The sequence below is a fragment of the Sciurus carolinensis genome, chromosome 17 (genome assembly GCF_902686445.1).
Source record: "Sciurus carolinensis chromosome 17, mSciCar1.2, whole genome shotgun sequence".
NCBI classification, from domain to species: domain Eukaryota; kingdom Metazoa; phylum Chordata; class Mammalia; order Rodentia; family Sciuridae; genus Sciurus; species Sciurus carolinensis.
In genome coordinates, this window is record NC_062229.1 from 25556653 (window position 1) to 25627822 (window position 71170).

At 47.3% G+C, this 71170-nt stretch overlaps 1 protein-coding gene and 1 non-coding gene across 2 annotated transcripts; both read left to right on the forward strand.

The window, feature by feature from the left end:
• Positions 1 to 8417: 8417 nt before the first annotated feature.
• Trnaa-agc (transfer RNA alanine (anticodon AGC)) lies at positions 8418 to 8490 on the forward strand. The gene has a single exon. It is a non-coding gene; the product is annotated as a tRNA-Ala (tRNA).
• Positions 8491 to 10978: 2488 nt separating this feature from the next.
• On the forward strand, positions 10979 to 58410 carry Cdcp1 (CUB domain containing protein 1). Its single transcript, XM_047532471.1, has 9 exons — positions 10979 to 11160; positions 34253 to 34462; positions 38935 to 39297; positions 40082 to 40450; positions 48313 to 48534; positions 49676 to 50062; positions 52181 to 52546; positions 54359 to 54446; positions 56908 to 58410. The coding sequence occupies exons 1-9, from the start codon at positions 11079 to 11081 to the stop codon at positions 57338 to 57340; spliced, it is 2520 nt and encodes an 839-aa protein (XP_047388427.1). The 5' UTR covers positions 10979 to 11078; the 3' UTR covers positions 57341 to 58410.
• Positions 58411 to 71170: the final 12760 nt, after the last annotated feature.

Here is a 71170-nt window from a genome sequence, read left to right on the forward strand (position 1 = left end):
CTAGCACACTTAGTTCCCCCAAGGCTGCCCAAATCTCTTGGGTTTCTCCACGGATGGCCATTATGTCACCAAGTACCAGTGGCAGCTGTGTGTCCACAGGCCCTGAGTTCTTTCTGTACCTTGCAATTATTCTCTAAACTTTTCACTGCAATGCTACTAAACAATGTGGTGAACATTTTACAGATAAGGAAGCTGGAGCTCAGAACTGCCAAGTCACCTGTCCAAAGTCAGACAGCAGATCAGTGACAGAACTGGGGTACAGACCAGGCCTGCCTGATACCAGGGCTCAAGTTCATCTCACTCAACTGCCTCTATCAGTCTCAGAATAGCATGCCACAGCAAACTCCGAGCATTCCAGGAGCACAGCATCTTCCCTGGCCTAGAGACAGAATGTCTCTTCTAAGCAAGCACAAGATTAGTTTGATCACTTCTAGAATCACCCATCCTTCCAACTTCAGGAAGCCCAATCCAATAAACACTCCTGAAAAAACTCACCTGCTGCTGAAGTTTGCCCCACCCCATCCCATCCCCAGCCTACCTCGGGTGCTAAGAATGATTCCACATTTTCCTCTTAAATGCTTTTAGACATTTGCCATTTCTATTTCTCAGAACTAGTCCTAGATCCTTCTAATATATTTTAGTACTTGGAAAAAAATCAGATGATGGGTCATACTGTGCATATTTTAAATGGTTGAAGTTGGTAGGGAAGGTCTGGAAGGCAGGAATGAGCCTAAGTCTGGAAGGCAGGAACCCTGCCGCACCTTTGCATCATGGACACGTTCAGGGTGTTTCCTGAGCCTGCAGATCCGGCTACTTTAACACTTGCTCCTTCCTCAAAGCTCCAGTGGGATGCAGAGATGCAGAGAAGGCTGGGGCTTCTTATGAAACTGACGAATGCCTCAAACTAGGGAAGAAGGCCAGCTAAGGAGGGAGAGAGGAGGTTTGAGGGGATGGCATCTGAGTCTCCTAATACAGTGTCCACTTAATACAGTATCCCCTTCACTGATTCTGAAGTGTATCCACAGATGAGCCATGAATATCATACTTCCTGAAGCTCAAATATCATCCATATATCTCACATCACTATTGCAGATACCGCTAAGAAAAAAACTCCCACTGTTTTCTTATCTAATCAGCCATGAGATGCATCTCGATTTCAGAAACGTTAAAATGTAAGAAAAAATGGTTTGTCTGAATCCAGGAAATAAGGTAAAAATTCTTGAAGGTGAAGTGCATTTGGGAAATCTTTGAGTTAAACAGCCTCCTTACTGCAGGACTTTTCAGAGCTCAGTGGCACAATGAGCTTCTAAGAAGAGGTAAGGAATGAGCCACTCCTCTTGGTCCATGCACGTTGGTCCAGACACCCTCCTGCCAGAGCATCCCAGAGAAGGGGCATTCTGTAGAGGCAGATTGCAAGAAACTGCTTTGGGGAAAAGAGAAGCATATGGGAGACTGAGTTCAACACCCAGGAGTACTTAAATCTTTAAAGGCAAAAACATCAAATGCACACTGGAAAAAAGACCTCAGAAAGCAGACTGCTGGAGTGAACTGAGGGGAGGGCAGAGCAGATAGAAGAGATGGAGAGAAACACAGGAGACCCTTAAAAAGAAATCCAATGCATGTCTCAAGGGAATGGGGTACAGTGACTTCCTTCCAAAGGTTACAATATGGAAAAGGTGGAGAGAACCCCCCCAAAACAGAGTGATAAACTGTGCGGATGGTTTGTACCTTTGAAAAGATGTGAGGAAGACTTCACTTGACCTCCCCCAAACTCCTCCAGTCCATCCATGAGAAAAACATCAGACAAACTCCAAGAAAGGGGCATCCTCACATAAACCTGACCAGCACTTCTCAAAACTGTCAAGGTCATCAAGAACTAGGTGAGTCTGAGAAGCTATCCCAGCCAAGGGGAGATGGATGAGATCCTGGAACAGAAGATGGACATCAGGTAAAAGCTAAGGAAGTATGGATATGGGCCTGTAGTTGATATTAACACATGAATTTGGGTTCATCATACCGTAACAAACATGCCATACTAGCATGAGATGCCAATAGTAGGAGAAACTGGAGGAGGTGGGACATACGGGCATGTTCTGTAGTATCCACTTGACTTATCTGCAAATCTAAAACTTCTAAAATGTAAAGACTGTCCATAAAAAAAATCCAAAGACAGGGTTATTCACACTGTGAGAAAAAAGGAAACAATGGTGCAGCTTGAATGTATGAAAACCACCTGTTCTGATGGACCTTCCGCGCTTCAGGCAGATCTTCTACGGTGCTGTCAGAAGCTCATGGAGGAAAATAAATCAGGGGTTGTAATTAACATAACCACGTTTGTTCACCCCCAAAATCCATTCAGGTGACCTGGGAATTTTAAGTTCAGGATTTCTGCTGTCCATCAACAGATAAATGGAGAAACAATTGTGGGTGCCCCAACTCTCTCTCTCTCTCTACACACACACACACACACACACACACACACACACACAAACACACACACACAGAGTGGAATATCATCCAGCTTTAGGAATGAAGCAAATTTTGACGTTACTACTACATGGATGAACTTCGAGGATATTGTGCTAAGTGAAATAAGTCAGTAACAAAATGGGTCACTGTTGTATGCTCCACGAATAGGAGTTATAGAGAGCAGACAAGTTCCCAGGGACAGAAAATAAAATGGTGGTTTCCAGGGGCTTGGGGATCAAATGGGGAGTTATTATTTAGGGATACAGATTCTTAGTCTGGGAAGATGAGAAAGTTATGGAGCTGGATGGTGGTGACATTTGCGTGGCAGGGTGAATGTGCTTGATGCCACAGAGCCATACACTTAAAAAAGTGACATCGGTCAACTTTGTGTTTTATATAGCTGAACACAGTAACATAGAGTTCGGGTCTTTGAGAGATACACTGAAAGGTATCACAGATGAAATATCTTCAGTGTGTTTTAGAATAATCCACCTGCCCTCTCCAGGCCTGTGTCTGTCAGAACAGGAACAGTCAGATGAGCTTCAAGGCCTCCAGCACTATGGTCGTGTGACTCAGTTCCCTCTCCAGGGGGCGGAGATCATCTACAAAAGGTGTTTTCCTCCCCAGCTCCAAGGGAAAACAGAAAAGAAAGGAGCAAGTCTGGCAGGCAGGGGCCTGACACGGGTATGGGTCATATCCGAGGGAAGGGCAGGACACAGCTCTCTACCCTGTGGGCAAGGGACTTACTAAGAGCCGGTTGCACAAGCTTGAGAAAGAAGCAGTCAGCTCCGTCTCCAGCCCTGCTTTTCCTCTTTGCGCCCCCTGGTATTTTCATTGGGAGAGGAGATGGAGCGTGGATCACTGGTCACTTTGGGGTGACCTCGGAATGGGCACAGCCACTTACTGTCCAGTTCCTGAGTCATGAGAACTGAGCACACTCAGCCCCCAGCCTGCAGCAGGCGACCAGCTACTCAGGGCAGGTTTTCTGATTTGTCTCACTCATCCTGAGCCTGAAATCCGCAGTACCACGTGGTTACCCCAAGGCCAAGGACTCAGCAAAGGAAGTCCTTTCCCAGGAAGATTCCTTGCATCCCAAGACCATGGCAAATTCCTCTGTTTCAAGCTTCACAAAGAGGCATTTGCCCAAAGTGTGACTGGGGCGTTTTCTCCCTCAAACAGCAATTGGCGTTTGAAGTGACACTAGAGCTGTCGTGCACTGAAAGAATCTGGACTCTGTTAACTTGTTTAATCACCTGGAAAGCAAACTCAAAGGGAACCCCTGCTTCAGACAGATGCTGCTCCTCTTCTTTGTTCAAACCACATAAAGACCTCACCCACCAGACTCCAGCCAACCCCACGAGACCAGGGTTACCACCAGACATCTGCATGGGCCAAAATGACCTTGTTCTAGAAGTCGGGGCTCTATTCCCCTCCCTTTTATTTCTTTCTTTCTTTTTTTTTTTTTTTTTTTTTTCAGTGCCAGGGATTGAACCCAGGTGCACATACTAGGCAAGTACTCTGCCACTGAACCACACCCCAACCCCCATCCCTTTTTAAAACAGACTGTGCATTCTTGGCTAGAGAAGCTCATTTATTCCCCAACTATTTGTTGAGCGCTGACTACATACCAAGCACTGTTTTCAACCCCAGGAACGTCAAGATGAGTAAGACAGAGACAACTTCCTGCCTTGAGGGGCTGACACTTTGAAGTTTGAATGAGATCGTAAAGAACTGTCCCCAGACTTCTCTTTCACTGAACTCTCCCCTCCACCTCCATAGCAGCTATCCCCACCAAAGTGACAGGCAATCTCGGCTAATTTTACCATGCATTTGTTAGTGCCAAACACGGTGCCAAGTGAGTTATATGTATTGATTTCATTAGTCTTTACAACACTCTATGAAGGATACTCTCTCGTAGCCCCAGTTCATGGATGAGCACACTGAGGCATATATTCAAAGGGAGTCACATGAGCCAGTAAATTGCAAAGCCTGTATCTGGATCTACAACCTCTGACTGCAAAATCCACATTAGTAGTTGATAAGCTGTTCCAACTTGCTCGTGTAGGTCACTCTCCTCTCTGCAGTAAAGTTCCTGGGTCTACACACTGCACAGCTCGGAAAATTCAGGGATAGCCCTGTCACTCCATGGCACAGGCTCCTTCTCTTGGTTGCTCAGTGGACCGTGGCTCTGCTCCATCTGGAGGGCACAGGTTGCTGGAGCTTGGGGTGGCAGTATGTCTCAGTGAAACATCATTATTATTTGAGAATCTCATCACCAGAGGCAATGGCTCCATGTGAGTTTACTCTATGCTCTGTTCACTAGGGAAGGAGTGGTGGCCACAGAAGTCAGCCTCCTCCAGCCTCAACCCCAGAGTAGGACATATGCTTTATGAGTTGATTCAATCTAGATGCTGGGCTCTCTAGACCTGGTGCATATCACCCTGGGAGTTCCTTGCACTCCCTTGGGCTGGATCTCTGCTTCCTGCACCCAGAGGCACACAAACCATGAAATCAAGAAAGCTCAAACATTACCATATGATCTTCCAAAAGCTGTGCCCTTTTGGTCATGTGTCTTTGTAACATTTACAAAGGCACATATTTTACCTGCAAAGCAAGTTCTCTCCCCACCTTTTCTCCATTAGGCAACTTGGATCACATGGTTGTGAATGTTTTGAGATCTGGCTAAGGGGAATTGGAGACACATTTCACTGAGGTTTAGGAGGCTACATTTATGTAATCCACACACATGTTCATATATAGTTATTTATTCTCACAGTGTAGTAATGGCTTCCAGGAATACTCCCTACACCCACCAGGATGACTCACCAGGTGAAGATCAGAAGGAACAAGACCCAAGTGGGTATCACACTATGAACCTGCTGTCCAACGTCTGACACCAAGAAGCATGTGGATACCGAAATAGGGAGGATCCAGTTTGAAGTGTACAGAGCCAGAGGAACTTGTCCATGGGAAATTTTTGCAATGATCAAAAAAGGTAAATTTTTAAGCAGAACATTCAGTTTTAATTATGTCTTATCAAAAAAGATTTTTTTCTATCAGAAACAAATTGATGATGGAACATAGATAACTATTGGTGCACCATACTGTTCTGGTCTATATTTGATAGAAATTACCCAAATAGAGTGTGTAAGAATTCTTAGACTTGGAGGGCACATAAATGTCATGTTTCTATGAACACTGAGTATTTCTTGTGTGAATCCATGTTTATACTTTGAGTCAATTTGTGTCTTATCTGATGCATCTTGCAAAATGACCTGAAGAAATGAGTGAAAAAGAGCTGTAACAGTTAACAGTAAATGTACTTTTTTCCTAAATTTTGTGAAATTTGTGATCTTTTTCAATTTCTTCAACTTTGTAATTTGTTGTTTATTCCCTTATCTAGTCACTTTTTACACCTGATTTTTATTTGTGTTCTGTTTTTAAGGTGATTAATTTCAGCCCCCACAAACCTGCATCCACTCCTCCCTGTGTTTCATGTACTTCTTGTTTTAACAGAAAACATCTTCCAGTATTTTCCAGAGAAGAGGTGTGTGGGAGACATTTTTTTTAATATCAAAAAGTGTTTATTTCCTTCCTTATTATTTAACTGGCAGTTTGTCTGGTTTTTCTAAATTCCAAGATGGCATATATCTTCCTTCAGAATTTTGAATGTATTAATTTCTTGTCTTCCAACTTCTGGTGCTGTCCTTGAGGTATTCTGAGCCATTTTGATTTTTGTTATTTTCTGTGAGGCCCATTTCTTACCTCTGGAAGCCTTTGTCCATAGGTTTCTGAAATTTCACTACAGTACTTTAATGTGAGCCTACATTATCCATTGTTTGGGACACTCCATGAGTTTTTAAGTCCAGAAACTCATTTCATCCCTGCCTGGGGAACTTCTTGACCAACGTCATTGGTGATGTCTTCTCCTGTATTTAATCTGCTCTCTTTTTTCTAGAAAACCCGTTTTATACACATCCAAGCTCCTAAACTGTGCCTCTGGGAGGTCTTCCTATTTATTTATTTATTTGTTTGTTTGTCTGTTTTTCTGGCTCTGGGGAATTAACCTTGGACCTTAGGCATGCTAAGCAAGTACTACACCACTGAGCTACACTGCCAACCTCCATATTTTTTATATTTGCTATCATTTTTTAAATCTCCAAAGACATTTTTAAATGTATTTTTTAGTCATAGATGGACACAATACCTTTATTTTATTTTTATGTGGTGCTGAGGATTGAACCCAGGGCCTCATGTGCACTAGGGAAGCTTGCTACCACTGAACCACAACCCCAGCCCCAAAGACTTTTTAATATTAACATTTTTTAGAAAATTGTTTTTAGTCATCAATGGATCTTTTTATTTATTTTATTTTATTTTATTTTATTTATATGCGGTACTGAGTATCAAACCCAGAGCCTCACACATACCAGGCAAGTGCTCTACCACTAAGTCACAACTCCAGCCCTAATATTAATTTTTTATTACATCCGGTTCCTGCTTCATAGATACAATGTCTACCTTCTCTGAGAAAGTTAGTAATTGATTTTGTTTTGTTTTGTTTTTTTCTTCTTGAACTATTTCCTCAACATAACATTTTCTGGTTTGGTTAGTTGGTTGGTTTTTTGATTCTACTATGTTGGACACTTTCCTCGGTTGTCAGATCTGGTTAGATTTACAAGTGAGAGATTAAGCAGCTGTGTCAGTGCGCTTGCCAAATGGGAGCCTCATTGTAGGGAGCCGTTCAACCTATGGAGAGGATCCGTGTCTGTACCTTTAGGTCTTTCCTCTTGCAATGCTCGAATTCCCTAAAGGAAGAGTCTTCCATCTCCAGTATGGATGGCCAAGCCCCTCCACACCATTCTAGGAGGCAAGTTGGGCCCAGGCAGCTGGGGCTCCCAGCAGTCAGTCAGATGCAAATGTTCTACCTATTTTCAGAATGTTTCCTGGGCCTTCAGCTATGCCTGCAGCCCTCAGTCCAGATCCCTACATTTTAGTCTTCCTAGAAAACAACACTCAGGCTTCTGCTGGGATATGGGAGGGACAGTTGCCCAGCCAGGGAGACTGCAGGCAGGGTTCCAGGATCTAACTATCAAACAGTTTTCTCCCAGTCTTTCTTGCCTTAGCCTCTCCTTCACCTTCCAGCTTCAGAATTGGAACTGCCTTTCCTGAGGGTTTTGTTTTGTGTTTGTTATTTGAGGACTTCACAGTGTAAACCATGTCATTTCTCAATTTCCCCCTACCCACATAGGGTTTTGCCGCCTCTGGGTTTCTAGGGTAGGTACCTGTCCACCTGCTTGCTAGCTTCCAAGGTGATTTTGCTGCTGTCATCTTTCTGCTCTCCCCACCTGGGTTAGATTATGAATTTTTCAAAATCCCTGCTTTGCAGTCTTTGTAGGTTTCATGAAAGTCAAAATTAGAAGGGATGGTCTATTTTAAATATCATCTATCTATCATTTTTCTCTGGCAATGGATTATAACTGACTGAATTTCTTTCCAGTTCAGAAATACACTCTTCAAACCGACTCCTTCCATTCCTCCATGCTGTAAATACAAAACAAATCCATACCTTCGTAAGAGACAGAAAGATGATTGTGATGGGAACACAAGGTTAAGAGAATAATTTTATAAAATGAGCCCACTGAACTGACTCCCCACATGCTTTCTTTGCCAAAAAGCAATCTGCTTACAGCACCACTTGACCTAAGAGGACAGGATAGGACACATTTCTCAACAAACTGTAGGTCATCGATGATGGGAGTTGAGAAGATGAGGGCTAGTTATCAAAAACACAATGGGTTGCTAACAGCTGACCTCTGGGATCACACTTCCTGGCACAAGGAGTTGCTAGCAATGACCCCATATTCCTGCTCCTTGCTGCACATACACAGAGAAGAAAAGGAAGGGGGTAGGGTGGGGTCCTGGGGTCTATAAAAGAGAATAGATCTGGGGATATAGCTCAGTGGGTAGAGTGCTTGCCTAGCATGCACAAGGCCCTGGGTTCAATCCCCAGCACCACCAAAATAAAAATTTAAAAAAGAAAGAGCAAAACACCCCCAGTTCTGGGACCCCTTCTCTTCAGAGGGGTCTGGGGTCCCTGATTCTTACTTAAATAAAACTTGCTTTCTCTGCTTGCCTTGGCATTTCTCGGGTGTTTAATCTTCCACACCAGGGGAACAAGGACCCCGTTCCTGATCTCCAAGACCAGTATCACTTTGGTGATGCTTTGTTCACATTCCACTCCAAGAACCAAGACATTATTTTAGGACATCTTGTGTTCAACTATAGAGTTGGGCTGACACACACAGCATGCTGAAAATACCTTCCTACTACTCTCTCTTCAAAATTTGCTGCCATTTTCTGGGCCATCACTGATCCTTCCCATCTGGGAATTATTGATTCTCATGCCATGTTCAAAAAGTTGGTATCAACTATTCCAAGGAGGTCTGTTACACCAACTTTGGAAAAGTGAAACAATGAGTTCCTTAGGCTTAACTTGTCAAGCCCTATTTCTGATAATTTGAATTCAGTGTCCTACCTTTCTATTATTATTGTTGTAATGGTTGTTACTATAGGTGGGATACAGAATATAGATTTATGGTTGCTAGGAGAAGATGCTGGAATATCTATGTCTGCTCAGAATTAGGGGACAAGACAAAACCTGCTTTCCTCTTCCTGGTCAACATAAACATTTTCAAAGGGTGTTCAGATTTTTCTCAAGATTTCTTACTCTAAATGCATTTGCCCTCAATTCAGCCAAAAGTCTCCCTACTTTTCAACCTCTTCCTTCCCTCTAGGCCTCAGTTTCCCCAAAGATCTGCCCAGTGAGGGAAGTGGACTAGAATTTAAAAGTTTAAGGTTCACTGTAGCTTCTAGGTCCTTCCATAGGTAGGGTTGTTTGGACATCTCTGCCTCTTTTAATGGACCGTGGGCTCCTGGAGGGCGGGTTTACTTAATTTTTATTATTGATGACACACAGAAGGAAGGGGGTGGAGTTCCTAAGAGATGATGTCTCTAATCTGTTGACCATAGGGTTGGAACGGTGTGGAGAGGTTCAGTTTCTAGGAATTCAAGAGAAGTGCCCATAGTGGTGGTGCATGCCTATAATTCCAGCAGCTCAGGAGGCTGAAGCAGGAGGATTACAAATTCAAAGCCAGCCTCAGCAACCTAGCAAGGCCCTAAGCAATTTAGTGAAACCCTGTCTCTAAATTAAAATGTTAAAAAAAAAAAAAGAGGATTCAAGCGAAATGATGCTAGATGGTAGGTTAATACTGTGGCTTGTACTTTGGTCCCTATCCCAGACCTCCTACGTAGTTTTGGGTGACTCTAGCACAGCCTCTGTCTATCATGGACACAAGTAGCCCCAAGGAGCCATTGAGTCATTTTGGCCAAACCCTGGTCTGCCAGCCAAGAGTTCCTCAAGCATTCACTATCTCTCCCTTTGGACCTGTTACCCAAAATTTGCTGTGTGGCCTTCAGGGTGGAGCCCACAGCACCTCTGGAGCCAGAGGCAGGGGCCACAGCTGCAGCTGGTGCTGTGCACAGTACTCCATTGACAGCTCAGTGAAGGGCACAATTCAGGTTTCTTCTCTTGACTTTTCCAGCCTCATGCTTTCTTTCACTCATTTATTCTTCAAAAAAAAAAAAAAAAAAAAAAACAACACCAGGGGCTGGGGAGATAGCTCAGTTGGTAGAGTGCTTGCCTTGCAAGCACAAGGCCCTGGGTTCAATCCTCAGCATGGTCAAAAAAAAAAAAAAAAAATCAACACCAGGAGTTGGTGGTGTAGCTCAATGGTACATCACTTGCCTAGCACATAAGAAGCCCTGGTTCCCATCTCCAGACCCCCCCCCACACACAATACACAAAATTTCAACACAACAACTGTTTGTGGAACTCATCCTGCACTGTCAAATCCTGCCTCTAATTTACCAACTAACCTGGTGACCCCCGGCCAGTCACCCAACACGGCAAGTCTGTCTTGCCTGCCTTGCCTGTGACAAAAGGGTTGCTGTGAGCACTGGAAACAAGCAGGCGGCATGCCTGGGGTAGGCTGCAGGTTCACGTTCTTGCAAAGAGCAGCCCTAGCACCGACTTTATGTCTAGTGAACCTCAGTCAAGGTCAAGCAGCAGCAGCAAGAGTAGAGGAAGCCAAGACTTGGGTGACCCACAAGCTTGATTCCCTTCCAAAGCAGCACACCTGAACAGCGAAGAGAAGTCGGACTGGCTTTCCCTAAGTGCGACTTTCGCACCTGTGGACTGAGAGATCTGATCATTCTTAGCCTTGGGAAAGAGGACTAAGCCCGGGAAGGTGGAGACAAGTTCAACGTAATGCCGCAGTGGGTAGGGAAGGAACCCAGCTACAATTCTTGGGACGTCCGCACTCTGAGCGGCTGAGGCAGGAAGGGGAGGAGGAGAGAGAGGAAGCACGGGCCAGGTCAGCGGCGCTCCAGTTGCGCAGGGCGGAGCCTGGGCTGGTCCGCCTGCGCGCAGGTGAGCTAGCCAGGGCGGAGCGCAGCGGACCGGGTGCCAAGCTCCGGCGCCCGCGGCCGCCGCTCCGAGCCACAGGCCACAGTTGCTTTCCCCACCAAGGCTGAGGCGCCCCAGAGCCATGGACCGCCTGAACTGCAGGGTCACGATTGTACTGCTGGGTTTCCTGCTGCTGCGTGCGGCGCGCCTGCTTCGCGGGGCAGGTGAGTGTGGGGCTCGCGGCTGGGGTGGCGCTGAGCAGTAGGGTGGGCTCTCCGGCCCGCGCCGGGCAGAGAGGGTCCTGGGGAGTACAGGCTGCAGAGTGAGGGACCGCGGCGGCTCAGTTGGGATGCTGTGGCTGTGTGGGATCCCTAGGACAGCCCGGCTCGGGCTCGCTCCTGGTCGGGCGCGGCGGCGGTGGCGGTGCGCTCCTGGGTTACAGCGACCTCGCCCTGAGCTCAGGCGGTGGCACGTGGGAGTGCCTTGAACCCGGAGTCTCTCGGTCAGAGTGGATGAGCCCAGCGCTGGCCGAGGAGGAAAAGGCACGCCGAAGCTTAGCCTTGAGAACATGCCCGCGGTGACGAGCTGAGCGCCCCGAGGTCTTTGCTGGGATTCTTGGGGAAAACTTTGCCGGGTGTGGGGAGAAAGCTCTCCTCTCCAGGCCCACCCTCTACCTCCTCCCCTGGGCCATGGAGAAAGTGCAAGAAAACAGAGGTCTGACGTTCGATTTCCCATCAGATCGCCTCCTTTTATCCTTCCACAAGCCCCCCTCGCTTATCGGGAAGTTCAGGAATATTAATTCGAAATGGAAGCGCCAGGTGGGAGAAAGTTGCTAGGGTCTGCGCCTCCCGGCCGGACCTTCCTCCCGCCCCTCGCACCTCTAGATAGTGGACTTTGCAGCTTCTGGTGGTTTCGGGGACGTGGGTGAACTTCGGGTAGTTCCTGTTGGGAGGAGGGACCGCCTAGTCCCCGAGGACTGTGCCAGTGAGGACGTGCCCTGGAAGTTTTAGAACATAGTAGATAATCTGGCGTCTTCATGTAAGAACTTGATAGGAGCGAGGCCTTTTCTGAGACTAGCACAGGTTTTGTGTTTTTGAACTAGAGCTATCCAGGAAGTGACTTGGACCTTTGATATCATTTGCCGCACCTAAGCTGGTGTCTGTGTTTGTCAGGTAGATAAACTAGGGTAAATTAAAGTAAGGAATGAAACTAAGCTTGTGAGGTTGAACTTGGACGTGAAGGTGACGACCATCGTTACAAATACAAGACAGGAAAGCTTCCTGATTTCTTTCTCCAACATTAGATGACTGATGCACAGTAGATAGAAAATTTTAGGACCTTTAAAACATCGTATACATATTTTCTGTGATTTCATAGGACTGAAGTTCAAGGTTCCCTTTGTAGAAAAAAAATCAGTTTTAAGAATTAAAAATTGGTTCAGGGTGTGAAGATGCGTAATGGAAACACTTTCTTAAGCCTTCCTATCAGGAATCATTGTGAATTTTTTAAAAATTCCACCCTCCATCCTCCCAGAATTGCTAGGGGGTATTTTTTTTTTTTTTTTTTAAAGAGGATTATTTTAGCTTGCCCTAGGTCTGGCTGCCCTACCTGAGAGGGAAGGGACATCAGGGTTGAATAAAATGTTACACCTCAATTTATCCCCAAAGAAACTATCTTACTAAACTATCTATAATAAATCAGCATGTATTTTAAATAAATATATATAAATGTGTATATTAGAGAAAAGTGTGGGTGCCTACCATTCTTGAAGTTGTGTTGAAAATGAAAATTGTTTGAGATGTTTCCAACTTTCTGTAATAACAGAAAGAACTTCTCCAGTGAGAATACGGTATAAATCAAGGCATCTTGAACTGGTTTGTTCAATGTCCCGTTTCCCACTGTGATGCGGGAGGGCTTCCATGTTGGTCTTCAATAGCTCCCTCTGGAGACTCTTCTTTCCAGGAAGTTCTTGAGTGGCTGAGGTCTATAATGGTTCAGTGTACAAATACCAGGAAGCCTAGTAACTTCCCCAATTAACTTTCTTAAATTCCTCCCTTTAACCTCAGGAGCTGGTCCTGTGAGGGTACAGGATGATGCCCACTTGAGAGCTTTTGTGGTTGGAATAGAACTCAGTAGTACATGTGATTTGCCTGGAGTCTTGGAGTGTATCTAACTGGTGGAGGCCTTTGAGAAGTTACTAAAGTCTGTCCTGCAAGGACAGAGCAAGCCAGAGCCCTCTCACCGTGGATTTGTCTGATAAACCCCTGAACTCTCCAAAGAAAGACTCAGCAGAGTGGAAATGAACTTGGTATCTCTGGACAACTGAAAATATAGGAAAATTGGTGCTTTCATAGGGTGTGTTGCTGAGACTTTGGTATTCCCACTAACTCCCCCAGTTCCAGGAATGAATCACTGATTAAGTTGGATTCATAACCCCGTTAAAACCTCAATTTGGTTGCTCTCCAAGAACTGATACCAGAGTCTGGGTCAGTGACCTCATTGTTGCTTCCAAAAATGTGGGCAGACAGATCGAATGTTGTGTTTGTTCACCTCGGGTGAGTGTGTGTGAGTGTGTGTGTTCGTCATTCTTCAGATTCAAAAGAGGAACTGCTGGCTGTGGTCTGGAATGTGTAACTGGCAGGACTGATGAGTCCCACCAGCCCTCCTCATACCCCACAGATTTGCACGAGTTGAGTCATAGGAGAGGGCTGTTCTGCCCGTCATAGGGGTATGCTGGGGCTTACCTGTCAGCCCCAGGTTCGCCTCAGGTACTGTCATTCCATCTATGATGACTGCTCCCGCCCACGCACATGCTCTTCTGAAGGTTTTCCCTGGCTATCAGTGTAGAAGAAGGAAGTTAAAAACAACAGTGAAGTAACAGTTAAAAACAATACAGTTTAAGTAGCACAGTTATCATAGAAAAGTTGGCAATAAATATAAATAACTAAAACAGAAAAAAATCATCTCTGAGCAGATCACCTTGTTCATTTGGATAGTCTTCTCATCAAGTATGTGTGTAAACCAAAAATGGGAAAACCTCGTTGTATGACTTTAACTAGTTCCCTGCTGTTGGGCATGTAAGTTGCTTCCATTTTTTTCCTATTAAAACATACAACCTATTCAACAATAGATCTATTCAATGAAAAGGTCTTACAAATTTTGTGGTGTAGATGATATAATGACATAACTCATGTAATTATGTTGCCAAGATTATAAAATAGTATAAACTGGATTATTCCATTTTGATGGATCTGAGAATATTTTTGTGGCTATGTTACTCTGAAGTTTATTTATATCTTATTTATTTATTTATTTTTAGAGGCAGGGTTTTGCTAAGTTGCTTAGGTGGGCCTCAAACTTGTGATCCTCCTGCCTCAGCCTTCAGAGTCACTGGGCTTATAGGCATGCTCTATTGCACCTGGCTGTTTTGCACATTCTTGACTGTTTGGTCCAGCTAAAATCCTGGGAGTCATTGGGGTGAGGAGTCTTAGGGCTTCCGTGTTGCTGTGGCAAGCTTGTCCTGTTGTCCTACTGTGCCCTCCCCCGCCATTGCTGGGTGAGTGCCTGTTTCTCACACCTACCCAGGCTGTCATGGGGGTTGCTTTACCAGCATCTATGGAAGTCCTCCTCCTAGTTCAGCAAGCAGTCTGAGCAGTGTTGTTAAGATGCTCAAGAGTCTGAGGAGCACCCTCAATTTGGATGGTACTTGTAGCCCCAAAGAAAACAGATCTGCGACCCTTGGCTTTTAACACAAGCCTCACCCGTATTTTTGCCCAGTAGTGCCGACTGGGGTTTAGATGGGGTGAGGAGGTAGAGGTGACAGAGCAGTTTGCTGACCAGAAGGACCCCTGATTGAGGTTGGCATGGTTGGGGCAGTGGGAGATGACATGGCTGAGGCTGTCAGCCCTGGTGAGTAAGAAAAATTCTGACCCTTTAATTATCATCCTAAATTATAAAAATTATTCCACAATCAAATTATTTCAAACCACTTACCACAACCTTGTAATTAGCCCAGCACCTTCTCCTGGGCAGCGGGCGGCATGCTAGACAACCAGGCCAGGAGAGCCAGGTTCTCTCCCTCACCTCTTTCTAGCCTTGAATTTCTACTTGGTGCATCGGTTTTTTACAATCACTGCCGACTGATGCTTCTGATGATGCTGATGCGTATTGAGCGTTGTTTGCACCAGCCACTCCTGTTTCGCGTGTAAGCACCTCCCACTTAACCTCAGTGATCTGCTGAAAGCGAGGCAATCTGCATGAAACGCTAATTCCCCACGTTCTTTGGTGTGGGAAATATCTAACACTGCACAGCCATACAAAAGGCCCAGCAGTTTCCGAAAGCATAATGAACCACAAGAAGATACACATATGTCATTAGCAACCAATCCTGTTAATTGTAAAACGCGTGAGGCGTCCCTTAGAGACTGCCAGAGCATGAATGTGGTTGTTCGCAGACAGTTGCTCTGTGTACCGTGACCCCACTCTACCTCCCTTTGATGACACGCCAGTCTCTCCGCTTGCTCCTGGTGTTCTTGACCTTGTATTTGGAATGCAAGTCAAAACTTCCTGCGCATCATTTTGTTTAAAGTGATGTGTTTGGAGATGTAAATGTCCATGTTTTCAAAACAGGACATTGGCCAAAAATCACTTTCCTTTTTTCTTTTGACAGTACTGGGAATTGAACCCAGGACTTTGAGCGTGCAAGGCCAGCACTCTACCTCTGAGTTGTGGAGGTAGGACCCCCACCCTTTTTATTTTTTAATTTTGAGACAAGGTTTCACTGAATGACCCAGGCTGACCTTGAACTTGTGGTCCTCCTGCCTCAGCCTTCTGAATAGCTGGGATTACAGGAGTGCATAGCTATGGCCAGGCAAAAATAACTCTGATGGATGAAACCTAAGTTCTACAATGTATGGGTAATCACAATGCCATTTTCTCCTGAGGAAGTACAGATAAAGCTCTGAAGTGGAACTCTGTGGGTGCCACTTCATTTTCAAGCACCTACTGCTACTAAGTTCCCTTGAGTAGGCACACAGAGGGGACGTGACCAGCCCCGGGCTACCTAGCTGGAATGGAGTGAAACTGAGGCAGCCAGAGAGTCTGACTCCAGAACCAGCTCCCAACACAGTGTGCTGTGCCCCCGACACAGGTCTCCAAGGCAGTGTGTGCTTGTCAGTCTAGAGACCCTGATTGAGCTCCAGAAACTTTCTTTGATTAAAAAGAAAAGAAAAAAAAAATTGCCTGGCACAGTGGCATATGCCTGTGATTCCAGCAACTCAGGAGGCTGAGGCAGGAGGATGGCGAGTTCAAAGCCAGCCTCAGTAAAAGCAAGGTGCTAAGCAATTCAGTGAGACCCTGTCTCTAAATAAAATACAAACTAAGGCTGGGGATGTGGCCAAGTGCCCCTGAGTTCGATCCCTGGTACCCCTCCCCCCCAGAAAAATAATAAAAAATAAAGATAAATAAACAAATAAAAGGACTGGAGATGTGGCTCAGTAGTAAAGGGCCCCTGGGTTCAATGCCCTTTAAAAAAAAAAAATCGAGAAACAGTTCATGCTGTTTGTATTTGCTCTAGGAATATGCGTGTGTTTTTAGTCAAACAATTTAAAAACTGTTTAGAAAAAGACTTGCACACCCCCTACTGATGTTAGTGATGTCGGTCAGCAATGGAACACACATGCAACCACAGTCCCGGAAGAATATAGTGGAGGTGAAAAATTCCTATGGCATAATTCTGGATAATGATAAGAAGCAACTATATTACTAGTTTATGTATTAACTATACTACACTTTCTATTATTGTTTCAGAGTGTATTCCTTCTACTCATTAAAAAAAAAAAAATAGGCAAGTGTGGTGGAACATGCCTGGAATCTCAGGTACTTGGGAGGCTGAGGAAGGAAGATCGCGAGTTAGAGGCCAGCCTCAGCCACATAGCAAGGCCCTATTTTAAAAGAAAAATAGAACAAGGCTGGAGATGTAACTCAGTAGCAGAGCCTTGCCTAGCATGTGCGAGGCCCTGGGTTCAATGCTCAGCACCAGTGATCCTACAATGTGTATAATCAGAAAAATGAAAAAAAAAAAAAAAAGAAGATAGTGTCAATTTAGATTTTTATAGCATATTATAATTTACAAAGCACTTTTTAAGAAATAAAAATGGTTCATGGTAACGCTGTTCAGCTATACTGGCAGCAGCCTCAAAGACCTCATGTTTACCACGTCTCTCATTTTTATCAGGAGGCCATGTTAAGTGAATGATCTACACTATCTAGGTTTCTATAAGTACGTGTTATGACACTTATGCACCAATGAAATTGCCAGAGATGCATTTCTCAGAACATATCCTCAGTGTTTTGTGACTGTACTACAAAGTGGCTGGGGGTGTATCTCCCCTTCCACTTCAGGCTCTGGACCTCCTCCCAGAGACAGCCAGGATTTCTTATGTTTTGTTCTGGAGCCATTTTTATGCTGTACAAGTTTCTAAGTAACATATCTCCCTCTTGTGCACAAAGCATACTGTAGGTCATAGTGTAAGATTTCCCCCATAGGCCTCTTGCTTTTTGCTTAGGACTCCATCGTGGTGTCCATTCCATATCAGAACTTACAGAACTGTCAGGTGCCTTTTGACAGCTGCATAATATTCCTTGTTGTGGGAACGGCATGTTAAATTTAACCACCCCCTTATGGATAGATGTCCCCCTTCTTTTGTTACTATGAACAGAACCTCAGGGCCTATCTTTGCAGTCAGCTTTTTTGGACAAGTTTATCTGTAGGCAAAATCCCTGGAGGAGGAATAACTGGGTCAAAGAGTTTATTCAGAAAGTCTCCAGGAACAAATGGAGAAAAGTGCACAAGGAGGCGCAGCAACTTGCCCAAGTCCTGGCTAGCAGATGGAGGTGCCGTCTGTGGATTGGGTGGTCTCCTCCCAGAGTGAGGGCTCTTCACCAACCCACTCTCTGATTTATTGCTTTTTTTTTTTTTTTTTTTTTTTAAATAATCACAAACTTAACCACTTGAAACTAATCACAAACTCGAGGTGAGGTAGATGTTTTAAATTTTTTTTCACATATTTGCATTTGGTTCATGTTTATCTCTGTCCTGAGTCTCCTCCTGTCTCCCTTTCTTGGGGTATCGATGCCTCCATCAGATAATCCCATGTAAATCACCCAGTCTCTGGGTCCTCTTTAAACACTCTGTGGCTATTTGTCATACAATAAGTTTTTCTCATTAGTGAAAAACCCCATGGACTCTCTGTTCCTGTACAGAGACTTCTCCATCTTTTTCCCCCTCTGACACACACATCTAGAAAGTCACAGGACTCTGTGTGTTAAATTGTTATTCTCTGCTCATTACACATCATTGTTGCAGAGTGACCTTCTCTTATTGATTGCAAGGGACACCTTGTGTTCCTTATCTTCCTGAACCATTTCAGGATACCCTGAGCACTGTGTGTCAAGAAAACCAAAGGCTCTGGTGCCTCTTGGTTACTCTTAACTTCATTCATACTTTGAGTCTCATATTTAAGACACAACCTGTCTTAAGCTGCTGTCATGCCCACTCACAATAGCTATTTATTTCTTGCTCACCTTAAGATGCAAAACAGAGGATCTCCTCCAAGCTGTGACGTGGAGACCCAGGCCCTTCGGTTTGGGGGCTCTGCCATCTTCAAAATACTCCTTCTGGGCTGGAGAGATAGCTCAGTTGGTAGAGTGCTTGCCTTGCAAGCACAAGGCTCTCTCTGGGTTTGATCCCCAGCACCCAAAAAAAAAAAAAAAAAAAAAAAAAAAGCTCCTTCTGTGTTCACCTGCATCAAACCGCTAGAATAAAGCAGAGCATGAGAAATCTCACACTGGAGGTTTTCACGGGCCACGAAAGAAAGTTGCGCACATCACTTCTGCTGCTGTTGTGTGGGCCGGACCTCAGCGGCATTGCCCACCGAGGAAGAAGGGAGGCTGGGTTGTGTAGTGTGGTTGTGAGCCCAGAAGGCAGCTGGTAGTGTCCAGTTTGCAGAGCAGCAAGCAGAGTGGTCAGGACTCCTGGTTCTCACCTCAAGTGGTGTCAGCGGTTAGCTTATGTAAGACTGGGGGAAGTCGCCTCACCCTTCTGAGCCTCCATTTTCCAACCTTTAATTGAGGCATTTTAATTACACATAGGAACCTCTTGTTCATATGTTTTTTGAGCAGATTTAAACCAAAGCCAATGGGTCGACCTCCTGGGGACCCTCATGTCAGTGGACCGGCTCAGGAAGTTTTATGTCCAACCTCCAAGAGTTCAGTGGCTAGACCATGGCTGGAACCTGGCGGCACTTAGGACATACCTGCGGAATAAACACGTGCTTGGTCCAGGTCTCCTGGCGAGTCTAAGTAGAAATGTCACAGAGTTAGGTAACTTTCAGGTCACACTGTGAGAAAGTGGCAAGGGCAGGAAATTCTGAAGCCCAGGTCTCTGGCTTCAGATCTGATGCTAATCAGAAAGATGAGGAGGGGAAGGAAAAACAGTCCCAAGGCTGCACATATGGACACAGATCCTGGGAAAACTGGAAAGTAGAGAAAAGGAAGTGTGGATTGTCAGAGGAGCCCAAGCTTGCTGTGTCTTAGCCAAGGTGGGGAGATTGTCCTCTCCCCCACACCAGGGCCTGGCACCTGCGCTGTGTATGATGTGCCCATGGCCAACCTGGATCCAGGAGGCAGTGGATGGGATTTGGGCAGGTGGGCAAGAATGCAGTCCTACTTGGAATAACCAGAAAATAATGATGAACTGCTAATGATACAGTGCAAGGAGCCAGGTAGTCGCAGGTACAGTGTGACTAAAGTCGTTATTTGCTCTTTCTGTCTTTGTCTCATAGGAAGACAGAGGGGAAAAGTCTGGAAGGAAGTAGCAACACCTGAAGTGTCTGGGCTTACATGGGGCTCAGCAGTGTCCTCGTGGTGAAGGACAAATTATTAGTAGCAATAATGAACCTGACAAGAACTTTGTATTGTTCTGTGTGGTCTTCCATTTTAACTACATCACTCCATAACATCCCAGCTCGGTTGGTTTGGTTTTCTCTGCCTAGCCATGCTGAATCTGTGATAGAATACAGTAGAAAACCAGGATATACTTTATAGACATTCGATGGAATGTCTTTAAACATTTATGAAATTAAAAATTCTTTTTTGCCAGGTGTGCTGCTGTAGGCCTGTGATCCTCACTACTCTAGAGTCTGAGGCCGGAGGATCACAAGTTCAAGGCCAGTCTTAGCAACTTAGAGAGACCTTGTCTCAAAAAATAAATAAATAAATAAAAAGGAGTGGGGATGTAGCCCAGTGGAAGAGCACACTGGGTTCAATCCCCAGGAGTGTAAAAGGAATTACTGCATGTATATAATAATTTGCATTTCTCAATTCTCTCCTGGGTGGGGCCCAGGCCAATGGAGCCACTGAGAGCCTTGTTAGCCATCCGTTCTGCTAGATAGAAATGCTACTCAATAATTAGACTGCAAGGTCAGTGAATGCCTCACCTGGTGGTGGGAACGTCCTTAAATAATAAATTTGGAGCTATCTTGAAAAATAAAATTAAAACAGTTTCAGGAGCACAGATGGTGTAGCTGCAAATTCTTTAATGAAGTGCAAGCACTCCTATCCTCAATGAAAAAAGATCAAAGTGTTCTCAGAGAACAGTGCCATTTGTACAAGAGTGTATGAGGTGACAATCTGCTGCCTTTGCCTGGGATGATAAAAATAGTCCTAGAAATAAAAGTTCCAAAAAAAATTTTTGTTGTTGTTTTTTAAAAAGAAAGAAAAAAAGTTCCATCAACTTTCTGAGTCCAAAGACTGCCTAGAACTGAAGTTGGGCTGTGATCTTTGTTTCTGAGTCTACCCACTTCCCTGGTCATCTGCTGTGTCACAAAACACTTGGAGCCATGAGAAGCATCTGCAATTCCTGACAATGTGTGGTCCCGCTGGGAGCCGAGCTGGGAGGGTGTATATCCAGGCACGTGCTTTGTTTGCCCAAACAGATGCCTTATCTTCTGTTGCTGATGTGGAGGCGGCAGGAACATCAGGCTATTTCAACCAAGGATGTTTGACTAAAACAATATGTAACCCAAGAACAACTTACAAACTTTCGTCATGCAGGTCCCAGGACATCTCAGAGATGAGCAGGTGATGAGATCAATTCCCTGTGTTTCAAGGTCTCAGGGCATCTCCAGAGCCAGACACTGGGCTGCTATGCAGGACCAGTCACAGTGGAGAGGTATGCACCCAGAGCCCTGGGCCTCTGTCTGCTGGAGTCCCCAGGCCATGGGGACCCTGTCTCAGGAGGGCCCAGCCTGTACGATGGATCACCCTCTATCCACTGCCCTGCTGGCAAGTCTAGCTCAGCACCTCTGAGGATACGACACCCAGCTTCCATAGGTCACTACAGAATTCACTTCTTAGTTCTTGTATGTCACTGTATTCCCCAGTTCCTCAGTCCACACATCCCAAAGGGCTCAGATTCTGGGCTAGAAACTGACACGAAGCAAGAGGAAACAGAAGTGGAAGGCCTAGAGCCAAACATCTCCTGAGCTCATGGTTACCTTTCTAGCTTCTCAACGTGATCTGACTCAGCAGGCAAGCTCTGGCGTCAGGCAAAGCTTGGTTCAAATCCTGACTCCACTGCTTATTAACTTCTTGAGTTGGGCAAGTTGCTTAACCTCCCTGAGACTCTGTGCTTGGTTACAAAACAGCCACAGCAGTATCTGGAGGTTGGCTAGAGGGTCCTTTGAAAGAACATGTGTAAATCACTCAGTCCTGGCTGAGAACAAATCTCTCCACTAATCGGAATTATTATGACTTTGATCATTTGAATTGAACCCAAGAACATTTATAATTTCAATGGCAGACTGTCATCATCCACCTAATCAGCTCCCTGTTGGGAGATGTCAGTTCTACGACCTGCTGTGCTTCAGCTACTCCCACAGAATCAACTTTGGGCACCCATGAGGATATTGTGGGGGAAATTCCTAGAAGGGGAGCTGCTGGATTGACATCTGCAAGAAGTCATTTTCAGTGACACTAGAATATTTTCAAAAACTGTTGGCAAGAGAGCGCCTACATACACACGAATTTCCTGTTAGCCGAGGAACTGGCCAGACGGGTTTTGTACAACTTAAATGTCGTGCTCAGTTGCACGTGATACCTGAATGAGAATATCCCAGCAGGCTTCCAAGGATGGCAGCTTTCCTGGTGACAGGAGTCTTAAATGGAACCTAAGCTGGGACATGCCAGTGTGTGAAACCAGAGCTAGGTCCCCTGTGGTTTGGAGCCTGGCAGGGCCCTGGCCTTTAATTCTTTTAAAAGATAGAGAATCCTCCAGAACTGGCCTGGAAGTTTCTGACAGTCTTATCAGGCACATCAGCCTTGGTTACACCTCTCAGGGGCTTATTCTTATTTTGTCAGAGCACAGAAGGCACTTTTCACGTTGTAAACAGAGCTTGGATCATCTAGCAGAAGCCACACCCACATGCAGCCTCATCTTGAAGTAATACCTTCTAGCCTTTGGGTCCTCAGCCTCTGTGGGGAATATAACCCAAGTTCTAGCCAGGAACACTGGGGAAGGTATGTCTCACTGTCACCTTCCAACTCCAGCTAAGTGTCTTCTCCTCTCTGCCCTGGTAGCTGGAGACTAGAAACAACTCAAATATACATAATTAGAAGCCAGGAAGATAGATTACGCTGAGTCCAATGGAATACCAGGCAGCCATTTAAAAGAATGAGGTGTGCTCTGTAAACCAATGTGGAGTAACGCCCAGGGTACATTATAGAGAGGAAAACCCAATGTTCAGAACAATAGTGTGACATGCAAACTTTTGGCAAATTAAAATAAGTAAAATTAAGTAGAGGTGGTATATAGCGATATATCTACACTTTCATAGATTACCCCTGGCCAAATACACCAAAAAAATGGTAATGGTTGCTTCAGGGAACAAAACCAGACTTAAGGGTAAAAGAAAGATATTTTACTGGTCAGGTGTTTATCATCTCATTTCATTTCATTATTTTATGCCTCTTGTATTATGTATCTAAATGTAAAAAATATTTCTCCATTCTATTGAGATGTAACATACATGGCATAAAATTCACCAATCTCAATTGTGCAGTTTGACAAGTCCTGCCAAGTGCATGATATAATATTTCCATTTCCCTAGAAAATTCCTTCCAACCCTCTGCAGTCAGTTCCTGCCCCTTGTACCCTGGCAATGACGGATTTGCCTTCTACTACCACAGTATTATTGCCTTTAAAATATTCTCTTCCTTCCACTAGGGGCTTATTGTGTGTGTGTTTCTGTGTCTGTGTGAATTCGAGTCTGTGTAGCTTTGCTCAACTTTTGGTTGTCATTCACATTAATTATTAGCAATTAATTCTCCCCTATGTTATGCTCAATGAAATAAGCCAGACACAGAGGACACATACTATATAATTCCAAGTATTTGAGCAGTCAGATTCCTGGAGACAGAAGGTAGGATGGTGGTTGCTGGGGCGGGGAGGTGAGAGTTAAAGTTTTATGGGCACAAAGTTTCTGTTTGGGATAATGAGAAGGTTCTGGAGATGGTGGTGGTAATGGTTGCACAATAATATGGATATGTGCAATGCCAATGGACTGTACATTTAAAATGGTTAGAATGACAAAGTTTGTTATTCATTTTTTACCACAATAAGAAAAAGCAGAAAAAAGCCTGTGGGCTTGTTTGTGGCTGCTACTCTTTTCCCTTTTCTTTTTTCTTTTTTATCAATTTAGTTGTGTTTGCTTTTTGCAATGCTGGGAATGGAACCCAAGGCCTCATGCATGCTAGACAAGTTCTCAACTACTGAGCTACACCCACCCCCAGCCCTAATTTTTAAAAGCACAATAGAAAGACTTTTTTTTTCTCTCTCTCTCTTAGAAGGAGAAGAAGAAAAGCAAAGCTTACGGTTCTAAATCTTGCTTTGTAAATGACCTGGTCTATCTGGGTCTAATGCTGTGTAGGCCAGGACAGTACCATGAGTCTCCCCAGCTCCCACAGAACTCTCTGCACTTGCTTAGGGTTCAGATCAGGGGAAGGACTTGGGGTTTAGGTCATGGAGAAGGACCAACGTCTTCAGAAGCCAACAGGTTTTTCTCCTCCAGCTTTAGTGTTACACAAGAACTTGAAGCTCTGCAAGAACCTAGTGCATTCAGAGTAGATTTTGGATTGTGGATAAGATCCTGTGCCCACCACTGTGCACGTTCAAAAGGGACTCAGAGGATGTCTGGTACATGCCCAGAGGGACGGGGGTGAGTTGAGCTTTTCAATCATCAGGGGAGTTTTCAGACAGCTAGCAATGGTTGTCCTAAGTTTTAAAAATTGTTTTATTGACACATGCAATAAAGTACACAAATCCTAAGTGTGCAGTGTAATACATTATATGTATGAGATATATACATTTCATATATATATCATGTAAATATATATGAATATTATATACAACATATGAGATAAACATTTATCATATATACACATATATATGATAAATATTTATATGTGTGTGTGTGTGTGTGTGTGTATACATATATATGAATGTATACAAACAGTGCCAGGGATATATTCTAAGAAATGCATCCTTGGGGCTGGGATGTAGCTCAGTGGTAGAGCACTTGCCTAGCATAAGCAAAGCCCTGAGTTTGATCCCCCAGCACTGCAAACAAACCCAAAAAAAGCATTATTAGGGAATTTCATCATCGTGTGGTACTTACACAAATTAAGCTGGTTACTGTATCACTAGGTAGTATAATCTTTTGGGACCACCATCATATACACTGTCCCATTATTGACCAAAACTTTGTTATATGGTACGTTACCACATGCATGTGCGCTTGAGTATGTGCATGCATGCATCACCCAAATCGAGACTGGAACATGCCAGTATCGCAGCAGTTTTTATCTTGCCCCCTCCCACCTAGTATCTGCTCCCAGTCAGGTTTACTACCCTGACTGGCTTTATCTCGATGTACTGTCAAGGGAATAGCCCAGCATGTCGTCTGTTGAGTGTGGATTCTTATGTGACCAGCCCCCTGTTGGCTTTTATCAGAAGGACTTAAACAACTATTTAATCTCCTAGATCAGGCTGGGCTGTGGGATCAAAGTCCTCCAGAGCAGGAACACTAAAGAAACTGGAAGTCCAGTAACTTCTAAAATGTTGAGCTCGTGGGGAGGGGTCCATGGTCTGTCAAAGTCCCTGCACATCTGTGCAGATGGGTAGTTTGACCCACTTCTCTTTCCACACCTGTGCTTGTGATCCTTGGTGACTTTCATGATTCATACTTGAAGGTGTGACAGAATGAAACTCACTTTATGAAATGAAATGTCCTGCAGCATATTAGCATATTATCATGAATTATGTACTGTGGCCAGAAACCAAGTTATATTTGTTGTTAAATCCTGCAGTGCCCGTGCTCAAGGTGACCATCCCACGCCCCAGCCTCGGGTTGCAGCTGTATCTCCCAACTGAGGACACCGAGCTGCAGGTGCCTTACCTTGGTCATCCTCTTTGAAATCATTCTCCACCCAGTATGGTTTGATCCTTTGGAGTTACATCCTCAAATCCGTATCTGGAATTGGCAAGGAGCTGTAACACAGCCACAGTCCCAGAGAAGTGTAGACATAGCTATATCCATTTGTCGCAGGCTGTGGTCAGACGGGCCCACAGCCTAGTGGTAGCACATACATCTCTAACATGGCCTGTGTTTTTGACTCATAAAAAGGAAAAATACCACAGAAGGGCTGAATGGTTCCATGCAAGCCCTCTACTACTTTGGAAAATGGGTGAAATCCTAAGCCCTGCAGACACAGAACTGATCACTAGCAGCTTTCAGAAGATGGCTCAGTAACTTTAGAAAGTGAATAACTTGCATCGTTGCACTTAATTTTCTTTGATAAGGAGTTTGGGAAGTAGGAGTGGGGTGTGAAGTTGGATTGACTGTGAGTACACACAGGTTCTTTTTAACATTGCCGTTGGAACTTTATTTTCGTGTCCTCTAGGATCATTCCAAGAGTTATTTTAAAGGGAACTGTGAGTCTGTTTCACTGAGAGGATGGAACCTTAATCTGTGGAACCCTGAGGTCCCTGGAAGTGACTCTGGAAGTTGAGACCCAGTCGTTCATCTTTGTATGTTGGCCCCTGGCCTGGAAGGCAGGTTGTAGCAAAATTACTTTGATGTGGCCTGAGTCAGCCTTCATCAGTGTCAGTTTTTTTGTTGTTGTTGTTTGTTTGTTTGTTTTGTTTTGGGTACCAGGGATTGAAGCCAGGTACCTGGCACTTAATCACTGAGCCATATTCCCAGCCATTTTAAAATTTTTTATTATTTTATTTTGAGTTAGGGTCTTGCTAAGTTGCTTAGGACCTTGCTAAATTGCTGAGGCTGACTTTGAACTTGCGATCCTCCTGCCTCGGCCTCCTGAGCTGCTGGGATCAAGGGCATGCGCCACCGCGCACGAATTCATCAATATCTTCACACCAGGTTGTCTGGACTTTCTGCTTCCACTGTGCATGCTCTTGTCCTGCTCCTTGGGCCTTCCGCCCTGCCCTGACCTATGCAATCCTTGTCCCAGCCCCAGGCTGCCCTTGATCACTCCCCAGGCCCTTTGTGTCATGTTCTATGTCCAGTCCTTCCTGCAGTATTCATGGTATAGGTTTAAAATGTGGCACTTCCTTTGGGGAGCCAGTGAACTGGTGGGCAAGTTGTTGTAGCATCTGTAGCACAGTGTCCTCAGTTGGGAGATGCAGCTGCAACCTGAGACTGGGGCGTGGGATGGTCTCCTCTCCTGCCATCCACCCCTTCCTCCAGATCTCCATAGTAGCCCACAGCATTCCCACAGCTTGGCCAGACTGCCACGCCTCTCCTGGGCTTCTTCCTGTGGTTTCCTGGTAGGCAGTCATCAGTTCACATACCTGTGCATCTAAGAAAGAGAAAGAGATTTTCCCTGTTGCCTCTATGCCCTGCTTTTCCCCAAGTCAGCCCTCAGCCCAGAGGGGCCTGAAGTGGGGGCAGGAGTGATTGACAGGGCTTGTTAGGGCCTGCTTGACCTCCACCCTGTGGACAAGGGCTGCAGGGCTCAGATCCTAGAAGGACAGGTGGGGTCTCTGTTCCAGGAAGAAGCATTTCCTGCTAAGTCACACCAGAGGCCTGAGTGAACTTCAGTCACTCCAGTTAAAGAGGAAGGAGGACGTTTGGGTGGGGATTTGGGGAATTCTCCTAAACTTGAGTCTGATTTCATCCCTGAGTCTCAGTGATAGCAATCTTGAGAAATGAGGCCCCGGGCAGGGGCTGCTGTGGAGTGCTTTTCTGCCAGAGCCCAGCCCCAACCTCTCATGCATGGTACTTTGTTCTAGAATCACGGCTGCCTTTCTCTTGCCTCCAACTCGATCACATTCACCTCCCCTGCGTGCCATCCTCCAGGTAGACCCCTCAAATCTGTGGCACCCTGAGCAGCTGAGCCTCTTGGCTTCCCTCTCCTAGGATATTACACCTGGGTACTGCCCAGAAAGTGCACAGAACAACCATGTCCCCAACATTTCCAGTTCTAGGGAACTTCAAATCATAGCTGTCAAACAAGCTACACTTTGAAATGATTTGGAAGTGAAGACAAATTTGCATGAATACAATGTACACATCAAACCGTCAAAAACAAGCATCTTTCTCTTGTGGTTATCCTGGGGGTGCCCCGGAGACCCCACAGCTTGAAACCGTTTTATTCTGTCTTGATTTGCCTTGAGGGTGAGAACAAACCATTCTCATCAAAAAGTTCTGGGTTGCGTGTGGAATGGCTGGGCAGGGTTAGATCTGCTGAATGCTTACTTGTCATGCCCTGGGCTCCAGCATGGAACTGCTCAGCGGGTGTGAAACCTGGCCATTATTAGTCACTGAAGCCTGGGCAAGTCACTTCACCTGCCTGAGCTTCAGTTTCCTCGTATGCAACTGGAGATACTTACTAGAGCCTCCCCTACAGGGTGGTCGCTGGGACTTCTAACTACTTACCACAAGTAAGTGTGTGCATGACACGTGCTAAGCTCTCCAGAAGTGCTTGGTGTTATTTAGGCGGCCCTGGGGTCTGGATTCCCAACTTCCTGTGCCAGGGAAACGAATTAGTCCCTGAACCAGCAACGGGTATTCTAGTTTTTTCTTATATGAAATTAACCACTTCCAGGAGACAGATCTGTGATCTTCTTGTCACAGGGGAGAACTACCCCTCAGTGAGCAAGTCTATACAGGGACCTGGCCAACCCAATGGCAAATGGACTTAGGGTATCTAAACCAGTTGTCCCTCGGCTGCCTTCTGACCTCACTAGCTAACATGCACTATATTAGAAAGATCTGGGGGTTGGTGATGGGACGACCTGGCACCCCCTCCCCACAGCAGACCCCATAGAGATGGGTCATGCTGGTGGTGAACCCAAGCCCCTTGATATCAGCCAACAGCTCCCTTCACTTACTAAGGACAGGAGCAGCCCCTCCTCTGCTGGGTGACTTGACCAACCCTGGCAGCTTGCACGAGGCAGCTCAGTGACCACTGGCGGGGTGAAGAGGGCAGGGGCACTAAGGTTGAGCCAGAAGGTCCCAGCTGCTTCCTGAGCTCAGCAAGCTTGGGGAAGTGAGGTCACATCTCTGAGTCTCTGGGGTGTAGGAGTCGCGTGAGTCATAGGTATAGAAGAGCTCAATGGCCAATGAGCAGGGCGAGGGCCAGGCGAAGCTGGTAAGGCCTGCAGAAGTAAGGGGGCCCTCCAGCTCGCAGAGCCCTGAGAGTGAGCACCTACCTGCTCACAGTTTGCCCTCTAGGTATCCTCCCTGCCTCACCTAGGTCACCCAGCCGAGCGGGACTCGGGGCTTTAGACTCAGCCCCGCGGATGTGGACTTGTCTCTGAATGCCCTGCAGTGGTGTCCATCAATCACCAGTACACACCATCATTAATAATGTCGAGACGATCCCAGCTCATATTGATTGACAGCCGGCACCATTCTGAGCATTTTACAGGCAGTTAACTCATTCGGGCCTTACAAGAATTTCAGTACCGTCCGCTTTGCAGATGAGGAAAGCAAGGCTCAGAGAAGCTAAGGAATTTGCCCAACCCGACACAGCATAAGTGGTAGGGCCCAGGCAACCTTCTTGTAGAATCTGCACTTGGAACCACTACATGCAGCTGCTAAGATGTGCTGGTCCCAGTGACTGAAGCCCAAACTCTGTGGCCTGTGCCCAGCCCTTGCCCGCTTCTCCCTCACCTCTCCCCACTAGGCCAAACTTTGTGAGGTGGCTCCAAAGAAGCATGAGCTCGCACCTCCATGTCTTTGCCCCTGTGTCTTCTCCCACCTGTCCTCCTGACACCCATCTCACTACCACTGTTCCCCTTCCAGGCCCCTCTGACATCGTGCCTCCTCTGTGAAACCTTTCCTTGACCACCACCTCCTGATGACTGATGGCCAACCCCCAGTGTCTTCAGAACACCTGAATTTTCTCGTTACCGTCAACTTACTGATAATCTCATGGGGTCTAACGGGCAGATGGATCCACAAATGTATATTCAACTTACAGGAATTCAACAGTTGGTCCCGTCAGGGATTGAAGGTGGCGAGAGGTCCTTAAGTGGTGTGAGGGGATCTGAGGCACAGGGTGCATTGCTGTCACTCTGCTGGTGTCACTGCCACAGGCTCTTCCTAGGGTGAACATCTCATGCTCTGAAATTCACAATTAATGAACTATATTTTGCAAACCATCCCCTCAAAGCTAATCGCTGTTTATCTGGTGCACAACCTGAGCAACTGGGATCTGTCCGCTACGTGGAAGCAGGAAATGCTTTCTGTACGCCTGGAGTGTGAAGAGGCTGGTCGACAATGTGACATCTCCCAAGAGGCCACAGGGTTTTGGCCATCAGTGGTTTTCCTCTTAACACACTCACTTTAGAATCTGCTTCCCACACCAGCTGTGACTGAGCAGCCACACTGATTCACGCCCAAACTCCTTGGCTTTCGAGCCTGTCTCCCTCAGCCTCCTGGGTGCTCCCCCAGGGCACCATGCCACCTAACATGTCTCCAGGTGCCCCGGCTTAGCCCAGTCCCTGGCCGGGAGCTACTGTTTCATTGTCGTTGGACAGAGAAAGTGAATGAGAGCAGAGCCCCACAGGAAACCACACCCAGAATGGAGGCATTGGTTCTGACACATCTATAACTGTTTAAATACCATCCGTCAGTCTTTTAAACTGTATTTGACAAATCTGGGAGAAATGACTCCCCTGGTGTTTATCCGGTGGAATCTCCTTTTTTTTTCCTTTACATGTGTTTCCCTTACTATAATTATGAATTGCAAAGAAAGAGGGGGCAGGGAGAAGAAATAGCAAGGGATGTTCTAGACTGTCTTGTGACGGGGTGAATAATGAATGGACACTCCCACCTGAGACGTTGCTGGCGGGAGGAACTAGCAGAGATGTCCTAATAAGGAGGTGGGGGCGGGGAGCTGAGGAGGGAGCTGTGACTCAGGGCTCCAGCCTGGTGCCTCACACACCTTCCTGAATGCCCCAAGCTGGGAGTTTACCAGCGGCCACCGAGGAAGGGAACTTGATTTCTTTCAGTTCAGAGGATCTTGCAATCAATCACACCAGAACCTGGAGCTCCATCTGAGTGTCTCTGAACTGGAATGGCAGATCTGAAATATCAGACCCGTGGAATAGCACTTTCCTGGGGAGATGAAAGAAAGACATGCAGAAGAACACTCCCATCCATTTCCTTTAAACTGCAGGCCGTTTGTCAAGTGCTGGGATGTGCCAGACCTGGGAGGGAGGCTGAGATTGTATTCCCGGGTGTTGGTGTCTTCAGTGTCAAAGGTGTGACAAGGGGTGGTGAGCGGGGCACAGTGCGCTTAAACTCCAAGCGTCTGTGATTAAACGAGCTTATTTCACCTACGCAGTGGGGTCTGTGTTCCTTTTGGGAATCACTCCCGCCCAGGTCCTCTGGTCTGGGTCACTGGAGGGTACAGTAGAACTTGCTGGGTTGGTCACCTCCAGGTCAGCGCAGGGAAACACAGTGGGTATGTTGCAAGAACTCCCAGAGTGTCTCCTTGTAGGGATTTCTGTCATCCTTGTTTGCAAAATGAGTTTGCATGGACATCTGGATTCTTTAGACTCAAAATGAAACAAATAAACAACCGAGGTAGCACTAGTAATGCATGAAGGAAAGACATTGATATGTTCAATAATTAGAGTTGGGATAGTTGGCTCTCCTTATGGAAAAAAATAATAATAAAAGTGAATTCCTACCTCCACCCGACACCCAAAGAGGTGTTTTCAGTGCAGATTACCAGGTTTCATATGAGGCCAGCCAGTTCTTGGAATTTTGCCATTTCTTAAATTGATCAATTAGACTGTGAACTTCCTGAGAGCAAATCCCGGCTGTTCTTGTCATTAAATCGTTTATACTAAGTCTGGTCCCTAGAATACATTATGAACCCAGAAAATGTTTATTGATTGAATAAAAGATTTCAAAGCTTCTTTTAAAAATGAATTTATTGAAGAGTTTATACATTTTCCTATGGCTATCATTAATCCTACAATGGACTTACCATATACCCAGAATTATTTTGGCTACTTACCTAACTGAAAACAGGAAAGAACTGAATGAAGAGATTTTGGTGAACTTGGCTTTGGTCTCTGAATCTAATTTTAAAAGATTTGGGACTGGGGATGTAGCTCAGTTGATAGAGTGCTTGCCTTGCAAGCATCAAGGCCCTGGTTCCATACCCAGAACCACAAAAAAAAAAAAGACAATATTGCATGTACCTTGAGAGAAGTTAGGCCCATCCAAAATATTGTTATTTTTGTGTGTGGTACTGGGAATTGAACCCAGGGCCTTGTGCATGCTAGGCAAGATTCTGCCCCTGAACCACATCCCCAGGCCGCCACCACCCAAAATATTAATAAACCATATTTAAATGTATCCATGATTATTCATTTGTTAAGTGCCTTATTTATGTAGAAACACACTCTTTTGAACACTTCTCATGTCTCTTAAAATAATACACAAAATGAACACCACCACTCCCAGTGTGCATTGTGATGGATTTGGGCATCTGTGTACAGCGGATAGTCACCAGCATAGTCAAGACCCAGAACAGTCCCCTCATTGGGACTGTAAGCTCATGGCCCACCAGTGATGGAGGCAGGTGACAGGAAGCAAACCTCCGATCAGCAAGCTTTCCTTTATTCTGCAGCGAGGTCCATCCATCAGGCACGGGAGGGTCCATTTTCTGGGTATGGAGATGGCCCCCAGGTTACAGAAGGAGTCTAGGTTTTATAGTTTACTGGAGACTGTGGGTGTGCAGTTTGGACAGTCAGGGGCTAGTGGTGTACGTTAAAACTCTAACTTAGGAAGGTAGTTGTAATAAGTCCGAAACTCAATGTCACGGGGAAAAGCTCACAACTCGGTGTTCACTGCTTATCTTCTTCCTCGGGGACCTATTGTTACCTAGAGCTTCACTATTTGCTTTTCTCCTTCCAGGACTCATCTCAATGGGGAAGGTAAAAGCCCAGGACCCAGCATTCAGTATTTGCCTCCTTCCTTCAAGATCCCCTGGGGTTGGGAAGGGGCAAATGTTTGCTTTTGGGGGAGATGCTGGGGATGGACCCAGAAAGGGATGAAGGTTTGCTTTTTCCCCTCATCGTCATTGAGAAAGGATGTGCTGGGAGAGGTTTAATGTTTGGCTAATTTTCCTCCCTCCTCCTGGGCCACACCGTCCCTCCATTTTTCTTGGGGAGGTGTCTTGTAGGAATATATTTTCCATAACCCTTCAGGGACATTTGTCACAATTCTTAACACCAGTGGGTCCTTTTAAATGTATGGAAATCATGCCTTGATAAAGCTGATTTTTTGTTTTGTTTTGTGGTGCTGGGGATTGAGCACTCTGTGAACTGAGCTTGGTAGATGGCAGTCTATTCTCTGACTTCTTTCCGGGCATCTGATGTGCACAGGCTCCATACCTGGTACTGACTGGCCATCTCTTTATGCCAGAACAGGGTGAGAGGGAAGCCCTCGTGTTGGTGCTCTGGTCCCGTGAGTCTGTGCGGGCCCCGGGTTCCCTCTACAGGACCCACCTACAGGCAGCTGTCCCACCCTCCTTCTCCTCCCAGACCATCTGCTGCCCACGATCAGGACCCCACAATCAGGACCAGGACAGGGGCTGCTAAGGAGGAAAGAGACTCTTCCTCTTTGGTCTGAGCATCTAATAAAGCAAGCAAACAGGATAGAGACTGGGCTCGTTCGTGAGCATGGCCACACGCTGACATGAGCACCCCTCTACTTAGTAACCAGTCCCCACCGGCTTAGTATTGTTTGCTGAGGTGTTTTTGAGGAATCCCCATCTGAGATCGTAGCATTTTTTAACTTTCCAAGTTTATTGATACAGTACGTTTACTTCTAATTTTGCAAACATCTTTCTACCCCCACCCTACTACTATACATACGTATATTCTGGGCATGTCAAGTGCCAGGGTAGGAGACTGGTTCTTAGCAGATCAATATGCCTCTCTACTGGGGTATTAGTCAGCTTTCTGTCACTGTGACAAAATGCCAGAGAAAGTGAACTTGAAAGAGGAAAGATTTATTTTGGCTCAGGGTTTTCGAGCCAATAATCACTTGGCTTCATCATTTCCGGCCCTGCAGAGAAGCAGTACATCATAACAGAAGCCCATGACAGCCAGGAAGCAAGAAGAGAGGAAGGGGCTAGGGACAAATATATCCTTCAAAGGCACACCCCCCCGGGACCTACTTCCTCCTCCACTAAGCCCACCTCCCAACAGCCCCTTAAGCTATCAATGAATTAATTCGTCCACGGAATCAGAGCACTCATGACCCACTTCTGGAAAGCCCCAACTCTGAACACTGCTGCACTGGGCACCCAGCCTTCAGCACGTGAGCTGTGGGGGGGATCCCAGATCCAAACCATGACAGACGGGTTCTTCTATAGTAATAGTAAGAAGATCAGTGGAAGTGACTCTGGTCGTTATTTAATGCCACAAGTCGGGTACCTGAAAACAAACTGCTCAAGACATCCGGGACATGGTATCATGGTTTTAACTTTGAGCAAAATCAATAATTCAAACAAGAGACAGGTATTCGTTCCCAGCCAGCAGCGTCCTGGTTCCTTGGTGCCGGCAACGTCAGCACTGTCATTTCCCACCATCAGACTAGGAGCGAAGGAACAAGGTGTGAGAAAGGGCATCCTCCCTGAGCCAGCCGACAGACGGGCAGGTGTGCAAACCCCATCATCGGCTCACTCCATCTTTCTTCCTTCCTTCAGAGGCTTCTGAGATTGCTCTGCCACAAGGAAGCAGCATTACCATTCTCATAAAGCTGGGGCCATCAGCTCCACCAGTGAAACCCTGCTTCATCATCATTTCTAAAAGGCATGTGACCATGTTGGTCATCAAAGCTGGAGAAAAAATGGTCTTTACCTTTAGCTGCCAGGACCCACAGAACCACTTTGTCATGGAGATCCAGAAGAACATTGGTAAGTGGGCCCTCACAGCTCTGCCCCTCCCTGCCTCTCTTTCCCACGCTAAGCCAGTCTCCAGCCCTAGAGAGGTGGACTCTGCACTCTCCTTACCTAGCTCTTGTGTGGCCAGTTACAGTTCTAACTGCTTTACACAGGTTAATTTGTTTGATCTTCAAAAGATCTCTAGGAGACATTCACAGAGAAGAATTTGCCCGAGATGGCACAGCTAGTAAGCAGCAGGCCCGGAAAGGAGCCCAGGACTCTAGCTCCAGAGTCTGTCCTTAACCACCGAGCCACACAGTCTCTTCACAGTGCCTTGGAGAGGCCCATGAGCTACAGATCTTCAGGTCTGCGATGCTGTCTGATATGTTAAAAACATCTGGCTGATGTGAAGCAAAAGTCAAAGGAGTGTACCTTAGTCCATTTGTGTTGCTATAACAGAATCCCTGAGACTGGGTAACTTATAAAGAACAGAGATTTATTTTCTCACAGTTCTGGAATCTGGGAGGCCCAAGGTCAAGGTATAGAAAGTGGAGGGAGAAAGGAGAGCAAGAGAGTTCTCCCTTCAACCTTCAGCTCTTTAGAGGGGTCCTAATCCCATCCATAAGGGCTTCCTCAGTGTGTGGGTTTTGGAGGAGACATATTCCAACCTTCCCAGAGTTGGAAGCCAAAGGAGGAGATAAGAGAGGGGGTGTGTCCAAAAGCACCATGGAACAAACCAACTGTAGAGAGTGATGGAGCTGGATTTAGCTTTAAGCTCCAGGGCTGCAGATCATGTGACCTATCCTGAGGCTCCATATGAGTTAACTTGACTGCTTTGTGCCTTCGTTTTCTATTCTATGAACTAAGAGCCATCATATGAAACACTAAGGTTGCTATAAGAATGAAAATAATGGATTGAAAATGCATGACCGATAAGGATTCGACAAAGTATACATATTTGATGTTTTTATTATTCATCACTTGAGCTTGGGGTAGTAGGTTGATATGGGACATAATCAGCCAGGAAAAAAAAATACTTTCATAATTTCCTGTTTTCCACCAGGCACGTCAAAGAAGAGTTAGTAGATGTTAATAACAGTGAGAGCACTCTTCGTAATCTAATCAATGCTGAGTTTTAGGGGGAAGCAATTCATAAGTGAAAGGAGAAATGAAAGTATTAAATGGAAAACCACACTTGCTGGGTGCAGTTGGCACATGCCATGTTCGTCAGACGTGGAAGTGCTACCAATCAAAGAAAGAACGGCACGGGGGATTCCCACCTGCATGCTGGTGCTCCCCATTATTCAGAATTTCTAATTAATACTCTTCTTAAGGGCACATAGTACGTTTGAAGAAAAATGGAAAATTTTGCTGAAAGACAAAAGAAAAGACTTCAACAAAAGAAAGCTGTTGTGTTCCTTGACAAAAACACTTAGTGCTTTTAAAGCATCAGTCCTCCCCCAGATTAATTTATCATTTTAAATTGATGGCAATTAAAATCTCAGTGGGGTTGTGATTCAGTGGTACAGCACTCGCCTAGCACATGCGAGGCACTGGGTTCGATCCTTAGCACCACATAAAAAAAATTAATAAAGTTATAAAAAAAAATTGCAAAATCTATCTTAAAAAAAATCTCAGTGAAGCCTTTACAGAGCTGAGTAGAATATCAATATACTTTAAGAATCCAGTGGAATGGTGTGTTGCCATTAAAAGAATGATGTTTGTGTATTTGTCATGGAAAGACACCCAGGATAGTTTTCTTCCGTTAAGAACAATGCAGCGTATGGTAGAATCGTTTGTCGCATTTTATTAAATACACCCACACACAGGTGCATGGGCACACACGTAACACGCACACCCACACACACACACAAGCCTTTAAAGCTCAAAATCTGGAGAGATAAAGAACAAAATGCTAACCCCATACTATTTGTACAAGGGATGGGGGAAAGGAACAGGTGACATTTGCTTTCTTATTTCTATTTTTTCATACTGTCCTTTTCTTTTTTTCTTTTCTTTTTTTTTTTTAACAAGCATTCATTTCTATTCTATTCTATTCTATTCTATTCTATTCTATTCTATTCTATTCTATTCTATTGCTGGGGATAGAACCCAGGGCCTCACATGACTAGGCAAGCCCTCTGCTACTGAGCTCCATCCCCATTCTATGCACTACTTTTAGAATCTGTTAAACCAATAAATTGACTTCCTTTTTGTAAAAGCTGACAAGTGACCCACGACAGGCATTTGCATTTGAATACATTCTGTCTCTCGGCCCTAGGACCCTAGGATGCCCATGCTATTTGCTCTGTAGTAAAAATGCATGCTCTTAACTTTTGAACATTATATGGAAATATCAATTTTTAAAATGATCAATCTAGACACAGGAATCAAATCCAGCACCCCCTCATTTCCTTTCCTGGATAAGCAGCTGAAGTCTGGCATCTCTGTTCTCCTCCCATCTTCAATAGTCCCACCAAGTTAATGGACATAGAAGTCTACAGGGGAGCAGAAGTTGTGAATCATGTCAGAAATGACATTTCTCCCTCCTCTGGATTTTCCTATATTCATTTTAGTTACTTAAATTTTTTGCACTGGACAGAATGCAGGAGAAGATGTGCAGGCATGCCGGTCATTTAGACTGTTGACTCTATGCCCATCCTAAACACCAAAGCAACAAATAAAAAATTGTGTTCACAACCCAGCTCTCCCAGTGCCATGGTGGGTCACAGAGCTGAGAGGCTGGGAGGCCGGGCTTTGGAACCCTGGGTTCTTGGTATGGAACTAAGTCCGAATCCCTTGAGTGATCCATGCATGCATATTTTTAAAATATTCTCTGGGGGGGCCTAGGGTGGAACCGGGGCTGAAACCCTCTATCATAATGGACATAAATGATCCCACAAGAGTACAGAACCCAGCAGGACCCAACTAGTGCCATCCTGGGCACAGTGGGCACATGCATAGAAAGCTAAGAGGTGGCTTAATATAAACAACCAAGTTTCCATGAGCTCCCAAATAGGTACTGTCTTTACCAACAGAGAAAGTCTAATTTTAGCCACATCAGTCACCTCTTTATCTAACCCTGTTTTATTGATTGACTGCACAGTGCATTGGCAAGCCCATGGTTGACCAAACACAGACAGGGCCTTTGTCCTAATATTGCTGTGTATTGTGCACTGCAGTGGTTAGATCCAAGACACCTGGACCCAGGGCTGTTTTGCGAAAATGAGAGGTTTGGCATGGATGACTTCAGAAGGGCTAGACTGCTCCAAATTTCTCCCATCATTCTATTTGAAGCCGACAGTACTTTCAGACAATCTGTGAAAACAGGAATAGCTGTGCGTGATGGCACACGCCTGTAATCCCAGCCACAGGGAGGCCAAGTGAGGAGAATTGCAAGTTCAAGACCAGCCTGGGCAATTTAGCGAGGCCCTAAGCAATTTGGAGGGATCCTGTCTCAAAATAAAAAATAAAAAGGACTGGGGATGTAGCTCAGTGATAAAGCACCCCATTGAGTTCAATCTCCAGTACTGGAAAAAAAAAAAAGAATGGGAATAAAGATTTAAAGATTTGCAGATTATTATTACAAAGGCCAGAAGCCACCACACCCTTCAGATACCCTGTGCACTAGAAGTTATGTCGCCTGCCTTCTATCATTTCTTTCAACTTATTTCCTCCTTGAGAGTAACATGTCTTACTTTGTTTTAAAAGGCTTAGGAAACAAAATACATTCAAGGGTGTCATTAGTTATGAGCTCTTAAAAATTCAACTGCAGCGGCAATGAAACTCTCGCATCAAGCCTGCGCCACGGGCTCCAGACTCCCCAGGAGCTTGTGGGTGAGGATGTTGATGGGGAGCACAGGTGTATAAGGTGGATCTTGGCCCTGTGCCCTAGAACTTGTGAAACCAGAACTCTCAGAATAGGAGAAGTAGGAGATCGCAAAGCACATCCATTGCAAGCAGCCTTCTGGCCTCCAGGAAGGTTCGGTCAGAGGCCCACCTGCTGGACTCCACTTGCTCCAGAAAACACAGTAGTTAGGAGGCATCTTGGGTCTGATGCCTTGGAAGCAGAACCTGGGACAAGGATTTTTGTGTCAGTCATTTGTCAAGAGAGCGTTCCCAGAAGAAACCCAAAGGGAGGAAGCAGGAAAAGCCAGGAGGAAGTGAGCACAGATATGGTTTTAGGTAACATCTGGCCTCAGCCTGATCCCACGGAGAGTGCTGGAGCATGCATGGCACCCCAGGTCATGCCACTCAAAGCAGGAGGTCGGGGTTTTTCGATCCTGCATCAGGCAGTGATCGACTGTGGACTCCCATCCCACAGGGCAGCTAAACCTCTTGGGCTTTTCTGGAGCACTGGTCACTGTGGAGCAGCAGGGGGGTGAGTGTCCCTGCTGGGGAAGGCCACCTGGGCCAAGTCCCCAGAGTCCACTCCAGGGGGCTGAGAGGAGCAGCATGTGGCCTTAGAGCATCTGTGATCACAGTTGCTTTTGTGGTTCTTGCAGACTGCATGTCAGGCCCCTGTCCCTTCGGGGAGGTTCAGCTTCAGCCCTCGACGTCGACCTTGCCCGCCCTCAACAGAACTTTCATCTGGGATGTCAAAGCCCACAAGAGCATTGGCCTGGAGCTGCAGTTCTCTCTCCCACGCCTGAGGCAGATCGGGCCCGGGGAGAGCTGTGCAGATGGAGTCACTCACTCCATCAGCGGCCGCATTGATGCCACTGTGGTCAGGATCGGAACCTTCTGCAGCAATGGCACCGTGTCCCGGATCAAGATGCAAGAGGGAGTGAAGATGGCCTTACACCTGCCATGGTTCCACCCCAGAAATGTCTCTGGCTTCAGCATTGCCAACCGCTCGTCTATAAAACGTGAGTACGCCGTCCTTCCCCGATGGATCGGCCGCCATTTTTCTAGGGCAAGAATGGCTCATGGCCAGCAGTTCTGTAGGAGTCGGCTAATGCCCTAAAGAAGCTCCCACACTCCTGTAAGCCAGTTGGGCCACTTGTGAGAGCCCCCTTCTCTATTAAACAAACGGGACAGCTCTCTTTTCTTTGTCCTGTCTGCATGTGATATTTATTTTCACAAACTGATGAGGAATGGTTTCTACAGACCCACCCTCATGGCTCCTCTCTAACTTGCTTGCCCTGCCTCCGACTCCCTCAGGTTTCTGTATGTGTATCAGTGATGTGCAAGTGCACACTGACAACGCCTCCTGGGAGTTGCTTGTTAAGTGTCCTGGAATTTTGTGAGCTAGTATCAGTCAGTACAAGCAATAACATTGTATAAACTTACAATTAAGGAAAGTATTTTAGAAACAAAGGTAGTAAATACTCCAAGCTCATTGCTTCCTACCTAAATATTTTACTACATTTTACTGTGATCTATGCTCTCCAGGTTATTTATGACTGTCCTATCTGTATGGTGGACATACAATATAATGGTGTCTATGGCCCAACTCTGTATCCAGTGGTGTTGGAAGCTTGAAGTCAGCCATGGTGGAAGCATTTACACTAAGGAAATGGGCACACTCCACAAAGTCGGGCTTTTTCCCAGCTGAGTGTAAACATACCTCCAGACTCACTCCTAGGATCTGGGAACTGTGATTGTGTAGTCACCTCCTTTTCTTTCGGGTTTGGGTTCCATTCCCAACAGGCCTGTGCATCATCGAGTCTGTGTTTGAGGGGGAAGGCTCTGCAACCCTGATGTCTGCCAACTACCCTGAAGGCTTCCCGGAGGATGAGCTAATGACCTGGCAGTTTGTGGTCCCTGCACACCTGCGGGCCAGCGTCTCCTTCCTCAACTTCAACGTCTCCAACTGTGAGAAGAAGGAGGAGCGGGTGGAGTACTACATCCCAGGCTCCACCACCAACCCCGAGGTGTTCAAATTGGAGGACAAGCAGCCTGGGAACATGGCTGGGAACTTCAACCTCTCCCTGCAGGGCTGTGACCAAGATGCCCAAAGTCCAGGGATCCTGCGACTGCAGTTTCAAGTTTTAGTCCAGCATCCACAGAATGAAAGCAGTAAGTGAGCCTGATTTCCCTCTCCCCATCTCCCTCACCACCCTCTTTGATTCCCCAGGAGTCCGCTTGGGTGAGGTCCCCGGCCTGTTTCTCACCCTGGCTCCTGGAACGCTTGGACTCTGACCCCTAGAAGGGTTTCAGGAAGTGGGTTGCTAGGTAGCAAGAGGCTCTCTGGTGAACACCCTGCATGCAGTTTCATTTTAGCTCAGTAAGCAGCAAACGTTATCTTGCATCCAGGGTGCTAAGCTGTTTTTAATGAAGCCGGGGGAAGACCTCCTTCTAGACCTTAGGTCTAGAACAAGATGTCCCAGCCATGATGATGGTAAATAGCAGTTTTTTGGCTGATGCCCTCTGTCACAGACACCCACTGCAAGCAGAGCCCTCTGCCAAACACTTACACAGCCCTGTAGGGTAGATGGGAATGATCTTCCTTTACTAATGAAAAAACAGAAGGTTCAGAAAGGTTATAGAACCAGCCTAGCGTCACGCAGCTTATCAGGAGCAGAACAAGCTCAGAACCCAGAGCCTGTGCTCTGGAACATCCTGAGCTCCAGGCAGGTTGGATGTTATTCCACAGGCGTTACCAGGACACCATGAACATAGAGGAGGGGGGTCAAGCTCAGGACTGCAGTGAGGTCAAGGGCCCAGGATGCAAAATTTAAGGAGGCACCCACTCTGAGGAGCCTCACCCTAGTCCGGACACTATTGTGGCTTTTGAGATCAAAACAGAAGAGTCAGTGTCTATACCTGGGCCCACTGTGCACTGGAGTCTGTGGAGGAGTGAGTTGTGACAGGAGATCTTTACCAGGACATTCGTGATGTGTGCTGAGGATGGGTTCTGTCCAGAAGGCCCATTCCTGTTCTTGGTTTTATTATCATTTACTCTGGGAAGGGGGCAGAGCTGGGCAGAAACATTAGGCTGGGACATGCAGTGGCTTGCTGTGTCTTTCTGTAGAGCATATAAACATCCAAAAAGTGATAGTGTGGAATCCACCCGGAGACTGCCTAACTCTTGCCACCCTTTGTGTGTGTGTGTGTGTGTATGTGTGTGTGTGCAAATACTCATATTCAAGTGCGTCTCTTAAGACATTTTTTTTCTTCTGCTGCCACCATTACCTAATCAGAGTGTTGAACACAGTGTGAAAGGATCTAGAGATGGAGTGGGTTTGGGTTTTAGAAGACAGAAAGGTTTGTTTATCATCTCAGTCATGGTGAAGTGCTGCTGAGAACCTCTGATGGATTCTGCTTCCTGTAACATCTGCTGGGCTGGTTTCTAAAACTAATCAAATTGTTAAACAAGCCATAAACAGCATCCAGGAGGGAGTGGATTTAGTTCTGAGAGGAGCAGAGACTGATGAACTGCGGGGCTGGGTGGATCACAGTGAGGGCCTTTAGGTGAAGTGGCTCTATGCTGTCCTAGAGGAGTGGCTCTGGCCAGCAGGATACCTCTGGGGATAGAAGGAGGGTGGGCTGGACTCCCAAAATCCAAAAGGATGGATTTTGGGTCCATCTTGATGCTGTGAACCCCGTGTGGGCCCTGCTTTTCCAGGGCTAGTCCAAGGAAGCCAGTCCTGTGCACCTACACGACTGTCTGACCCAATCCTCATTCAGGAAATGGTTATGGCAGCTCGATGTGTAGGCAGGATACCCGTGGACAAGGGTGCTGGCCTGGGAAGTCCGCTTGTGTGAATCTGTATCCCAGCTTCCCTGTTTCCCTTGTGACCAGGGCAAGTCACCTAGCTTCTCCGTGAGTCAGCTCCTCACCTGTGTGATGGAGATGATGGGCCTGCCCTTGTAGGGGTGCTGCAAGGCCAACCTGAGGAGCCCAGGGCAGGCAGGTTGTATGCACTCTCCTAATGCTGCCCTGCAGGGCTCTAGATCCAGGGGGATGCAGGGCTGGAAAAGATGGGGAGATGGTCCCCAGAGGTTAGACCCAGGAGAGAAGTGATTTATAAGCAGCAGCAAGTCACTCCAGGAAGGAGCTTTGATGCATGTGGTGGGTTCAAGGCAGGAGAGCAGATCTCTGACTGGGAGGGTACTAAGAGAGGACTCATGGCAGAGTCTGGTCCTTCCCAAGTTGCCCAGAGGCCCCAACTATGTGGTGGTGCGTGCCCCTCATGACCACAGGAAGGGATGCCAACTCCAACTTCAGCTTTCTTAGCTTGGGGGTGAGCAAGAAGGAGCTGAGGGGAGAGGGGCCTCAAGGTGACTGAGTCCCTTGGGTCCACGCCTGTGTCCTGCCTTCTCACAAGTGCTGGAGGGAACCGCCTGCAGCTGGTGACCCCTGAGCCCTCCTGCTGGTGCACCTCCCTGAGCCCAGGCAAGGGCCTGCTGCCCTACCTGGACCTTCTTCAACCCAGCAGCAGGGAACAGCTGCCCACGTGGCTGCTCGGCATTCCTCATAGGCCACACTGTATGTATCCATCTGCACACCTGAGTCTCACCATTCCACCCAGTCAGGAATCTTGTCCTGTTCCTCTTTCCGTAGCCACCAGTTTCTGGCACGTTCCAGCCTCTCCATAAATTCATAAGTTGCACCGACCTCATGAGGCCGTATCCTATCCCAAGTGGCACAAGAACCAGAGTTGTCACCCAAGCACACAGTCCATCTGAAAAGGCAAGACAGACAGGCGGGAGCCGGGCGGCCCTGCGGAGGACCAGATGCTTAGGATGTCAGCAAAGGGAAGAGCCTCAGAAACAGGAATGGATACAGAGCCAGGAGACCTCCTCACGCCAAAAAGGAGGGTCATCACAGCAACCATAGAAAGCCAAAGGGCCCCACAGGGATGACTTAAGAACTGTCGTGCTGATGATTCAGTGGAGAAAACATAGAAAGAGGAGGAGGAGGAGGAAGAGGAGGAGGAGGAGGAGAGGGGGAGCAGGAAGAGGAGGAGGAGGAGGAGGAGAGGGGGAGGAGGAGGAAGAAAGAAAAGAAAAGAAAGAAAAAGAAGGGCTGGGGAGATAGCTCAGCTGGTAGAGTGCTTGCCTTGTAAGCACAAGGCCCTGAGTTCGATCCCCAGTACCGCAAAAAAAAAAAAAAAAAAAAAAAAAAAAAAAAAAAAAAAAAAGAAAGAAAAAGAAAATAAAGCCAGAGGGTGAGGGGCTGCACTGGAGACAGAAGAAGAAGAAGGAGAAGGAGGAGGAAGGGGAAGAAAGAAAGAGAAAGAAGAAAAAGAAAATAAAGCCAGAGGCTGCCCTGGAGGCACCCAGCCAGCCCAGACCCTTGGTCATCCATGACCAGGCCTGACCACAGTGAGCCCAGGCTGCAAAAATATCTCTGAATGTGAGCAGCAGGCAGGTGTCACCCCGAATCTTACTGTCACCTCCACACCACCACCACTAAACCTGCTATCCCTCCTCTCTCCACTTGCTGAAAAGTATCAGTTGGGTTCGAGCGTACCCAGGGGACTCCTGCAGGGAACGCCTGCACGGCATTCCATTTTAAGGTACGTCAGGCACAGGCTGCCCGGGACCAAAGGAATAACGGATGTGCCCAACCATGAACACACGTGTGTCTGCCACTGGCTTGATGCGCCCAAAATACATAGCTCAGAGGAGTTCATGGTCATCTCCACCCAAAAGAAAATCTGCCTGTGAAGGGCACCGTAACGCTCTCTTTTCTGTTCTCTTCATAGTACAGAATCATCATGTCACACCGGGGTGGCTACCACTTGTACCACGAGGCCTATTTCCCCCGTGGCGTAATTCCTAGAAGATTGGAGCAGCCCTGCTGACGACAGTTATCTGAGTCACTAGTGCACCTCCTGTCCACATTAGTCTCTTCAGGGGGAGCCCGCTAGCCACTGCTTAATGCATCCTCCTTGAACTTTCTGAAGATACATTTACTTTCTCTGAAAATATCAAGCAAATTGGTATCTTCAAAACGCCTGGCCCAGGGAGCTGGGGTTGTGGCTGAGTGGTAGAGCGCTTGCCTAGCACGTGTGAGACTGGGTTCGAACCTCAGCACCACAGAGAAAATAAATAAGTAGAATAGAGGTATTGTGTCCATCTACAACTAAAAATAAATTTAAGAAAAAAGAAACAACCCTGGGCCAGCTGGGTACAGTGGCACATACCTCTAATCCCAGGGACTTGCTTCGCGAGGCTGAGACAGGAGGATCACAAGTTTGAGGTCGGACTTAGCAACTGTCTCAAAATTAAATTTTCAAGAGCTGAAGGTATAGCTCAGTGGTAGAGCATTTGTCTAGCATGCTTGAGGCCCTGGGTTTAATTCCCAGTATACGTACATAAATAGACAGGTTTATTTAGGCATAGACAGGTTTATTTAGGAAAATAGATGCAAAAATCAAGGGAGAATGGAGCCAATCTCAAGAGAGAGCCGTTTTGGGGGTGAAGCAAGGATTATGTATTCAAGGGAGAACATGATCTATCTCCAGAGGAGTAGAATGGGTTTTTAAGAACATTTTTAAAAGCATTTTTCAACATTTTAAAGCCTATTTAATATTTCTAAAGGCATAAAACAGTAAGAAAGAAAAATGGAAAGAAAACTGTGTAGTTTTTCATAAAATGGAAAGTCAGGTGTTAACTGATTCATCACACCCCAAAGTGGAGAGTCAACAACCATGGGGAAAAAAAACAGAAAGAAACCTGGTTTGTCCCATGAAGGTACAAGAATTAACCAGTCACCTCCAGATCTGGGGACAAGCTGAGGCTAAGAGTGGAAGTAGCCAATAGTGCACTGGGTCCTTTCTCTCTGACAGCAAGCACCAGGCTCCTGCAGCTCTTCCCCAGCCAAGGACGGTATGGTTTCCCTTGAGACAAGACGAGACGGTCACTGACCCAAAGATCCCAGCCTTTGATGGAGGGACCAAACTAAGCACCCGGATTGTCTGGAGGTTACGTAACAACCATTGTGCTGCCCTTCCCTGGCTAGGCCGGGATTACCTGTCCTCCTTTTTTCAGGCAATGGGCTCTTCTCTGAGGGAATCCCACCAATCCAAGAGACCCAAAGATACTAATGTTAGCTCGGGGTTGTCCTGGAAGCAGTCTGTCCAGATCACCCTACAGAGAAGCCCAGTTGACAAGCAGTTGGCAGGCATTCCACATGGCTTTCAGTGCCCTCTGGCTCCTACTGAAGAGCCAGAGACAGAGCTGCAGACCCCTAAGAAGGCCAGCGAGAAAGACCAAGACCAAAACGAACAAACAGAAGAAAGGAGCCCTGAGGAGGCAGAAACTATGGAGGGAGGAAAAACGGAAACAATAGCAGCCATCATTAAGACCATCGTGAGCAAGAAAAGCTGTCGTATCTGTGTAAGAACAGGTTGCAAGTCTGGAGGTTTGCTTTGTGTTTTGCAGTGCTGGGGACTGAACTCAGGGCCTCGTGCTAGGCAAGCTCTCTACTGCTAAGCTACAGGATCAGCCTTTTTAAAGTTTTGTTTCGAGACAGGGTCTCACTAAGTTGCCCAGGCTGGCCTCAAACTTGCAATCCTCCTGCCTTAGCCTCCCAAGTTGCCGGAATTACAGGTGCAGCCACCCAGCCCAGCCCAGGTTGTGATATTTTTTTTTATTTGTTCTAATTAGTTATATATGACAGTAGAATGCATTTTGACACACCATACATAAATGGAGTATAACTTCTCATTCTTCTGGTTGTACATGATATAGGATTACACCAGTCACAGGGTAATAATGTCCAGTCCATTCTACTATCATTCCTATCCCCATAACCCTTCCCCTCTCTTCAATCTCCTCTGTCTAATCCAAAGTACTTCTATTTCCCCGCCGACCCCCTTATTGTGAATTAGCATCCACATTTCAGGGAAAATATTCAGTCTTTGGTTCTTTGGAATTGGCTTATTTTGCTTAGCATGATATTCTCCAGTTCTGTTCATATGCCATAATTTCTTAGCATAATTTTGCTTAGCATGATATTCTCCAGTTCTGTTCAATGCCATAATTTCTTTCTTCTTTAAGGCTGAGTAATATTCCATTGTGTATGGATTGTGCATTGTGTACGTACCACAATTTCTTTATCCATTCATCTGTTGAAGGGCATCTAGATTGGTTCCACAGTTTAGCTGAATTGAGCTGCTATAAACATTGATGTGGCTGTGTCACTGTAGTATGCTGATTTTAGGTCCTTTGGGTATCAGCCAAGGAGTGGGAGAGCTGGGTCAGATGGTGGTTCCATCCCAGGTTTTCTGAGAAATCTCCATACTACTTTCCATAATGGTTGTACCAATTTGCAGTCCCACCAGCAATGTATGAGCGTCCCTTTGCCCCACCCACATCCTCGCCAACACTTACTGTTGCTTGGATTCTTGATAATTGCCATTCTGACTGGAGTGAGATGAAATCTAAGGGTAGTTTTGATGTGCATTTCTCTAATTGCTAGAGATGTTGAACATTTGTTCATAAATTTGTTGATGGAGTGTATATCTTCTGTGAAGTGTCTGTTCAGTTCCTTAGCCCATTTATTGACTGGGTTATTTAGTTTTTTGCTGTTAAGTTTTTGAGTTCTTTATATATCCTGGAGATTAGTGCTCTATCTGAGGTGCATGTGGGAAAGATTTTCTCCCACTCTGTAGGTTCTCTCTTCATGTTCTTGATTGTTTCCTTTACTGTGAAGAAGCTTTTTAGTTTGATTCCATCCCGTTTATTGATCCTTGATTTTACTTCTTGTGCTTTAGGAGTCTTGTTAAAGAAGTCAGGTCCCAGGCTGACATGGGGAAGATTTGGGCCTACTCTGTCTTCCATTACGCACAGGGTCCAAGTTGTACTATTTTGAAAAGAACTTTAAACGTACCAAAAGGATCTCTTAGAGAAAAATCAAGAAATGAAAAACACAAAGGGGCTGAAAGGTAAAGATGAGGAAATCTCCCAGAAAGAGGAATTTAAAAAAAAAAAAAAAAAAAGGAAGATAAGAAAATTTCCTGGGCAAGAAAGGAAAAGCAATCCTAGTGTGCACGTTAGGACTTCATAAACACTGTGTTAGTATTGTGTTTACACAGTCATGATAATACAGACACAGAATAATGATTTCACTGGTAAAAATATAACTAACTGTTGGGGAGATGGGGAGAATGAAAAAGGAAGTGTGTGTGTCATACTCTACGTATTTGCTACAACTTGCTGTTTGCTCAGTACTACATCTAGAAGGTTTTTAGTGCTCCCCCATTCTTTTTAACTGCTGCATAATATTCTACTTATGAATGTCCCATAGTTTATTGAACTATCCGGTGTTGGGTGGTTTCTAGTTTTCACAGCACTGAGGTAAAATGTGGGCAGACATCCTCACATCACACTGCTGAGTTCCCAGGGGTGCAAGGTTTTTATTTTTATACTCGTTCTCAAGTAACGATAACAGGCTAATCCAGGTTTCTGCCAGCCACGTGGGAGAAGTACCTATTTCCCTAACCTTCCTGGCACACAGGACCACCAGATATTTATGTTTTCCCCATCCAAGTAGGGAAAAAAAAAACACCTGATTTTAATTTGCTTTCTCTGGTGACAGGTGACACTAAGAACTTTTCATATTCTGAATGTCTGGATACTTACGTCTCCTTTTCTGTGAACTGCTCAATCATTGCATATCACCAAGAAGTTCCCCCAGGGTGTCCCTTGTCCCTATTATTGTTGACAGACATTTTAATCTTTCCATTAATTTATTGTGCTTTTAATACCTTGGGTTGACTCCACATTTACAATATTTGTTTTTATTGGAGTGCAGGTGCTTTTTCACCTTCTCCAAAAGTCATTGCAATATTATGCTAATGATGAAAACATTTCCCGACAGGCCCTGTGCTGCCTTCCTCCTCGGGAGAGGTTGTCTACTGACTCTTACCATCTCACGGGCTGCTGCTGGTCCGGCCTTCACACCTCGTCTCGATTTGTGTTTTCAGATAAAACCTACATAGTCGACTTGAGCCAGGAGCGAACCATGTCCATCACCATCGAGCCTCGGCCGGTCAAACAGAGCCGCAAGTTTGTCCCCGGCTGCTTCGTGTGTCTGGAGTCTCGGACCTGCAGTACCAATGTCACCCTGACGCCCGGCTCCAAGCACAAGATCTCCTTCCTTTGCGATGACCTGACGCGCCTGTGGTTGAACGCGGAGAAAACCATAAGTACGTGGGTGCGCGCGCCTCCCTGGCCCGCCCTCTCTTCTCAGCGGGGCTCACTAGGTGGGTGGGGAAGGGTCTGATCTGAAACGCCCACCCAAGTGCAGGTGAGCAAGGGCAGCAAGAAGGAAGCAGGGCAGGTGTCACACGCCCCCTTTAGGACCAGCCTCAGTTGGAATGCGCCTCCTCGAAGCTGTGTCTGCACTTATGTCGCTGGCCTGCCAGATCCCCTGATGGAGTCGCTCCTCTGCTTAGCCTACCCAGCCCGGCCGCCCCTGCACCGCCCACTGCCTGCTCACTGCCGGTTCACTGCCCACCTGTTTTCTCCGCATGAGACCAGGAGCCGTGAGGCCAAGAACTTTACCTACTTCCATTATTTTTTAATCCATTTATCCCCTAGTAATGCTGGGCATGTGCTGGTACTTAAAGAATGTATGATGATTGACAGGCAGAGGAACCTATCGTCCTCTCCCTGATGAGCCACCATGAGCTTTGCAGTGGCTGCTCGTAGAGTCTCTACGATGCAGGAGCTGAACCCACACGTAGACTGCCCAGGTCACTCCATCAGGAGCTGGACATGATGGCATACACCTGTTGTCTCAGTGACTCCAGAGGCTGAGGCAGGAAGTCCCAAGTTCAAGGCCAGCCTCAGCAACTTAGTGAGACCCTGTGTCAAAATAAAAAGGGCTGGAGATGTGACTCAGTGGTAAAGTGACCCTGGGTTCTGGGTTCAATCCCTGGTATCACAAAAACAAAAACCAGCTCGCTGCATTGGAAATGCAGATTGCGAAATAAGACCTCCGCAGTGCCACTTACAGATGTGACTACTGCACCAAACAGCCTCGCGGGGATGGGACACTCGGCAACTTGTCTAGGTAGAGTGGAGAACCGTGCCCTGCCTACCCGAAGCTTAGCATCTCAGATTCAAATGCAAACAAGGGGAGACCACTTCTATTCCTGAGTCCTTGCGGAAGTTTGTCCACCAGCCTCGCAGGCACTGGGAGTGGGAGAGAGCAGGAGGGGAAGCCAGCAAAGCAGACACAGGGAGCCAGAAGTGGGGGGACCAACCAGAGGGAAAAAGTCGGAAGGGAAGGAGGGGTGGGCGACTTCCAGTCCTTGCACGTAGGGACCACCGCCTCTCTTCCAGGCTGCACGGACCACCGGTACTGTCTCAGGAAGTCCTACCAACTCCAGGTGCCCAGCGACGTCCTCCAGCTGCCCGTGCCACTGCACGACTTCTCCTGGAAGCTGCTGGTGCCCAAGGACAGGCTCAGCCTGGTGCTGGTGCCGAAGCAGAAGCTGCAGCAGCACACCCACGAGAGGGCCTGCAACACCAGCTTCAGCTACCTGGTGGCCACACACCTGGCCGCACCTGGCCAGGACCTGCACTACGGCTCCTTCTGCCCCGGAGGCTCCATCGAGCAGATCCAGGTGAAGCAGAACAGCTCCGTGACCCTCCGTACCTTCGCTCCCGGCTTCCAGCAAGAGGCCTACAAGCAGGGTCTGACCGTGTCCTTCGTCCCACACTTCAAAGGTAAGGGGGACGCTCTAACCCATCTTTCTTTTTTTTCAGTTGTAGATGGACACAACATCTCTATTTGATTTATTTATTTTTATGCGAGGCTGAGGATCCAACCCAGTGCCTCACTTGTGCCAGGCAAGCCCTGTACCACTGAGCCACAACCCCAGCCTGGGCATTCATTTTTATCATGAGTTTTCTGAGCCCCTTAAGTTGCCAATTTGGAGAAAAGGGCTAACCGAGGGGGCTGCACCTCACACGAGAGATCTGAAAGATGAGGAGTCCTCATCCTGACTTTCCCATCAACCTTTCATGGAAAATTCCAGAAGTTTGAAAAGGAAAAAAAAAATGTTTCTCACAGCAGAAGGCAATGGTTGATAGGCAGCAGAACAAATAATCAGGTTCAAGTCTCTTTTAGAAGCAGGCAGGGCATAAATGAGAAATCACCAAATATTCCCCAGCCCTGAATTTTTAAGATGGGAACATAAAAATTCTTCTGCAGACATTTTTATGATTCTGCTTTTACAATTTGGAATGCAATGTGGAGAGCCCGAGGAGGAATTGGGGGAGGGAAGTGACTCTGTGGAGCCCGAGGGTCCCTCTCTGCAGCACGGTGAAGGTTAGATTAAGGTCTTCATGTCCAAGGCAATAAACCAAGGTCTAAATGGCTCACTGCAGTGACCTCTATGTGGTTGATTTTAAAAGTCACAGTCACCATTATAAGTTGCTCAGAGAACAGTGCCATTAAATTAGAGGCCATTTCAAAATTGACCAAGACCTTTATTTAAAGTTTACTCTGTACTTTTGTTCTCAGAGGCATGAGTGGGAGGGAGATGAACTTCGAGCCATAGATTAAAGTCAGTCCAGGCTTCCTGATATCTCCAAGGTTACCAGACAAGATCCTTGTGGGGAGCCTTTGAGATTAAGACATCCTCATCAGTGTGGAATAGTGGGGTTTTATCTCACCGGAAGGCAAGGAATGGATTTATGAATGTGTTGGAAACTCTTTCCACTTTGTGATTCTAGAATTCTTCCCAGAATCTGAGGTTTTTTTTGTTGTTTTTTTTTTCAGTCTCTGAATCTGAAATTGGTGTATACCAATCCCAACGAAGCAGGGCAGTAGGCAAGCATTAGCTATGTTGAGAATATTTTCCCCCCTTTGGCAGTACCGGGGATTGAACCCAGGGCCTTGTGCTTGCAACTCTACCAACTAAGCTATATCCCTGCTGAGAATATTTCTGAGAGGAAACTGATATCATCACAGGTTAGGCAAACTGGACTGTTTTCTGTTTGTTTTGTGTTTTCCAAAAGACCTGGACACCAAATCTGACTGGGACTAATTTTGCACTGACCAGTACAGTAACTGTCAGCCTCATGTGGTTATTTAAATTTAAATTAAGATTAAACAAATCTAAAATGCTGTTCCTCGTCATTTTAACTTTTTGTCACTGTGACAAACTACCTGAGATTATTGACTTATAAAGAGGAAAGGTTTATTTTGTCTCATGGTTTCAAAGTTTTCATTCCAGAGGTGCTTGGCCCTGCTGCTTTGGGGACCAGTGGCAGCACAGTACATCACAGCGAGAGCACATGACAAAAGAAACTGCTCACCTCAGGGCAGCCAGAAATCAACGAGACAGAGGAAGGGACTAGGTTCCCAAATCCCCTTTAAAGGCACGCCCCAGTGACCTAACTTCCTCCCACTAGGCCCCTCCTCTTAAAGGTTCCACGGCCCCCCAATAGTGCACAGGCTGGCAACCAAGCCTATAACACATGAGCCTTTGGGAGATATTTCAGATCCAAATTTTAGCACTCAGTCAAATTAGGCGTATTTCAAGTGGCAATAACACATGTGGCCGTGGATACACTGTTGGACAGTGCAGATACAGAATATTTCCTGGGACTGGGGGTGTTGCTTAGTGGTGGAGCACTTGCTTAGCTTACGTAAGGTCCTGGGTTTGATCCCCAATATCATTACAAGAGTCAAGAATATGTTCATCATTGCAGAAAGTTCCGTTGGACAGTGCCAATCTAGCTGATTGAACAGGGTCTCCTGCACCACTCCTTTTTCTTTTTTTCCATCTTGATGCAGTGAAAAAAATGTCTGTTTGGATCCCCTTCCCTTTCCTGCAGAGGATGGTATTTTCACAGTGACCCCAGACACAAAAAACAAGGTCTACCTGAGGACCCCTAACTGGGACCGAGGTCTGCCAGCCCTCTCCTCCGTGTCCTGGAACATCAGCGTGCCCAGTGATCAGGTGGCCTGCCTGACCTTCTTCAAGGAGCGTATCGGCGTGGTCTGCCAGACGGGGTGGGCACTCATGCTCATCCAGGAGCAGAGGACGCAACTGGAGGAGATCTTCAACCTGGAGGAGGTCATGCTCCCCAAACCGAGCTTCCACTATCACAACTTCTGGGTCAACATCTCCAACTGCAGCCCTGTGAGCGGCAAGCAGCTGGACCTGCTCTTCTGGGTGACTCTTAGTCCAAAGACCATGGGTAAGGACTTTTGTGGTCTTTTAGAAATAGTAGTGAACAGAAAAATAGTCATGAGGGGCTAGGAACCAGACTGGGAGACAAGACAGAAAACTCAGAGTGAGTCCTGGTTGTCCATGCATCAGTCAGCTATTGCATCAATAATGCTGCGTAACAAACAACCCAAGAAGTTAGCAGCTTAAAACAGCCACTTAGTATTGCTCATGCATTGAATGAGTGATTCTGGTTTGAGCTGGGCTTATTGGGCTCACTCGTTGGGTCTGCCTAGATTATTTTCTCTGCTGAACTCTTCTGTTCTGTACTTGTAATCTCTTTCTCATATGGAGGACGTCTCTGCACTTCTGTGGTCTTCATCTGTAAAGTCGATGATGACAACTCTATCATAAAAATGTCATGGGGATTCCATATCAGGGATTAAAAGGTTAGGGACCTGAGAGATGTGACAGAGATATGTGATGCTATTTTTTATTTCATCCCGGTGAAACTTTGGATCCATGAAATACCCCAGTGACAGGCCTTAAGGCAGGGTGGGGAGTTTGCCTCTTTCTCCAGCCTGCAGAGCCACTGAAGGGTCCATGCAAGGAGGTGCCAGCTTGGCAGGGTGATCTGCAATGGGATTGTGTGTACCCTTATGGCCACAGAGTGCCACAGAGTTTTGGAACCTGAGGGACCATGTAGGCTCTTTCTTCTGGCCTCTTCCCTTTCTGGGAGCCAGAGTGATTGACTATTCCCCTGAGGTCACACAGCTGGTTAGCAGCAAGAGAACTGATGGGAACCAAAAGCCAGAGGTGACGAGTTCTCCCACACCCTCGGGTTACCACCCAGGTTTTGCTCCCTCTCCTCTGTTCATTTTCCATCCTTCTAGTCCTGTTTCCTCTTTTTCTTGGCTCTCGGACGTACTTTCTCTTTCCTCCATCCAGCTGTAGGACAAGGACAGCACAGGGGACCCCTAACTGGGACCGGGGTCTGCCAGCCCTCTCCTCCGTGTCCTGGAGTCCTCTCCTCACCCTTCACCCCTGACACCCGACTCCCTGCTTTCTCCCGCACTCTGCTCTTCCCTCCTCCGAGACAGACTGGTGATTGGGGGAGCACACCTGGTCTAGGCCAGGAATAGCCTCTGGAGTAGATCTGGTAGGTCTCCTCGGTGGGTCCCACTTGTCTGTTGCTACGTACAAACTGCCCCAAAATTTTGTGGTTTAGACAATAACCATTTTGTTGGTTCACAATTTGTGGGTCAAGAATCTGGACAGGACACAGCAGGACGGCTCCTCTGCACGCCAGGGTACCTGGGTTCCCTGCCAGATTCCTTGAACAGTTGAAGGTTGACTGAGATGGAGACTCGTCTGGGGCCTTGATTCTCATTCTGGGTTTTTCCGCCCGTGGAGTCTCCACATGGCTAGCTTGGGCTTCCTCACAGCATGGTGGTCTCAGCACAGGCAGACGTCCAACATGGTCGTGCCTTCCCCTCACAGAAAAAGTGCAAGCTGGGCATAGAGCTTGGTGATAGAGTACTTACCTCGGAAGTGCAAGGCGCTGGGTTTGAGCTCCAGGACTGAGAAGAAAGAAAACAATTTCAAAAAAATTTTTAAAAAGCGCAAACTGATAGTCTTCTTAAGGATCAAGCCCAGAACTGACTCAGCCACCTTCTGTTGGCCCGACCAGACTCAGAAGAGAGGAAACAGACTCCCTGTAATGCGAGCAGTGTGTGGGTGCAGAAGGGAAGGGGCACGGGCTGGCCAGCCCTGGAGACCACTCAGGTTCATCCTTGCAGCGACCCTGCCTGTCTCATCTGTCTCCCTATGTCTCTGCTCACAGACCTGACTGCTGTCATCATCGCTGTGGTGGCCGGTGGGGCCTTGCTGCTGTTGGCCCTCGGGCTCATCATTTGCCTTGTGAAAAAGAAGTAAGTGGAATCTCTCCAGCTGTCTGGCGGACTTGACATCTCCTCGCATGACACAGCCAAGATATAGTGTTAATTCAATAATTTTCTTGCTTCCCATTCCCCAAAGATTGGTGTTAAATAATATTGCCCAGGTATGAGTGAGGGTTTCAGGGGTTGGGAGGGGATTCTGTACCTCGGAAGGGATGAAGGAAAGAGAAAAGCAACAGCCTGTGACATTCTGGCTACAGCTCCTAGCTGCCTGGTCACAAGTGCCCTGTGAGTCACTCTCTGTTTGCTCATTAGATTGAACCTCCTGGGGGGCCTTGGCAGGAAGATGCTCAGTAGGCCCTGCCACCAGGCAAGGCCAGGCCTCTGGAACTACACGCTCCCTCCCCTTGAGGAACACACAGAGTGTTGCCCCTGCTTGTTCTCCTGCAGTTTCTTAAACAGTCTGCTTTGAGCTTGTTTGTTAGACTCCAGACAAGCACAGAAAGGGCATCCCCCAGATGAGAGAAGGACCCATCAACTACCTCTGCCCCCACCTTCCACCCCCTCGGGAGGGCAGCTTCTGTTGCAGAAAAAGAAAATGACCTTTTCAGACAGAGTCCATGCTTTACCACCAGATTTTACGAATTCTTCTCATATCTCTGATTAAAGCTATGCGGGAGAAGAGACATCTGCTTCCCGTAGCACGTTTTGACCTTCCAAAAAAAACCAACCGAAAAAAATGGTTTGGAATTAACCACAAGCAAACAACTGAAATTCCTCATCCCGCAAGGAGACTGTCTAGAAACATCCCTACTGATGAGGAAGTCCTGGCTCTCTGCAGGTCCTGAAGAAGCCTCTTGTCCGTGAAATGGGACTGTGCCTACGTTGCATGGGGCAGGGGAAGGACTTCTCTTAATGAAATGTCATGCTACTGCTCCTCTCAGGAGACTCTCTTGTCCAGGACACACAGAATGTCCCACCTAGTGAGGAAAGCCTGGCGTTAAGACTGAGCCCTGGCTTCTCACCAGGAGGGACGTGGGCAGGAGCAGGGTCCAGCCTTGCCTCCATCTCCAAACTGCTCCCCTTGGGCCTGAGGATCACCAGCCCTGGCCTTGCTGAGGTCCTTGCCTATGTGAAGCCACTAGCTGGCAGGTTGACATTAGGCCCATGCATGCCCAGGTTGGTGTAGGAGGGTGCATGGGTTCTGCAGTGAGAACCAGCAGAGACAGCACCTTCCAACTCGCTCACTGAGCAAGTGTTTCCTGAGGGTCTCCAGAGTGCTAGCACCCACGAGAGAGGCTGAGGATAAAACCAGGAGCAAGATGCGGTCTCCTCTACTATCCATGGGGCGGAGGAACAAAAGAGGCTGATGAATACACAGAGAGCTTTGCAGGGGTCAAGCAAGACACTGTGGGAGCATGAAGGAGGGGCATCCATTAGAGGCCTCAGGCAGGAACCCTGGGAGCCCACCCTCTTGGCCAGAGACTTGGCATAACAAGCTAACAGTACTAGATTTATTTTTATCTCAGGTTGCTGATCCACAATTAGTGAACTGCCAGCCCCGTGCATTATATGGTCCATTATGCTAATGGGGCTAATGTCCTCCATTTGAATCGCTGGTCAGCTAACAAGTCAGTGTTCCCTGCTGTTTGGCTCGCGGAGACGGAGGACGAAGCTTTGTTTTCCAAGGCAGGGAGCGCTGATGTCCAGCCACATCCAAGCACCAGAGAACATCACACTCCAAATGTTAATGGCGTTATTATGGAACTCTGGCACCAAGGCCCAAATTCTGTCTTCGTTTTGGCTCTTTCCTCTGATGGAGGTTACTGCCTCAGGGACCTCAGCTGATGCTAAGCAGAAGATTAGCTCCACCCTTTCCTCCTGAGTCTCCTCTTGACCACCTAGAATCTAGATGGTCAGAGCTTTAACCCACGTGAGAGAAAGAGGAAACATTAGCTACAGGAAAGCAGTATGAGTTCTAGAAGGTTGGCCCAGGTGTACAGAGGCGGATGGGGTTTAGAACAGCTGGGACACCACTCCTTTCTAGTAAGAAATGGGGGAAGGGATTGTCAGGTGTGCACACCACTGGATGCTGGGTAATCCATCTATCAAAGCTGATTTCAGGGGTTGGGGGTGTAGCTCAGTGGTAGAGCATGTGCTTAGCACGCATGAGGCCCTGGGCTCCATCCCCAGTTCTGGGGAGACAAAAGCCAATTGGAGCACAGACAGTGTTAAAGATGTCCCCTCTAAACCCCTCTCTACCATCTATGATCCTTCCATGTCCACCTTCAACACCTGAGGCAAAAGTAGGTCATTTCCAAATGTTCCCCAGAGAACACTGCCTTTCATTTTCACATGCTAAGCAGTTTCAAGGGCTCAGCGGAGACGTGGTCAGAACACTGCAGACTCTAAGCTCCCACAGGGGTTTAAAAAATGCTGCACATCTAAGATGGCTTTTTTTCTGACTTCTGTCTTGTTCCCTTTCTACAAATAGGAAAAAGAAAGACAAAGGCCCCGCCGTGGGCGTCTATAATGGCAACGTCAACACCCAGGTGCCAAGGCAGCTGAAAAAGTTCCCTAAAGGAAGAAAGGACAATGACTCTCACGTGTACGCGGTCATCGATGACACCATGGTGTATGGACATCTGCTACAGGATTCCAACAGGTCCTTCCTCCAGGCGGAGGTGGACACTTACCGGCCCTTCCAGGGCCCCACGGGGGACTGCCCTCCCTCCCCACCCCCCATATGCTCCAGGACCCCAACTACAAAGTTGACCACAGAGGAGCTGCCCCCTTGCATCTCTCCTGAGTCTGAGAGTGAACCCTACACCTTCTCCCACCCCAACAAGGGGGAGATGGGCAACGGGGACATAGACATTCCCTTGCTGGATACCCAGGAGCCCCTGAAGCCAGCGGAGGAACTTTAGATACCTTCCAAAGGCTTCACTGAGATGTGCAAGCAGGGCACCAAGACACCCTCCAGCATTCCTGTCCAGAGCTCCTAAAGGAGCGTATGGAAGAAGAGCAGGTTTTCCTGGACACCAAGGATTTCCTGGCCACACCTGTCAGATTTCCCAGGGGACTCATTCCAGTGATGAGACATTGAAAATGAGGGATTCTGACCTGGATACAGTCGCCACCGTTCACGTCCTTCTAAATTCAGGTTGCGTTGTGGGGCAGCCCGTAATGAGAGGAGATGAGAGTCACCTGGCCCAGGGTCACCTCGAGCCCTGGATTCAGAGTGATAAATGGAGTCTTGCCCCCATGGGGGTGACAATTCTAATTCCTAGGAGCCCACCTGAGGTCCTGGCTCCCATTAGGGTCCCCTGGATGAAAACGACACTGTGCCTTATTGTTATTTATGTGGTGTTCCTATGTATTTAAGAGGTCAAAGGTATCAACTCGCAGTTCTTTTCACCTCATAATAGTAATGACTTGTGCCAACTGGTTCCTATGGCGGGGCGGGGCTTTGACTTTTGCCAACTGTTAGATAAACGTGTGCTTGTCCCCTGTGAGGTGGGATCATTTGCACCCTGTCCCACCAGAAACGGGTGTGTGTTGGAGCTGCAGGGTCACCCATCTGCTTGGGTGAGAGACTTCTGGTTCTCTCCATCTGCATATAGTTATCCCACGGCAGAAATTTATCCTGGGTCCCCTTGTCTTTTTTTTTTTTTTTTTTCCCCCTGCAGTGCTGGGGATTGAACCCAGGGCCTTTTGCTCGACAGGTAAGCACTCTGTCAACTGAGCTACAACCCAGCCCTCCCCTTGTCTTTTACTCCTAGAAATGAGAGAAATTTCTTTGAGTTGCCGTGTGTGGCTCTCCCAGCTGCAGTAAGATTTTGACGTTTAAACAGAAATTTAGAGAATACTTTCCTCCCCTAAAAATGTTTAAATATATACCAGAGAGGAGCCACCTGTGTTAGTTTCTATTGCTACTGCAACACATTATTTAGTGGCTTAAAAACAACACAAATTAAATGTCTTACCATCTGGAGATCAGAATTCCCAAATGAGTCTCACGGGGCGAAATTTCTGAGGTAGGTAGAGCTGCACCCCTGTGAGCTCTAGAGTCCCTTTCCTTGGCACTGGTCACCGGTCAGGCCTTTTGTCATACAGCATCACTGTCACTGACTGCCCTCTTCTTCTGGATCCAGAATGATCTCCCCACCTCAAGATCCTTGCCGTAATCACAGTGGAAAGGCCCTTCCGTCACCTGAGGCACATCCAGGGGTAGGGATTGGGACACCATCTCTTGGATGCGGTTCCTCTGCCTGTCCCACCTTCCTGCCACTGACGCCCACGGAGGAACCACAAACCATCCAGCTCACCAGGGGTTTTGTTTTAGCCTGAAATCTTTTTAAAGAATTTGTTAACTAACATTTAAAATTCCAAAACATTGCATTAAAATACAGATCGGAAGATCTGCCTTGAGCTCACGCTCAGCCCAGTGACGACCAGCAGGACCTCCCACGGTGGTGGGTAGAACAGCACTCCGCTCCCGCCAAGCTGCCGTCCCTGTGATGGAAAGACTGGGACTCCTGTCACTGACCCAGTGAGATGCTAGACCACAGGCCTGGCAAGTCTCCTTGTGGGAAAGTCACCTCCTAGCGTATCTCCCTCCTGTGGCCCCTTGCCCGCGGGCTCTGCGCTAACCTGGGAGAAGGGCACAGTGTGGAGTTCAGTACTTCTGTGGCAAAAACCTCCCTCAAAGAATAAAGGTGCCTCGTTGTGTTCTGCAGACTCACCCTGGACGTGCTCCACCTCGCCTGGTCGGGTGGACCCAGGGGAAGGGTGTCTGACAGTCGCCTAGATGGTGTGCGTGCCAAGGTCTCTTGACCTCTTTCCAGAAGGGAGAGGGTTTATTTCTCTCATCATACCCTGTCCTTTCCGAAGGGCTGGCTCTGCCCACTTCCCTTCAGACTTGACACCAGGTGCTAATGAACCCCACCCTGCAAGGCCAGCACGGGCGGGTTCTTCCTCCGCCCTCAGTTACCTCACGGGCCATCAGCAGGGTGAGCTCCAGCCTTCTCTCTTCTCCACCTGGCCTCTTGAGTACCTCTTGGTGCTCTGCCTGATGTGTGCCTGGTCGTCTTTGGGTTGACCACACATATCACTATCAGGTGCAAGGTCCCCACGTGGCCATTTCCTTTTCTGGGTGTACCGGGGATTGAACTTGGGAGCATTTAACCCCTAAGCCTCATCCCCAGTCTTTTTTTTTTTTTTGGTATTTTATTTAGAGACAGGGTCTCACAGAGTTGCTTAGTGCCTTGCTGAGTTGCTGAGGCTGGCTTTGAACTCGCAATCCTCCTGCCTCAGCGTCCCAAACCACTGGGATTACAGGCATGCACCACCACACCTGGGTGGCCATTTGCTTTTAAGGGAAGACTCGAGACTCCAAGCCAAGTTGCTGGCCCCCTGATCCTGTGAGTGGATGGAATCTTCCCTGAACCCAGGCTCAGTGAAGGGGCCCACCCTGAGCACCTGGCTCTTCTTTAAAACCCAGGCCCTACTTATGTACAATATTTCAGGGTCTCTGGAGACCAGTCAAATGTCATGTTGATTTTAGCCGTGTGCCAACACAGTGCCCTTCCATCCTGGATCTGCAGGTACCCAGGCAGCCTTCACGCCCTTCTGCTCCATCTGTGAGCGAGGTTGGCTCACGCAGGATTGATCTTTAGTGCTGCAGCCGCTGCACGGGAGGGAAAGTTCTCTAGGACGAGTCAAGAAAGCAAGCCTAGGTCCAGACCTCAGGAGAGGTTAGAGGATGGCTTGTATGGACTGCAAAGCTTGACTGCAAATAATTTATTTAATGTAGATACTTTTTAGGTAGCATTTTATTCATTTCCTATGCTTTTTTAAAATAAATAAATGTACAAAACAAATGCATATCAGGTTGTTTAAATGCTCTGACTCCCTGGCTTGGTAGCAGCCTCAGTTCCCAGTGTTTCCTTTCACAGGCTTCGCAGGGGCCAGCAGTTGCTGGCATCGCTCTTCCCCGAGGGCTTCTTATACAGGGAACTGGGCTTTGGGCTGCAGCCTCTTCTCTCTTCATTTGATATCACGCAGTGTATGAAGCAGATGTTTTTTGAGCTGAAATTAAAATGATAGTCTTGGTCTGGGGATGTGGCTCAGTGGCAGAGCACTTGCCTGGCATGCATGAGGCCCTGGGTTCCATCCCCAACACCATAAAAAAAAATTATAGTCTTAGAATCTGGCTCCCACCCATTTTCAAGCCTCCATAAGCGGGTAGAAGGAAGGGAAGTTCTCCGCAACTCAGGCCACAGCTCATTCTGTTCTGTTCTTGTTAGGCCATCAGCCCCTCTGTGGGGCCACTCCCACTAGCTGGCCCTGCAGAGGCCTGGGGCTGCCCTCCCGACTCACAGAGCTGGAAGCCGTCACCAGCCATCAGCGTGGAAGTACAGGAAGAGGTGAGAGGATGTATTTGGAGAGGGGGCCCAAGCACACAGGGTTGAACACACCAAGGAGATCAGAGGTTGCTGCCTAGAAAACCATGCCCAAATTTACTAAGCAATCACTTTTGCTCACAAATCTGTATTTGATTGAGGCTCAACGGGGACTGTTCCATGTGGCTTCAGCTGGGGCGACAACCAGAATCCTCTTTGGAGATGGCTCTTATGCAGCTGGCAAGTTCATGCTGGCCTTTGGGAGTTTTGACCCTTGGACACTTAGGCTGCTCCACAGGGCTTTTGGGGTTTCTTCGCCATACAGCAGATGGCTTCCTAGAGTGTTTCCACAGTCAGAAAGCAGGAACTGCTCGCCCCTTGATGCCTAAGCCTGGTATTACCTCCACTCTATTCAATGGTGTGCCTGTCACAGAGCCCATCCAGATTTAAGGAGAGGAAACAAAGGCCCCACACAGACATCTCGGTGGAAGAGGTGTCAAAGGATTTTTGGGTACAGTGGGGCAGGAAGATCAAGTGTCACACCCTTGGATGGCACTGACCACCTAGACCACCGTGGCCTTGATTACCCACATCTGGACTACATCCCACCCATCTCTCTGACTGTCCCTTCTCCTGGATCCTGCTTTCAGGCCTCAAGCTTCAGTCTTGGGCTCGTGGCCTTTTCCCTCTGCACACTGCCCCAGGAGGTCCCAGATGTGTCCTAGTTCTATGATGACAAAACCTAGCTGTCACCCACCTGGATGGTCCACGTTTCTAAGAGCCTGCGGGTTTCTCGGTTCATGCATCCAATCAGTACCCCACACCTGATGACTCTAGAGGTAAATGTATTGCCCCCCTCAACTCCTTGCCCTAAATCTTCCCCTCCTTTCCTGTGAGTTCATCTCCCATCTCTACCCTTAACTGACAATGGAGACCTGGAGTCAGGTTCATTTTCTCAAGACTACTTAAGATGAAATCTCCAAGGTCACTTCCAATTCTAAAATGCTTTGATTCCTCTAGTCCACCCAGCCCAGAATACTGGACCCAACTTTAGTTCAGCCCTGTCACTCTAGATTCCTCCCCCATCCAGCCTCCTCCCTCCCTTCCGTCACTCCCTTTTCAGTGTGTGACTGCCTCACGCTGAAATCCCTGCCTCCAGTGAACCCTCTGGACAAAACCCTTGGCCCTCTGCTGGATTCTGGCACTTCCGGTTTACCACCCAGCTCTCCTTAACTCTTCTTCCAACAGACCCAGGATCTCAGAGCTGAGTCCCAGTGGGGATCAAAATCCTCAGGGTGGCGAAGTACCATGGGGCACACCTGTAATCCCAGTGGCTCAGGAGGCTGAGATGGGAAGATGGCAAGTTCAAAGACAGCCTCAGCAACTTAGAAAGGGATATGGCTCAGTTGCTAAGTACCCCTGGGTTCAACCTCCATTCTAAAAAAATATTTTTCAGGGTGTATCAAGGGAACTCCTGCCCCCAGCCTTGTATGTGACACCATTCTGGACAGCTTGTAGCGAAAGCAGCCATCCTTCCTCCTGCCCACTGATGAAAATTCTATCAGTGCTTCAGACCCAGCCAGAGAGCCCACATTCTCCAGAAAGCCCTCCAGCCCCACCAAACTGTAAATCCCAATTATCTTTCTGATTCGTAATTCTGCATTTAGCCTCATTGTTAACACATTTGTACTTGCCTGTCTTTTTACCTAATAAGATCCTACTTTTCCCAGATGCAGGGGCCCATGTCTTGTATTTCATTCATCTGCCTCACGCCCCCCCCAACACAATGGGTGCCCTAGAAATAACATCTGTTACACTCACCAATCCGAATAGGTGCACTTAAAGCGTGGATTCAGGCAGGTGTTCTCAGGCTTCCTGATGGAGGGAAGGAGGTTGATGTCAAACACTGTTAAGAGCTTTGCAAACCTTATCCCACGTCACCCTCTGATGATCCCAAGAGCAAAGTTCATCTTCAGTTTACTGGTAAGAAAAGGAGGCCCAGCAAGGTAGACTTACCTGTCCAAGGTCACAAACCAGCAGGAGGCGGGGCAGCAAGGGCTCGGCCTCTCAGCAGCGCCCTCTGCTGCTAGGCTGGACTTGAGCTGAGAGTCAGGTTTAAGAGAGGGGATGTCAGGGAGTCTGGTAGACCTCAGAGCTCGCCAGAGGGTCCCTAGTCTCCTCCGTCTTCATTCCTTCCTCCAAGAGGCCATAAATTTTGGAGGAGAGAGCAAGCCTGCTTCCACCTACAAGCCCCCTCTTGCAGCTCCTCCCCCATTGCAGGCACCTCAAGGGTCTGGGGTTCCAGGCACACAGCAAAGCACCAGCCCCCCAGGCCGCTGCCAGGCCTGCCTCCTCCACCCTCGCCCTGCCCTTCAACCTATGCCTCTCCAGACTCCTGCTCCCCTGGAAAGAGGGGAGTCCCACTTACACCCAAGTGGCTTTGGGAGTGTGTCAAAGCGGTGCCACATCAAGGCATCCTTGGCCTGCCCTCCAGGACATGCAAACAAATCCCAGCCCGAGGCTCACCTTCCTCTGTGTGAGGGATTTACAGGGCTGCTTCTTGGCTTTCAGGAGGCGTGGAACTCAGTCCCCACCTGGTTGGTTCCCTCCCCTGCCTCTGGCCTCCTAAGACTAGGGCACCTCCAGTTTACCACCCAGGTGCCATGGGTTTCAGGAGTGAGCCAGTATTGCCTCTTCCCCACCCTATGATGAATGAGGGGACAGCAGGGAGCCGGATTATGGACCTTTGAAGCCCAGACAATGACTAGCTGGGAAAATATGAGCTGTGAGTATCCCACAGGACTCCAAAGAAGAGACAGGGAATTGATGTCGGAGAGGAGCCCCGGCCTCGCCCTCTGCCTTGGGCCAGGAGACGCAGGCATGGCCAGCAAATGCTGGAGGTCTGGGGGTCACTCCTGGTGTGAGTCAGCCCACTGCAAAGCCCAAGGGCAGCTCCCTGGTCCCCAGTGGGCTGTAGCACAAGGTTCAGAGCTCAGAAGGGCCACGCTTAGCCTCTGCTATTGCCAGCTCAAACTCCTTAATAATTTCCAAACCAGGCACCAGCATTTGTAATTTGCACTGGGTTCCCACAAATTATGTAGCAGCCCTGCCTGGAATCGGGACTGTTACCTTCCCCTTTCAGAGGAAGAAGCTGTCTTTGAGAGGTTCAGTTGCTTACTGGGACCCCGCAGCTAAGTGGCACAACCAAGATTTGAGTCTGGATGCTCCTTAAACCCCATTGTCCTCTTTCCTCAAGGTGCTGGCCCCAGACTCCCCCTCCCCTTCTCCTTTTCTATCCTGTCAACAGATTTTTAACTGGTCGGCCTTCTGCCAACCACTACACTTCAAATCCACCTTCCTTACCTTATTTGTACTCCTTTATATTTACCTCTCTCTAAAAAGCTAGATATCTTTTAATTTATCTTGCTCCTTGTTGTTCCTCCAACTAAACTATGAGCTTCACCAGGCATTATTGGTGTGTTTTGCTCTCCCTCATCCCCAGGACCTGGAATGGTACCTGGCACATGGAAGGTAGTTTCAGGTCACCTAACAAAAACCAATAGTCACTTAAATAAGATATGTCATTATTTGGCATTTACAATTTTTTCACACTTGAAAATGAGCATGTTTTTGGCAGGCTTCAGATGAAGGGCATTGTATAATACAAGTGCAGCTCATTGTAACACCATAAAAAGAGTCAGTCTAGCTGGAACATGCTGATATTTTGTTTTGTTTTGTTACATTACAGGAATTAACCCCAAAGTACAATTTGTCACCAAAAGCCTATGCTTGTCGCATAGACAGTGCTCACCAATGAGGCCCAAGTGAGCTCATTTGCAAGATGAACAAGCTATTTGGAACTGTCCACCCATTTGGGAGCTTTTGTCACACTGCTGAGTTAATTGTTTCCACTGACGCTGAGCAGGGCCTAGGTCTGTTGAGACCCGTGGTCTCTTCAGACTTTCTTGAGGGCTGTGCTTGTCCTTCAGGCCTCCAAGGAAAAGAATAGATTCTGGTTCTCGATTCTATGGCTCAAACCCAAAGTCTCTCAGTGTGGTTTCTCAAAACCTGTGTCGAATTACCTGGGTTTCTTATATAAAATGCAAATTCCTGAGCCCCATGCAGAACTACAGAGTCAGGATTTCTGGACTGGAATTCAGACATTCTCAACCAACTTCCCCCACTTTGACCAACTGGCCAAAATCTCTCTGCAGCAAGGAGATGTAGACATGTCTTGGGCGATCTCATCCAGGGCCTCCTTCCATCTGAAACCATTCTGGGCACTGGTGGTTGGGGCTCTGAGGACAGGGCTGAAGCCCAGAAAGGCTATTAGGACATACATCCAGGGCCACTTGGTGCCCCTGCAGGGCTTAATGTCACCCACCTCTGATACTGTGATAAAAATAAATACATATTTTTTGGTCTTGTTACTGAACCCATTTTGCCCACGGCACAGTAAGCCAATCATTGACAGCAAGTTTTGCAAAAGAGTTTATTCATAAGGCTGCCAAGCATGAGAAGACAGAGAACGAGTCTCAGACCCACCTCCCCAAGGCTAGGATGTGGGATATTTTTGGCTGAGGCATGGGGACAGGTGATTAGAGGTGAACTGAGGCAGATGGGGTAGGTTAAGTCTGGAGGGTTATTCGGGAACTAGAGTGGGCGGTCCCTCCAGCTATTCGCTTGGATTCCCTCTGCCCCTGGTTCCTGTCACAGCTGCTAAAACCCTTGGGGTCTCCATAGTGATGTGTCTTGGTGTGCTGTGCTGACTGATGGCCGAGGGCCCTGGGATAGCCTCAGGAGGGGGCTAGTTCTAGCAACCAAGTGATTCAGAGTTGAAATGTTCAATCCCACCTCCAACCTCCAGGGAGGGAAGACAAGCTGAGGGTTGAGTTGATCACAAAATGGTGATGATTTAATCAATCATGTTTAGGAAATGAAACCTCCATAAAACCCCAAAGGACGGGGACCTGGGGAGCTTACACAGGTCAGGTATGGAGAGCTGTGCACAGGGAGGTTCCTGTGGGATGGTGCCCCTTCCTACATTCTTGGCCTGTAGCACCTTTTCCATCGGCTGTTCACCTGCATCCTTTGTCACATCCCTTATAATAAGCCAGTAAATGTAAGTGAAGGTGAGTGAGTGAGTTCTCTGATCCACTCTAGCAAATTCACCAAACTTGAGGACAGGGTTATAGGACCTCCAATTTATAGCTGCTCCATCAGAAGTATCAAACAAAACCGTAGAAAAGACTCTCCAATAAAGGAACTTTTATTTGGAAACAAAGAACAGGATTGCAATCCTGGACACGCACGCACACTAGGGTGGACTCTGGGAGGTCCAGAGAACAAAGGAAAAGCTGGGGTTCCATTGGGATTCAGGTTGTCCCCAGGAGCTGGCCAGCTCTGACTGGTGAGTGCAGCAGCTTCTATGGAAAGCTAATCTGGGTCATAGTTGGCAGTCCTTCAACTGATGCTAAGAACTAAAAATGAGTTCTTAAAGTCAGAGCTGAGGTCAGGCGCAGTGGTACATGCTGGTAATCCCTCAAGAGGCTGAGGCAGGAGGATCGGAGTCCAAAGCCAGCCTCAGCAACTTAGCAAGGCACTAAGTGGCTCAGTGAGACCCTGTCTCTAAATAAAATACAAGAAAGGGCTAGGGATGTGGCTCAGTGGGTAAGTACCTTTGGGTTCAATCCCCAGTACCAAAAAAAAAAAAAAAAAAAAAAAAGAAAGAAAGAAAGAAAGAAAAGGGGAAAGGCCAAGAGCTGGGGGTGGGCTCAGTGGCAGAGCAGAGCAATTGCCTAACAGACCTGAGGCCTGGGTTCCATCCCCAGTACTAGGGAGAAAAAAAAAAAAAAGACAAGGCAGGTTTGACAAGACACTGCATTTTCCTAGGGGGCAGCTCCTGAATAGTCCTTTGTGACCTGATCATTTTTCCCCAACACCCTCCCAGTTCTGTTTAGATGGGTATGACAACGCTTCATTTGTGTCCTCAATTTCCACAGAAGCCCAGGTCACGCCCTGGGGTTTGTAATTGCTATCTAAAGTCAGGGCAGTCCTGGGCAACCGAGCCCCCCACCCCTGGGATCTAACGGTAATTCCAGGTACAGAGTGACAGAATGGAATTGGAGGCCACCTGATACTGGGGACTTGGTCATGGTAGACAGGGAACCAAGCCAGGTGAGTGGGAAGGCGCAGGTGAGGCTTTCATGGTGGGGCCAGGGTCGCCTGGAGGAGAAGGGGGACGGCACTGATGGTGAAGTGACCCACTGACCGCAGGACAGCCCCTAACTTCATTTCAAGGCCATCTGCAGGCTGAATGACAGCCCAGGCACCAGGACAGGTGACAATGGCCATCACAAGGACCAGAAAGAATCATAAAAGGAGTCAAAAGAGGTGGTACCTGAATTCCCAGAAAATCTCCACCCACTCCTGAGGTGGGATAGAAGAGGTAAGGATAGAAAAGAAGCACCTGGAACAAAACAAGATTGGCCATGATTAAAAGTCCAGATTCCAAGTCATGTTCACCTACCTTTATCACAAACAGGGCTATTAGATCAATTACCAGACCTTATGCACAGGTACACCGATGTCATATTGTTTAAATTCAGAAAGCAAAACGTGTGGAAAACAAGAAGGAAAAAATGACCCCCCACCCTGGTAATGGTCAATGTCTAGCTACCAACCCAAAGAAGAACTAAAACCACCCTCTTAGATGGTGTATGCTCTACAGATTTCAGCACTTACTCCTGAGATGAAGCTATCCTGTCCCTCTTCAAACCCACACTCTCCTTGACAAGTTCTTCAATTTCTTTCTATGACAACCTCCAGGACCCTCACAGCCTGAGTTGAGGTCCACCTCCTTTCTGGGGAGACTCTTCAGGACCCCCATCCCAGAGCTACTCCCAGAAAAGGCATGAATATTCCTCCCCTTTATTAGCGCTCCCTCTCCCTATACCTATAATGTCCCCATCCCAAGTGTCAAAAAAATGATCTATCAGCCGGATGCCGTGGCAAATGCCTGTAATCCCAGAGGCTCAGGAGGCTGAGGCAGGAGGATCATAAGTTCAAAGTCAGCCTTAGCAACTTAGCGAGGCTCGAAGCAACTCAGTGAGACCCTGTCTCTAAATAAAATACAAAAAAGGGCTGGGGATGTGGCTTAGTGTTTAAGTGCCCCTGGGTTCAATCCCCAGTAACCCCCACCCCCCTCAAAAAGAAAAAAAAAAAGATCTATCAGCCTTTCTTCCCACTTCTCTTAATTTAGACCAAAAATAAACCTTCTTCACTGCTTAGTGAGGGCTTGGCTCTGTTATTGGTTTCATAATTCGAAAAGGGGAAAAGGACCCTGTTTAGATTAAAAAAATGGATAACATCACCTCTCATCCCCACTACAACCAATATCGTATTATAAGCACCCAGTTTATCTAGAGAAATGGTAAAACAACATAGCAATTTTTACTGTGTTCCAATTGCAAAGCCCTGGATTTCACAGTGTCTCATGCAGCAATCTCACCTTACTCTTTAGGATTCTTAATATTGTGACACACAACACCCACCCATGAGCATAGAAAAATCCCCAGGAAAGTTCAAATACCCCTAACATCTTGCAAAAAATGATATGATTCAGAGAAATACATGACTTCCCTAATAATTGGCATCAAAAAAGAAAAGGGAATACCCAAATCACGAAATCCTAAATCTTCTACAGAGGCAGGTAAGATGACCCAGCTCTAACTCTTGGGATTATGTGCATGACAAATTGGACTCAAAGTAACCTGTGGATTTATGGCCCTCTAGAACATTAACCAGATTTGTGTTCAACTTAAAAAGAGAGAGAAATTTTGGTGTGCTTTTCCCAGTTCCTCAGATGCTTTGGGAACCAACTTACCATCTCACTGGTTCCTCGCTGATGAAAAAATTGAATAAAATCTGTGGCTCATTCTATTTTGCCTAAGAGTCATGCTTGAACTTGCGTTTTGACATGGGAACTGTCCACGGAGCCTGCTGGCACTGTATGAATGAGCCTTGTCCTCAGTTCCCTGGCTCCGACCTCCAGTCCCACAAGAAGATGTCTGGTTGGTGGAGACCAGCTCACGGAGGCCAACACTAGTGGTCCCAGGCATGGGAGAGGGAGGGCTCAATCCCACTAGCATCCACAGTAGGAGGGAGATGCCAGGTGATTGTCCCCCCAAACCAGAATACCATTGGTAACTGGAGATGGTTATCAAGCAACCAAAATGACAAATGTCAGCCTTCCCTCCTCAGGCCTGCTGTAACCTTCAATGACACTCTGACTTGAGAGGGTGTGAGGCTCTCCCTAGACCAGTCATGTCACCAACACACTTTGCTGCAAAGGAGAACCAGATGTGGAGGAGGCTGGGCTTTGAGGGAATCACGGCTGCTGGGTGGCTTCTCCTCTCACTGAAGAGTGCTCCGGAGCAAGCCCCCCAGGGAAGCCACAGGACACTCACCCACCATTCTGCCAAGGAGATTGTAGGGGGCTGTGACGTTTGCACACATGGGTATTGCAGAGGTTCATCCCCTCCAAAGTTCACGTTGAACTTTGATTGCCCTTGTGGAGGCGTTGGGAGGTGGGGCCTTTAAGAGGGGACCAAGTAGATAAGAGAATCCATGCCTTTCCTGTAGCACAGGAGTGGATTCGCTCTGAGCTCGTGGAAATGAGTTCGTTACCACAAGAGCAGGTTGTTATGATGCGTGCTGGCCCCTTGTATAACCTGCTTCTCCTTCTGCTCTTCCACCTTCTTGTGATACAGCACAGGATCCCCACCTGGAGCCGAGCAGATGCTGCCACCATGCCCTGGGACTTCCAGCCTCCAGAACCGCCAGTCAAAGAAACGTTTTTTAAGAATAACTTACCCAGTCTCAGGTATTCCGTTATAGTGACAGAAAATGAACTAAGACAGTTATGTATCTGAAACCCAATCCGTCCTCATTTTCAGAAAACTTTTGCCCCTGGACTGAAGAAGACCTTGGAATTGTCAAGAACTCACTGACAAATACCGGTTATGTGACCTGGACAAGAAATATAACTTTTCTAAACCAAAACTTCCTCAAGTATAAATTGTGAGCAACCCTTAAATGATTAACATGCCTACACACAGAGCTGAGCAGCATCCTGAAGACAAATACAATATGGAGGCAGAAATGCCAAGCCTTGTCCTACACTGAGGTGTCTACTGGACATTTGCCCACCTAAGAGTCAGTGCCTTTAGCAAAAGCAGCTTCTCTACATTTCTTTAACAATAGGAGAGCCTGGTTACTCCTTAAGAGGCTAATAGCTGGAACAGAACAGAAAGTGTGTGGTTATGGTTTTCATCTTAAATGTTCCCCAAACTCATGTGTTCAAAGTTTGGTCCCCAGTGGATGGACAGCACAATTGGGAGGTGGTGGAAAATTTGGGAGGTGGGGCCTTTCTTCTCTCCCTCTCTTCTCTCCCTCTCTTCTCTCTTTCTCTTTCTCTCTCTCTCTCTCTCTCTCTCTCTCTCTCTCTCTCTCTCTCTCTCTCTCTCTCTCTCTCCCTCTCCCCACCACCACCACTCCAATTGTGATGTTCTGACTTACCACAGGCCCAAAGAAATGGGGCCAAGGAACCACAGACTGAAACCTCTGAAACTTTGAGCCAAAATAAATATTTCCTCCTTTTCAGTTAATTTTCTCAGGCATTTTTTTTTTTTCCACAACTGAAATCTGACAAATACCTTGTGGTGGCAGAAATCTGCTCAAACCATGTTGGGACCCTCTTCCACAACACCTCGGGGTGACTTGGATTCCTTCCTTTCCCTGATCCTCAGCTATTGACCTCTCAGGCCAAATGTCCTCAGTGGCTGAAATGAGCCCTGGGAGAGGCCCCACTGGACTCCAGCTCCAGCTGCTGACATGACTTGAGGCCTTTGCTAGCTTCTTCAACCTGCCCAGGGACAGGGATTGAGAGCCATTAGGCTGCTCCTTGGAGTTTGGGCGAGAACCCAGCATGGAGGAGGGGCTCTTGGAAAATGGTTTCATGGTCGCTACGTAATTTGAAAAGGAAATGTGTTTTTAGTCAAGATCCTACAGACTTGGATTGGGTGGGCGCTTTGGGCCCTGGGCTGGCTCACTGGGTCTCAGGAGGCCAGCAGGGCCTGTTCCATTCCTGATCTCTTTCTTCTCACAAAACACTAATTGCCTGGCTGCCTGCCACCCACAGTGCTCCTGAGCTGGTTTGCAGGCTGAGCACAGGCAGGATCAACTGATGTTTCTAGGTTAAATCTCTTCCCCCTTCCGCCCCAGGGACTGGCCCCCGACCCCCAGTAGAGCCTGCCACCCCTCACTCCACCATGAGGACCACCTGCAGGCTTA

Coding starts and splice junctions, on each gene's coding strand:
- Cdcp1 (XM_047532471.1), top strand. CDS start 11,079: ATGGACCGCCTGAACTGCAGGGTCACGATTGTACTGCTGGGTTTCCTG. Junction 11,161..34,252: donor GCGCCTGCTTCGCGGGGCAG/GTGAGTGTGGGG, acceptor TCCTTCCTTCAG/AGGCTTCTGAGATTGCTCTG. Junction 39,298..40,081: donor CAACCGCTCGTCTATAAAAC/GTGAGTACGCCG, acceptor CATTCCCAACAG/GCCTGTGCATCATCGAGTCT.